The sequence below is a fragment of the Patagioenas fasciata genome, chromosome 3, assembly GCF_037038585.1.
Source record: "Patagioenas fasciata isolate bPatFas1 chromosome 3, bPatFas1.hap1, whole genome shotgun sequence".
Classification (NCBI taxonomy): domain Eukaryota; kingdom Metazoa; phylum Chordata; class Aves; order Columbiformes; family Columbidae; genus Patagioenas; species Patagioenas fasciata.
Window position 1 is genome coordinate 115,894,715 of NC_092522.1, and position 72,089 is coordinate 115,966,803.

A 72,089-nucleotide genomic window follows, 5' to 3' on the forward strand; every position below is an offset into this window, starting at 1 on the left:
ATAATCTTAATAAACAACAACTGATATTGCTGGGGAAGGAAATTAAGTAACTGTAACAACAATTTAAAGAACAGCAACTTAGCATAGGTTAAAAGTGGATTAAAAGGAGCAGGTCCTACCCACTGCCCAATTTTAAGGACTTGTGGTGGTGCATGCTGTTGAGACTTATTGATTTGAATGTCAAATTCTGGGAAAAAAAAATGCTTGTCAAGTTGACTGAAGGTAATATTTCACACCTCTGGAATTAAAGATATGTCCACCTCCAAGCCCTGCATCTATGAGTTATCTTTTGGTTCACTGTAAAAGTGTTGCATCCTCCTTAACTGACAGGACCAGAGGCAGTGGGCACAACTGCAACACAGGTGGTTCCCTCTGAACATCGGGAAACACTTTTTTATTGTGGAGTGACTGAGCACTAGCATAGGTTGCCCAGGCAGTTTCTGGAGTCACCCTCCTTGGAGATATTCAAAAACCATGTGGACATGGTGCTGGGTAACTGGTTCTTGGTGGTCTTGCTTGGGCAGGGATGTTGGACAAAACAACCTCTAGAGGCCCTTTCCAACCTCAAACATTCTGTGATTCTGATTCTGTGAAAGAGCTGACAGGGGAATGGTCTGGCAGTCACTGTGCCTTTTGGCAGCCAGATCAGTCACTTAAACAGAGGGCAGAATATGAAGAAGTCCTCCACGGCTTTCTACCAGACCCTTCTGGGGTAGTGTCTGAAGGGGCATGAAAAGGGCATAAGTAACTTTGAATACAAGGGATCAACACAATTATAGCCTCTGAAAAAGGTTCCCGAACTCTGATGTGAATGTTGTAGTTGGTGTACATACGGCAGTGCTACAGACACTCCTAGAAAGATGTGCATGTATGCATGAATGGTCTTTTTTGTGTGATTTTTTTTTCCCAGGGAACGCTATCCCACACAGGCTATTCTTCAAAACCTGGTATTAGAAGACAAAATTAATTGGGCATAGGCTGCTTATCTTGCTCAGAGTCACCTTGCTTTCCTACAGTGCCTCTTCAAGCTGGAGAAACACAGAACAGTAAATGTAATTTAAAAGGCATCCTCAACATTTCTGACATCCTTAGCATCATAGCACATGACATTCTTGTCCTCCAAAATATGCGGGGAAAGTGTGGTCATCTCACACAGTGCAAAAGGACAGCTGCTGGTTAATGGTTCTGCTAATCACAAGTGCATTCTAATAACAAACAAATTCTACTACTTCTTATTTTAAGCCAAGTTTATGTATTTATTTTAAGAACAAAGGCCCAATTGCATAAAGCATCAGTGTCACTCTAGCCAAAAAAATTGAAGACATCCCACTCCTCCCTTCCCCAAAGGAGAAAAGAAACCTTATTTGGTTGACTGCAAGAGCAACATTCTCAGATTAATCTCAAAAAGGCATCTAATGAGTAAGAGGAATGCATTACATCAAAACAAAAGATCACATTTATTGGGCTATCTTTTCACAAAAACAGTTTCTGCATGTGTTGAAGATAAACAACAGCAGCAAAGCAGAGAATCTATGGCCACAAAATGTTGTCTAGGGCAATTTTCCGTGACTTCTAATGTGAGTGGGAAATGTGAACTTCTTCCACTTATATTACATTAATTAGTTTTGGGAGCACAAGAAGCGATGAAGCCAGGTTTGATACATATTTGTTTTGCATGGTTGATCATGAGTTCCACTGGAAGCTTTTCCTGTGGCTGGGGCATTCATAACTAAGCTTTCCTTTGAGGAGTCTCTACCACTGAACAGGTGTGAACTCACAGCCTTTCACTCTTTGGGGCTGCCTACAGAACGTAGGTCTTACCATGCGATTGAGTAATTCAGGGTGGAAGGTGCCTCTGGAGATCTTCTGATCTAACGCCCTGCACAAAGTAGGATTAACATTGAAGTTATATTGAACTTTGAAGTCAGATGAAGTTGTTTAAGGCTGTGTCCATCTGACTCCTGAACATCTCCAAAGAAGGAGAATCCACAACACCTCTGGGATCTGTGCTGGTGTTTGATAACTCACAGGGTGACTTTTTTTTTTTTCCTTCATATGACTTCTATCTGTTGCATTTTGTCTTTTTGCATTGAGAAGAGTTTGACTCCATCTTCTCTATAGCCTTGCAACAGATTGTGGAAGACAGCAATAATGTTTCCCCTTAGCCTTTTCCTCTTAAGACTCAACTATCTATCTGTTGGTCTATCTATCTATCTATCTATCTATCTATCTGTATGTCTGTCTGTCTGTCTATCTATCTATCTATCTATCTATCTATCTATCTATCTATCTATCTAATCTGCCTGTTATTCACATGCTGTGTGCTCCAACATTGACTAGGCTGCTGGCCACTGCTGAACTCACTCTGGTACGTCCACGTCTTTCACCGGGAATCCCCAAACCAGACAACAGTAATCCAGATGTAGTCTCACAAATGCCAAAGAGAAGAGAAGGATCTCTTCCCTGACCTGCTAGCTACAACTCTCCAGTATGCAGTTGGCCTTCTTGGGCAAAAGACCATACTGCTGACTCCTGTTCAACTTCTTGTCCACATGGAGAATACAAATAGGTAGATATAACATGTAAATGTATCTATTATACATTGCATGTTACATATTATATCTATATATATCCTAAACTTTATCCTCCCCAATGGAAAAAAATGAGCTTAAAGTTCTGTTGCAACCTTATCCATAGCGGAACAAATTGGGCTATCTGCTAACTACATTATAGTAATCACTGTGGGAGTACTCGACTTCAGAAACAGAGACTGGCTGCACACCAGATACAGAACAGAAGTGGAGACAGGGTGAAGAGGCAGCTGAGCTTAGCATGAGACTTTCCAGTATGTGCTGACTTTTCGGTATCAATCTTTGCAGGCTATGCTTTTCTACTTTAAACACTTTTTTTGTTGTAATTATTTGCGCTTTTTTTTTAACGGAAAAAAAAATAATGTGATTTTATTAAATAAATCTTCTCCTCCCTGTAATATCGGCTAGTTTGCATGCCTTGCTAAACATTAAACCAGATGAAATGGGGCTTGGTTACATACGGTTAAGTGGCACGCCTTTTGTGAATGGTAAATGAGATAACTATTTGTTATTTTTAAACAAATGTTCACCCGTAAAAAGAAACATCTCTATTAGACAGAAAAGTGACTTCACAAAGGTGCATTATGTGGCAGCCAAAAATTGAAACGGGTGGCAGATTATTTCCAAAGTTAAAAGTTTATGGTGAAACCACGATATAAATTAACTGCTAGCAGCCGTTGAGTCCATTCCTCGGATCATTTATCTGTATGAGAGTGTTATATGTTTGATGCCTGGTATGTATGATGGTTTTGGGGTGGACTGGAGTGTTTCTGATTGATTTAGCACATGAAATCAACTCCAAGTTTCTAAAACAATAAACATGATGATGGGAGAGAGAAGTCAATACACGTATCCTGATATCTTGTTGCCATTACAGTGTGTCTATCTACTTCATTGTCTTCAGCACTATTAGAGCTATTAGATTATCTCCAGGTCATGAATTAGTTTTATTCTGACAACTCCACTGAAAAGCAGAGAAATATAATTCCCACTTTACTGCTGGGAAACTAATATATGAGAAAATTAGTTGATCGAATCATGCAGTGGATCCAAAGCTGGCCTAGGACCTGAACCCAAATCCAGAATATGAGCTATTAAAACTAGATCCTATCTCTGTAATGGATAAGATGTTGTCAGGGTAATCAGACATAGTGTATGGATTAAGAAGATTTGTAAAAAACAGAAAGTTGACAACATTCAGGGAAAACCTAAAGAGGCAAGACAGGAGTCCAGATCGCACACATACCTGACCACAAAGAAGTCATCAGGTCGTTAACCCACCAGTGAAAAAACAACACACTTTTTTTAAAACAAAAGTGTGTTTCTACAAGGACTGGAAATTTTCATTTCGAATCTTTTGGAAGAGGAACAGGACAATGCTGAATAAGATCAACTATATCACTTCACAAAATTGTACATTAAATTCACCAGCGCATTTTGGCTAAAAGAACAAAATTAAGTCAAACTGCCTCACTGCGACATTTGAAAAATATAACTTTCTGATTTTGTGTTTACACAAAAATTGAAGCTTTAGGTGACAGTCTTGGTGGAACACCATTGGTGGAGCTGCTGAATTAATGGGACCAGAGTGGGAAGAGTTATGTCATCAGTTAGCTGACAGACACGTTGGGAAGACTTGGCTGGCTTGATGTGCTGAAACGAAGTGGATGACCTAAGGATTAAAGATTAGCTTTAGGCTTTTAGCTTGACAGTAATGTACATTGTACATGTGCGTGTGTTTGCACGGATGTGTGCACATACAGACAGATGTGTCTGAGAGACGAGGTGGGGTTTGTAGTGCTGTAATGCATTTGATTTCATAGCTTTAGTGTATATGGGCTATGTGTGAGTAATGTGTGTTCCTTCAAATTTGGCTGGTTTTCTGCTCTGCAACTTTAAAATGAAATTATTTTGCATAACTTTCTGTATTGTTTGTAAGCTCTAAGCCAGTCATTACTCTAGAGAAAACCAAATGCTTTTTAAAGAAACCAATATAATAACAACGGAGAAAGAACATTATGACGAGACTAACAGCCTTGTAACAATGTGAAATGTCTGTCTGAAGTGTCACGCAACACAAAGGTAGTAGGTGTTTGTGAGACCTTTTTTTAAATCACTATCTCTTTAAGAATATTCAAAGGTAGTAATCCTGAAATAAGTTAAAATAACTTCAGACACTGATACCACCTCTCCACTTTTCTTCCTTTTTTGCAGCATAATGTGATGCAAACTCGATGGGATAGTGAAGTGTGAGAGAGTGAGCATGTACTTAATGGGGAAATCGGGTTTTTCTGGATAAATGCAGAAGCTTGATTGGATTGCCTGAGGATAGGGGTCTAATACCATCTTGTTACTGGCTTTGGATCTTAACAGCCTCTCAGGCTAGCCTCTGATTTACAAATTAAGAAGGCTTCAGAAGGAAAAGAAAAAGTGATATTTCAGAGTATACTGGTGGGTGCTATATGGGGTTGTTTAAGAGACTGGTGACAAAACTGTATATTAGCAGATGGAGTGATTTCTGGGGGTTCCAGAACAAAAAATGTCCATACAAAAAACCTGTCAATAGAGCTATAATTGCCAGTGCTTTCAGAGCAGCAGTAGAGTCGAGTACAAAGGCATCCATAAAACACTTTCTACAGAAAACAGTTCTGAATAAAAACACTACCAAGCTTTTTAGAAATAAAGCCCTGTAATCATAGAGCATACCAGAAAAGGTCCTACTGCAAAATAAAGAGCAAGTGTATGATCACTTTTTTCTTCTACTTGGCAACAATATTGGAATACATCTTAACTGTGGCAGAGGTAGTGCTAGTAGGGAAAAGTATGTTCTTGAGACTATTTGCTTTCCATCCTTAGCCAAAGCTGTACAGAAACCAGAGCAGAATGTTACCTCTGTAAGAATAACAAGATTGCCCAGAAACCTGAGAGTCCCCAGCTTCTTGAGGTATCACTTCCATAGAATTATTATATAAGTGGCGGGCAGCGCTGGAAGAGTTACACATCTGTTATTTTTCCCCATGCATCTCCTCAGCTAAGATAATGCTTACTCACCCTGGTGGCTTCCTCAAAGTATTGGACCATGCCATTTGTAGAGTAGATGTAGTGAGCATTTTCATTCTGTATGGTCTGGCTGCTGTCCGTTTGGTTCACTCCTTGCTTCAGTCTCAGGTCCCCCAGATATCCATACTGCATATGGCTTTTGGCTCCAATAAGAAACAACCAAAAGTTCCCTCTTTAGGAATACTGGACACTGAATAGAGGCTTGTTCCAAGTCCTGTTTCCTACAGGCTATATAACATTTGAGCTAGTTCCTATCACTTGTTCAGAGACCAGAACTTGCTCCTTGAGTCCCAAAGGCAGTATAGATTTATGCATAAATTCAAGATTGTTTCTAGCATGTCCTCTTGAAATAATTTATTAGGAAATCAAAATGAGGTTATTACTTGTCATGGGTCTCTGCTTACAGGAAACAGCTGGCAAAATCTTCACAACAGAAGCACGGTGTAAGCATCTCATGTGAGCTTTTTACTGCTGTAAGCTGTTAGTTGTACTGCTGCTCAGTGTGCTTGATCCTCTCACTCTGCCAATGCCCAGACTAATAGATGATCCTTCTTCAGACATTCTGGGAAGATCTAATGTTGCTGTTTATTCTCCTAACAGCTACCGAAACCACACTGTCTGACTATAAGTGGTAAGAACCATAGCATGGTTTTGTGATCAGTTCCTGTAAAGGTAAAGGCAAGGTCAAGCCTTGGCCCACCACCCCTGTAGAGACATTCTCATCAGTAAGAGAAACAGTGAGGTGTTGCTTCTTGTGCAAGAATAGGTGAAAGAAAAGGTTTCCAACACTACAGGTTGAAGCATTTTTGAAATGCTCTGGACTTACAAATTCTGATGGGCCTGGAACCCAGATATATTAAAGGGAAATTAAGGGAGATTTTTGCAGAAGATGGTCCGCATTGATACAAGCGAGCATCACAGACATCGATGGTCAAAGGAAATTATGTGTTATACCAAAGAATAATGTCAGATAGCTGGCAGGTAATATCTGGGAAATGTGCAGTTTCCTAGGGGTTTTGTGTGTTTTATGTACAGTTAAGGAAGAAGCTACATCCTGGAAAAAAAACCCAGCTGCAATAGAAACATGGTGGAAGAGCTGTTGCAGTATCTTACTGTCAATCTGAAGGCAGAAGTTCAAGAGTCCTAGTAAACTTGCCCTGACGCCTGTTTCACCTTAGTTCAGCCATGACTGGTTATCAGGTTGCTTGAACTGGAGATGAAAGACGGATGGATATGTTCTGTAATAACTTGTCTTGACCCCACTATTTCAATTTCCTGCTATTGAAATGTGTCTTCATCATACCTGTTCAGCAGCAGTCAAAACATCTAGAAGTCCTTTAACTGGACTGTTGAATGGTGGATATAAGAAATACACTAGTATGTGTGCTGTTTGGTGCTGCCAATACAATGGTAACCTAGTGACAGAGACTATTAAAATTGGTGTTTGCATGAGTTTGGTATGAGGGCCTGTGCCTCATAGTTCCAATCAGAATGGCAATGCATTTAGACACAGGGATACCATAAAATGTATGTCTTTGTATAATAACATATTAAAATGGTGATGAAGCCAATTGCACATAAGCCATTTACCAAACGTATTAAGTCAGGTAACCTAAAGCCATACTGGTTTAGTCACAGAGAATCAAGGAGTAACTCAGGTTGGAAGGGACCTTGGGAGCTTGTTAGAGTAACTTCTCACTCAAAGCAAGGACAACTTCAACTCAGACTGGGTTACTTGAGACTTTGACCAGTCAGGTCTTGCAAACCTCCAACATACGCTTTTGTTCTAGAAGGTCCCAATTTCTCTCAGTACCTTGGATGGATAATGAAATGAGGGAAAGGGTGATGAGAGGTATAAGGATATTTCCATGTTTAAGGCATGGAACCAGAACCCAGGATTCTTGGCCCTGGCAGACTTTCTCTGTGAAACTAGGTAAAATTGAGTAAAAATACTTAAAGAGGCTCTGGCCAGTGTTGTGCAGGCAACCTTCATTCTGGTCTGTCTTGAATTTGTTAGTGATTAATTTTCCTGTCTGCATGGTTTTTCAAAGATATTTTTGTGTAGATATTTATAGATAATAATATAGACTTTGTCCTACAGGATCCCAAAGTGCTTCTCAAGTTATATACATAACTGGCCAAAGCCTACTCTTGCTGAGGCCAATAGACATTTTGCCATCTATTTCATCTGGGCCAGGATTTGGCTGTGTAGAAATGGAATACAAGCAATTCTGTATGTCTGTATGGCCTTTAATAAATTCTGGTTTCTCACCTGAGCAATAAATCTGCCAGCAGAAGAGCAATATAAAATTTGGTGTCACTTACTAAACAAGTAAATGTTTCAATAAAACTTTGTAAGGTATCAGTAGGTCATAATGACAGTTGCTCTAAAAGTATCAGTCACATAATTTAGAACCAGAGGTGGATGATGCACGATATAGTGTGTGTGGGTGTGGATGTATGTGTAGAATCTGTGTATTCGCAGAAAATTATACATGTATTTTCAAATCACTCAATAAAAGATCAGCTCTAGTTAGTTGCATAATCTAAAATTCTGGAACATTTTTGCTGTCCTACGTCTGCAAAAGTTTTTCATTTAGGAACACACACGTTTCTTGTCAATGTTATTTCTACAATCACTTAGTTAGAGCAGGGCATATTGTTCTCTGAATTTCTTGTTAAAATGTTTCACTTAATTAAACTTTTACAACCAGTTCTGCTCTATGTCTGATACTTGCTGTAAATTATAAAGAAAAACCCCTCTGGCATTTATGAGAATTCAAATGATGAAGACTATAGAAAAAAAAAAAAAGAAAGAAACAGTGTCACTGAGCCCTAGATAGTTGCTGTTTCCCTGTTATCTTCCACACTATTCAATTTAATGAAATATAATATAGAATTCCTTATTATATAAACTAGACTGAAAAAGAGGCCAGAATAGAACTAATAATATTTCAAATTATTATATTGTAAACATTTAATAAGTCGAGTAAATTGCAGCATAATTTGAATAATTGTAGTTTTGTCTACATTTCTGTAACTTATTACGTGAAAAATAAGGCTAAAATATGCCAGAACCTGAAAGAAAAAAACAACCAACCAAACAAAAAACAACCACCCCAAATCAGGAAGCAAAGAACAGGAAAACCAATGGGAATTAAAGTTACACTTGGCTGTACATGCTTGTGTGAGACGTACCTGTGCACACATGCTATTAGACACTACTCCTTCCTTTGTCAAAACGTTGCCAGAGTTTCAAGAGGGTTCTTGAGATCGTCTCTCTGGTGTCAGGATTTAACAAGAGCAAAGTTCCAGCAAGATCTCATTTTTGAGAGCAATGTTCTGCTTCCAGGCCCTCCCAAAACCAACTGTGCGAGGACTGCAAGATGGCTGTCACATCGATTACAGGATTGAGAGCTTTAATCCAATTGGCGGCAATGCTGCTGTGGACTTGGAAATCTCCTCTAACCTCTAACCACAGATTAGTGAGCAAACTATTGTGTTTGCTCTTGGGAAGTTTCACTCATGCCAAACAGAGCCAGTATTTATGCTATTTGGCATCTTTTTTATTCAGTTAACCCATTCCTTATAAGTAAATCCTTTTTTAGAATTTCTAACCCTCCCAGGAACTATGGGTGATGGACAGAAATAAATAGAGGGGAAAACAAAAGAAAACAAAACTTTAAATCTCTTTTCTCCCATAACTTTTATAATTTCTTCTATTGTCCTTTGTTTCACAGGGCTATTTGTCATGATGAAGGGAAGCAAGAATCAGACAGTGTCTGGAAATCTGGTTGTGCTTAAACATTTGTGAAATTCAGGGAAATGAGTTGTGCAATCTGACATCAAATAAAGATCAGATGACCCATGGGCTTCAGTTTCCTTGTGAATGAAGGTGAAAGGGCTCTGTATCTGACATCTCTATTTACTGGGGTACTCAGTAGGACATGTAAACAGGGATTTTTATGCGTCTGGCTCCCCCGGGCAGGGTGACATGTGCAGATGAGTTCTATTCAGAATGTAAAATCCTTGTTTTACAGTTCGCAGAGGACTACTCCATCTCTTTATCTGACAATTGTTGCTGTATTTGTGATGGCTGAAATCTCTAAAGAGAAAATGGATTTACCTTACATTCTAAGAGCTGCCCACTCTGCTGACAGTTAGATAGGTGCGTGTATATTGATGTGCTTGTTGGATTCTTATTTTGAGGTTAATGTAATGTAACTCATTGGTGAAAAATCATTATTGGCAAACTTATTCAGGTAATAATATTATCTGGCAATAGAGATATCCAAGTCGTATAGCCCAACTTGCTCTGAGACCTTGCCAGATCAGTGTGGGCCAGCTGTGGAGATGGGAGTGTTGTTGCTGCAAAATTCAACACTGGCATTGGGGTCTCCCCTTTGTGTGGTGCTACTCTGTGATGTAAATATGTATCTGTAATATGTATTTGTAAACAGATGCTCCATTGCCTCATGTAGGCAATTAATCAGACCATGAGATGAAACCGGACTCTCTATTTTCCCATCAACGAACAAGCAACAAACATATTACAGAATGAACTGATTGTTTCAAAACAGACATCTATGCAAAATTTCTAGTGTTGTTTGTTAAAGAGTTTATTCTCGAAGAGGCAACATTATTTCAGCCCAAACATGCCTTTCTCGAGGACTATCTATATAGTATTCCAACAGCTGAAAATAAACCATAACAGGTCCATACATTTTCCACTCAAAAGTAGTCTTATTTTGTGAGTGACTTCTTCAACATTATTTAAATTCATCTTTAAACTGAGAATTCATTTAAAGAAGTCTAGGTTTCAGCATTATGGGACTGAGGGGAAAACTTCTTGAGTCCCATTATATCCAGTGATGCCAGTGAAACTTTGACAGTTAAGTAACTCACAGTAAGTAAAAGTTAGACAATTTCATGTGAAACCAGAAATATCATGGGGAAACAGGTAAGAAAACCCTGTATTTCTGAATCATAAATTAGCCAGTAGAAAGAAAACCCATCTAAAATTCTTGGCATAGTTTTCCGAAAACTGATATGTGCATAAATTTATTTTTCTTAACAGAACATTGGTATTATCATCTGCAGTTTTCTATATATGTTTATATTTCTATGTTCTTTTTCACTTTTTGATGTCATTTCCAGAATTCATTATTTTTTTTCTTCATTTTTTTTTACATGCTCTCTTCATCTTCTTTTTCTCCCAGTCTTTTCTGTTGAAGGCATTTCTATGTTGAAAAATAGATGTGTTTCCAAGTTGTTCTTCAGCTGGCTTGTGAATGTGACCTTTTTATGTTAAAACCTGTTTATTCTGTGTATTCAATAGCTTTTGTGACTGCTTACAATATGTATTGCACATTACTGGCTTGATCCAACATACAGTGAAATCATAGCAAAGACTTCCCATTGACCTTGACAATTGCTGGATTAAGCCCTATGGTCCAAGTAAAAGTAGCTGCAATGAATGACACAAAAATGTAGTAAAGAACTCATTTATTGGCTTATTAAGCTTATTAAAATAACCTAGTGTAGATTATTCAGTTTTCATTTACAAATTCAGATTCAAACAGTATCTACCTGAAGCTGATTGCTGATATTTTTAAATACATTGTGGTACAAACTTGTTACTTTTCCTCTTCTGCATGTCTATTCAGGTCTTCATGCGCTGCTGTATATTTTCCATAATCTGCTGAAGGCTCAGTTGCTCAATGGCAAGTTGTTCATCAATGAATCTTTGCATTTCTTCCCATTTCCTGGAGCCTTGCTCAATGCCTTGCTGAATCAGTGTGCGTGTAAGTTCCACTTTATTTCTGAGTGCCTCTCTGCTTTTTTGGGGCATTTGGTAAATGGACTGCCAGTCAAATGGCTTGGGCACATCTATTCTAAGCTCTCCTTGACGAATAGCTATATACGGCTTTATGCTCTCACCTGTTATTTGCTCTAACCAATGAAGAAGCTCTGAGATATATTGCAGGAATGCAGAGTAACTTTCTATAGTTAAATCAATTAACCTTTTGACCTCACTGATTAGCTTTTCTTGGGAATGACTAAGCTGCCCATAGATCTCCTGAAGTTTTTCTTTGAGTTGCTTGTTATGTTCATTGATTTTCCTTTTAGCAGCTGCAGACCAATATCGGATTTTTTCCTGAGTAGCAGCAGAGAGTTCCATGATCTTCTGTTTTCCTTTTCCTTCAATATCAGTTATAAGGTCATAATATTCCTGCCTGTAGTTTTTCACCAATTCTCTTACTTGGTCTGTCAGACGTGTAACCGAGTCTGCAAGATCTCCAACATACTTGTTGTGCCAATCCACTAGTGTATCTATTAGATTCTTCAGCCATCCTAGCACCTTATCTTCCACTTCATAGTATTTCGCTGACCATCCAAGTGCAAAATATTCCTCCCGCAATGCCTTTACGTAGAGGAGCAGCTGGCGCAGCTTTTCTGAAAGGTCCTGGAATGTCTTCTGGCTGAAATCTTTAAACTGAGAAATGTATTTTTTAATATCTTCTGCCAAGGATCTCAGTTTCTGTGCGTAGTCTGATGCCACTGCATCTTTGTATAGCTGTTGCATTTGGACTTTGATGTCTCCCAAATTTTTGGATTGCAAGCTTCTTACCATTTCTTCTACCTTCTGAAAAACTTGTTGCACTATTTGTTTCAGTTGCTTAAGCCTTCCTGCAAAATCAGCTTCCTGGAGGGTAGCAAATGTCTGCCTGACTTTTTCCTGCAAATGTTTCAGCATTTCTTTAATTCGATCAAGCACATTACGACCTCTTAGAATTGTTTCAGAAGCAGGAACTCTGACTTCCATCTCATTGATAGCTGCAATCAGGGCATCAAAGTACTCCTGGAGTTTTGAAAGGCATAAATCAGCATTTTTTGCTACCTTCTCTGTAGCCATAAGGTATATTTCTTCACCAGTGTATTTTTCAGACAGTCCAGGGACCTGGAATTTTGTGGTTTTCAGGAATTCAATGGCTGAGTCAATTAGGTGTTTTATTCTCTTATGGTACTCTTCTATTATGTCAATTGTAGCATCCAAAAGCTTTGCTTTTATGCTTTCATAGTCAAACTGTTCAGCTTGATCTGCTGCTTCTTGATACAGATGTTTAGCTTTGACCTTCATCTCCTGATATTTGTCAGAGGCCTCATTGGCAGCTGTGCGAAGCTGAGCATCTATTTGATCTATTTGTTTTACAGCAAATGTGTATGCTTTGTCAGCATTATTCTGCATTATATTCTTCATCTTTAAGGTGGCAGCACTAATTTCCAGTCCCATATGCTCCTTATGATACCGATTAACGTACCTGTAGACTGAATATGTAATTTTAGGTACTTTTTCTTTTAGACCCAGCAGCAAGTCTTTGGCAGCGTCCTGTTTCCAGCTGAACTTCATTTGAATCAGGTCAGGTTTCTCGAAGGATATCTCACTTTTTAATATGTCAATGTCCTTCTGAGGAGCAGACTGAAAATATAAAATAGTATAATAAAATGTTAGCTTGTATATAAAACAAATCTGATATTATTTATGAATGTATTTCAATAGTTTAATTTTGCTTCTTTAATTTTACCATATATTAGGACACACATACTACAATTTTTTGTATACTGCATGTTTGTTTTCATCTCGAAAGCTTATTTTAGGACAAATTATTTTCTATCAAGCTACTTTGTGCCTCTTTGAACAGCAGGCCTAGAACATAACTTAGTCTGGTCTTTTTTAAAATTTGACTGCGTATAAGATTTTCCCTTCCTTTGTATAAAACACCTATGATGTCCCATAAGGCATACAAAGTACTTGAGAAAATAAGCCTTCTAGTCATTCTTGAAATCATTTAAAGTGAATTCAATAAGCATTTTCTTAATATGAAAATATTAGAAAATTTCATTTTGTAATCATTTAAATCAATGAGACAATCTAAAGAGTTGCTCAGACTAATTAAAGATCCCTGCATAAGAATCTCTTTATAGAAACAGATTTTCCAGGGTTTGGTAGTAAATAGTGAATTAAGAGTTGCTTGTGATTCTTAAATTAGTATATCATCTTGCAAGGTAAGTTTTTAAGTTTGAAGTTATTGTACTATGCCAATAATAATGGCACTTTTTATTAGCAAATCTAATAAGGTTTTTACTTCACATAAAGTATTGTGGTAGACTAATGGATTAAAAAAATAAGACGCTCCATAGGTGGTCTGCTCTCTTCCAGTAGCCTGGTTCCTAGAATGGACACTTTTGTTGTAATTATAAGTAGCCTGATAGGTATACATTAAACTTGATGGGTGGCTTATCTAAAACTGGATTTGCGCTTTCATCACTTTCAGGGGGTGTATTTCCTCGATCATCGGAGAGGGCAAAATTGATTGTGTGGAGGAGCTGAACCAGCTTCTTCACACAGATGCTACTTTTAGTAATGGAAAGGCCAGTGCAGGAAACAAAACCTGTAATTACTGCTAATATACTTTTTGCTTGCACAAAGGATCTGTAATTTACGTCTTAAGATAAACATACACAAATTCTAAAAACTTTTCCTCTTAACGCACCCAACCTTTTTGCTTTTTATTTCCAATATCAAGCTTACCCGGGTTCGGTAGTAAACTTTTGCTGTGAAAACGTCAGTGTCCATCTCAACAAGGTAGCCCAAGGTCCCAGCAGAAGGTGAAGATACTGAGCCAGATAACCTCCTGTCAGTCCCTTGATAACGCACATGGACATCTGTAAATGTTGGGCTGATGATGTCTAGTGATGCAGTGTTGTCCACGAGTCTACAATAACAGTGAATAGGAAGCTATGAAGGAATGCACGAAGCACAAACTCAGTGCAGTATGTCTAAATGCAACACCACTTATGGTTTTATATATGTGCATATATGTAAAAAAAGCCTTTGTCATCAAAATAAAATGTAGGTTTTTACTATTCACATTTCTTAGAGTTAGCCTAACACATTCAAAACTTTACGCCACTCCGATTTTCCTGTTTAAGATAAAACTGTATTGAGCTCTGTTGAGAATTTTCATTAAATTAGGACAGCAAAGCAAAACCTGTAGTTATACCACTGTCAGCTTTCTACAGACTTCTACAAGCTGACTGCATTTTTTTCCACTGACACAAATACAGGCAGTAAGTTTTGCCTGCATTTGTACTTGTCTTCACAGACTTCTATCCCTTGGATACTTCAACAAAACACTTGCAGAATAAACCATGCACTTAGAAGGCCAACTCCATAATTCCTAGTACTGGTATTTGTGAATAAAAATTACTCTTCAAAGGGTTTCAGTGAAAAAAAAAAGAAAAAATACAACAAAAATCCAAACAGCTATGTCGATGGTCAGATCTAGAACTACTCTGATTATAAATTACTGCTTTTATATCTCAGCAGTTTTCTCAAATGAGACTGCTGAGAAAAGCTATTCTAGAAATACTGAGAGCAGCTATATCAAGAGGGAAACAGTCACAGCCAACAATGACAGGGTAGCTACACAGGTTCTTATTAATCACAGCAAAGCAATCTGGGGCATTAGAGATCAAAGCATCACTGGCAATGTTGTTTATTAAGAATCTTTACCTAATTCCCGAAAGAGTAAGATCTTCCTTGTAGTTTGCACTCATGTCACGATGTGAAAAGCTGCCAGTTGACTTCATAACAAACACGCCTTCTTCATATTTGTAGTTTGAAACAGCTGTGAAAAAGATTTCAAATCTATGTATTTCCAGGGCTTATCAGCAAACAATACAAAATAAATGTCCAATTTTATGTTAGATGGCCAATTGTGGGGTGTTTCAGTAGTATGTAAAATTATGCATCAAGAAACTGAATGCTCATAATGCCCCAAATAAAAAGATATGAAAATATTTCTTCAACTGGAATGTTTAAAATTCAGTTTTCCTCTATATTTAGAACAACATGGATATAATATTTTGCATTTATGCACATCATAAGTGGGGATTCTAACTTTCTGAGAGTTCAGAATTTTATTCGGATGTACATTTTTAGTATTATTATAAATTCTTAAACTCAATTCTATATGGGAGTCCAGAGTTTTCTGAGTTTAAATAATTTTTTGAAGTAAAATATGCTTAGTTCCTAAGGAAAAAGATAGGTATTTCTTTATCCGAACTGAATCAGATAAAAAGTCAGCCTGCCTTCTCTCCTTTACATGTATTATCATAAGTAGTGGAGGAATGTTTTGTTGTTCACCATTTAAAGTAAAAAGATGCCACAAAGAAAAGAGATCTTCTACATTTTTTCACACTGTGACATTAGTCATACATATGCCTGGTCAGTAGACTTCATGGTGACTGACAGAGACTCTGAGAATAATTTATGACAAAATGCTGCTGATGATAAAAGAAGCATAAACAAATGTCAATGCTAAATAGAGAGCAACACCTTCATATGCATAGTTCTGAAAGAAATAAATCTGAAGAAACCCAGTATATAGTATTGTGGCATATAAAATTTTAAGATCTTACCACTCAAGTCATATTCCAGGAACTGCAATGTTGAGCTGCAGGTAGAGTCAATGGACTGTTCAAAAGAGTCCTTTTTGTTTGTTAAGTCTGTCTTCCAGGTGACATTGTACAAAGGTGAAGCAACTTTGAAAGATCCACTCAAGGCACCAAATGATGGGATGTAAATTCCAGCAGGCAAGGACATTTTGAGAGGGGGGATCTCAATTTTCTGCTCAGGAATTGTAACCGTAGGCAGATCAAAATCTGCAATCTTATTGGCTACTTCATCCAGATCTACATGGAAACTGCCAAGAGAAATAGTCTTTGGAACAGTGAATTGAGACACAGTTATTTGGTATTCAGGTATTGTCACCTCAAAATATGGTATTTTATATTCTTCTAATGTAATATAATTGGCTCCTACATCCACTTTGGGGAATCTTAGCTTTGGCAGGGTGGGTAAATTGACATCAAATGGCATTGTGTTTAGTGTCTGTGGAATTTTTATGTTGCGCAAGTCAATGGTGTATGCTGGGACCTGGAGAGTGGTGAAAGGAACTCTGAACTCTGGAGTGCTGAGAACAGGACTTGGAGCCTTTAGATGTAACTCAGGAATACTGAGAGTGAAGCCATCGGTCAGTTTGTTCACAGGTATGGGGAAAAAGTAACCATCGTCACTCTTCGTGTACACGAGGGATGCTGAACCATTTAAGTACTGTTTTCTGTCAGCACTGGTCGTGACGTCCAGCTTCAAGATATCCCATAAGCTCTTCTCAGAAATGGGACACTTTATGCTTTTGAGGAAGTCCATGTATCCTTCCAAAGATCCAGAAATATCAAACTTTGCCTTTGATTTTTCATTTGATAACTGCATATCGTGACTGAGGGATAATGACTGAATTTGGCCTTCACCCTTCCAGCCAACTTTCTGGTTTGCAGCACTGATTTTCACTATGGCAAACTGATTAACTGAGGCTATGTCCAGGAAGGAATTTGGCTGAGTGGCTTGAATTCGAAGATCTGCTGATATAGCCCAAGGAGCCAGCTCGAAGGTTGCTTTGCATCTCTGAGCCCCTGTTGTTGTGAAAAGAGGTGTATATCGTGCATAATTGTTCCCATTGTGCTCCCAGACTGCATAAACACGACGGGTAGATGCTTCAACTGCAAGTATTTCTTTCATTTCACTGTTCCAGAGTCCATCCACTTTGGACTGGGCATCAAGCTTGAGAGATGACCGTGCTCCATTAGCATTCAGATAGGTGTGTGCCTCATGGTCTAGACTTCCAGAAAATGCATTACCAGTGAAAAATTCTCCATCAATATCTCCATTTGTAGAAGTTTCTACTGATGTGTAAGATGTAAGGCTGTCTAAAGCAAGTTTGTGAGCAATTCGTCCCTTAACGCTGGTGCTATATTTAGTAGTATTAAAATCATACGTTAATTTTAGCCCGGAGGAAAGAGTGGGTTTAGACTTCGTATTTCCAGAAAGTTCCTGGCTGAAATTCAATTTTAAAACTGGTGTGTTGATTTCTACATTTGTTGCCACTAAAGCTTCCAGGTTCTTCTTTGTGAGACTAAGAGTGCTGTCATGATTTCCTCCTAGAAATTTGCTATTATTCAGGGACAATGATGTGGCCAGCTTCAACCCCCTTTTTCTTGTCAAACTTGTTGAACCATCCAGCTTAAATTGCAGTACATCAATGACAGAAGAGGATGAGAGAGTGAGATGCCCAGTAATGTCTGACTGATTGAATAGCCCAGCATTTGCAGTCAAAGTGATTACACTGGATTTAAATGAGAAGTCATAAGTAATGTTTCCCATGGCAGGAATTAAGATGTGGTTTGACAGGCTGTTGATTCTGAATCTAGGAAGTTTTAGAGTGCGTAGATCCTGTGGAACATGAAGGACTGGAAGCTCCAGAGAAGGTAAGACTAGTGTGTAAGACGGCACTGAAAAGCCAATAAATGGGACTGTGAACCCTGTTGTGCTTATTTCTTTTGGGAGCATGTAACCAAAGGCTGGCAGCTCAGCAGTAAAAGGAGAAACCTCAATATTCACAATTGGAATGGTGTATCCTGGAATCTTGAAGGTCCGTGGTAGTTTGTTCAGTGATGTCTGTATTTTGTACTTGTCAAATTTTGTTTTGGCTTCATTATATGACTTTGTGAGAAAATCTAAAGCGGTGTTTCTTCCTCTCTCAAAATACTTGTTGAAGAAAACGATGTATTTATTAAGTACTTCATGCACTGTTGCTAAAGGAAGTGGGATTACATGCATGTCTTTGTTTTTGTCATACTGAGCATTCAAATTTAAATCAAAGGATTGTCTTGTTGTCTTCAATAAATCCTTCAGGCCTGCATGTTCCCATAATGAATAATCTTTCAGCTGAGGAGTTTTGATTCCAGTGTAAGGAATCTGAAGCTGAGGAATGGTTAGAGGAATACTTAGGAAGTCCAGGTTGGCATCTCCATTCATTTCGACATGAGCCTCAATTCTGTCATCATTGTTGCCAGCAGACACATTATGGGAATATCTGTACTGATTGAACCTGCCAGTAGTTTGCCAGCTGACCTGCTGAACAGAGGAACTCAGTGCAAAACCATAGTTATTCAGGAAGTCAATTTTGCCAGTCAATTTCATCGGCAAGCTGATTTTCACATTTCCATTATTGTTTGTTAATAGACGAATTTCAAAAGGCTGTGCCAAGAATGAAACCTCATTATTTACAGTTCCAGTAATCCGTCCATTGAGTCGAGCATTGTGAGAGCCTGTTAATTCTACTTTCATTCCTCCAAGCTGTCCTGCGCCTTTCACATTCAGAACACTACGTCCCACACGTGGTGACTCAATTTCAGACTGAAGCTGAAGTGTTGCATAATTTAGGAAACCACATTCATACCTCATAGCTTGGTTGACTTTCAGGTACTTATCATTTATTCTGTTGTCAGCAGAAAATGTCATAATGGCGCCCTCAACCCTGAAAGTGGTATGTGAATCATGAGTGCCTTCATCAGAGAAGCTAGGAGAAACACATTTCCAGTTTCCTTTACCAGTGGAGGTAAATGATATGTGCCCTGCTTCTATCTCTGTTGTCACATTGTTGACCAGATCAGCGTGGCTGGAGAAATCAGCTTGCGGAATATTCAGTCTGTGGGAATATGATGTTCCACTCTGCATCCAAATTTTTCTTTGCAGCTTGACCATTAAATTATTCTGTAGTGTTATTGAATTTTTCTTTGTATAAAAGTTTGCTCTAGTTTCAGCTTCACCTTCTACTGAAGTTCCTAAAAATATCACTTCACTGGTGTGATCAACTTTAAGGAACCTGTGGTTGACCTTCATGGAATTTTTAAGGTTCAGCTGCTTCATTTCAGGGGCCAAGAGACGTGAATCTGCAATAACACTGAAAACTAAGAAGTCTAATTTGGATGTTGTTTGAGCTGAAATGGAGGTCACAAATTCTGGACTGTTTGCAGATGTTGTAGTATTATGAACCCCAGCTTGTGTAGACAGTGTAAAGAATGGAGAGGTGACTCTGAAAGCACCAGACAATTTGCCAAATGTAGGGACAGTCACAGTATGTGGGATATGTGGGAGCTGGAACTCTGGTATCTTCAGGTCAGCAATCTGGAAGTCATTTAGACTGAGCTTTGGAACCAATAATTCTGGTATTTGAAACTGAGGCATTTGTATTTCTGGGAAAGAAATGTCAGAAAAGGGCATATCTCTTATCTTCATATCTTTAAAATACAAATCAATTGCTGGTAACTGAAATTCACCAGACATGAGTTTGTCTATTGTTCTCACAATCTGGAGTTTAATCTCATTCAAGTCAATTGTATAGGAAGGAACTTTAAAGGTATTTAGAACTGTAAATTCTGGGGTAGTAAATTTCATTGAGATTTTCATGTCCTTTAGTCTCTTAATGTTTATCTCATAGGAGGGAATATGCAGATCAGTCAGCGGAACAATGAAGTCTGGTGTTCGAAATGTTGCTTCCCGAAGACTTCGGAGACTAACTTCAAAGGCAGGTATAGTGACTATAACAGTTCTGATTTCAGGGACTGTAAATCCTGTTTCAACAAACTGGTTTAAATTTTCAGCCCAATTTTTTAGATCATACTTTTCAGCCAAAGCAATGATTTTCTTAAAAGCTATGTTCCACTGGTCAGAAATGTAAATGACAACAGAATTGTAGAATTGGCTTATCTTCTGAAGACACCACTGGAACTCCCAGGAAATATCCAATTCAGAAATCCTCTCTCGCAGGTCTTCCAGATGTTCATTTACCTTGGCCTTGAGATTAGCAAATGTTGTTGAGTTTATGAGCTCCTTGAACCAGTTAATTATTGCAGCAAGCTTGGTGTCCTTTAGTTGTTCCATGTATTTTGAAATCACAGCTCTGAAATCTCTCAAATACTGTTTCAGTGCTTCTGCTTTCTGTGGAAGTTCTAGATTTCTAAGTTCCTCATTTATTTTCTGGGTCACTTCTCGGATTTTTTTATTTGTGTCATCAACAAATTGGTTATAGTCAAAGGACTTGAGCTTCTTTATAACCATATCAAGGAACTTGTTTACTTCCTTTATCATAATTTCATAATCAAAGTTCTGCACTTTCTTGATAGCATCATCAATAAAAACAATAACTTTATCAAAGCAGGACTTCACATCAATATTTTTCAGGTAGACGATCAGTTTCTGGGCAGTTTCTTTTATTCTGTACTGGTTAAGCAGTTCTATAATTCTGTCCATTAAAAAAAAAATCTGCTTATCTATTTCATATTTTACAATCAATTTGTGTATATTACCTCGGAAAGCACTGATCTTCTCAGGCACTTCATACTCTTCCATCAAATTTAGAATAAAGTCTTTGATTTGTTCAAGAACTGTGTTAATTTTTTCAATTGGTAATGAAAGCTTCAATTTTTCTAAAACTTCTTTAGCATCAAACATTTTAATCTGCTGTTTCAGATTTTCTGCAATGTGTCTGACGTCAATATTCTGAATCTGAACCTTGAGTTGCTCTAGGTTTTCCTGTATCCTAGCTGTAATCTGGTACTTGTCATCTACATTTTTAATCCAAGCCAAAGTGCTGCTTCCAATTTTGCTAGGATAATATTGGCGAAAAAAAATTTGCAATTTTTGAATTGTGTCAAGTACAGTCATTCTTATTTTATATTTGTTATCTAGAGCTGTCACTTTTTCAACTATTTGGTCAAGAAGCTGTGCAAGAAGTGTTTTAAGGTCATATTGCTGATAATGATCTTTGATGTATTGCTCAATTTGCATCAGATAGACCTGCAGCTGAGACAGTATTTCTTGAAGATTGCCCATGGCTTTTTCCAGCATGATTTGGAGATCATCAGATGTTATTCTGTAGTCCTTTGTAAAAGCAACCAAATTATTTTTCATGCTGCTAACTCTGCCTTTCATGTCTAGTTTGTCCATATAATCATTAATGTGCTGTGGGAGTTTATCCAAAGTTGCCTTGTATTTTTTCATTTGTTGTTCTATGTTAATGTTTTTCAGGTAACTCTGTATAGCCTGCAGTGTGGATAGAATGGTGCCCCTGATTTGTTCAAAGTAAACTGGCAAATGTTCCAAGAATGGTAGGTAAATGACATGCATATCTTTATTTTTGTCGTATTTCACGAAGCCAGAGATGCTGAATTCTTGAGGCTCTGACACACTGCCCCTGAGGCCCAATGCATCAATTAAATTAACTTGTCCAGATGCAAATGGTAGAGTTACTGATGTATCCAATACAGAGAAATCTGCCAAAGCTTTTCCACTAAGTTCCACACCAGTCTTTTCTGCATCATTATAAGCACTGAGATCTTGAGAATATACATTATTGTTTAGCTGACTTTTCAATTTCCAAGCACTTGACTGCTCCGATGGAGTGAAAAGCATATGAACTTTGCTATCAAGCAGGGTAGTGTATTTTCCTCTGGATGTCAAACTATGGCTACTAGATCCTCTGTAATCATGGGAGAAAGTGAAAGCAAGAGGCTCTGCTTCAAACAGGAATTTGCTGTAGAGGTCTCCGGTGTGTTCACCCATAGCGATCAGCTTTCCATTACCGTTGGTATGTATGTCAGCAGTGATAGCAAAGGGGGCCATAGTGGAACGCAGAGTATTGCTGAAACGGAGAGATTTGGAATCACAGTTTGTGTTCATAGTAAGTGAGGAAGCAAGTCCTGCCACATTCAGACTGACTCTGTGGCTCACTGCTGCACCTTGAACATTTGCGACTGTATCTGTTTTAAAGTTTACAACCAGGTATTCAGATGTAATGGTGTAGCTATGCCTTATTTCGTCTGCTCCGTAGGCTGCTCTGATGTTGCCACCCAAGTTCAGCTTCAGAGGTTCGAGTTGAAGTTCTGCTTTGTTGGAAACTTCCGTTTTGGTGAATTTCATATTATTGCTCAGTTTAGCTGTAAGTGAGCTAGGCTGCAGTTGTAGGTCAAAAACGTGCTTGTGGAACTTGTCAAAGCTGAAGCTGTTGTCCAACTTTGAAGAAAATGTTAGGGATAAGCCAGGAATATTCAAGTCATTTGTGTACTCCAGCTTAATCTCTTTGAATGACCCTTGCAAATTATTGGAAAACTTGAGTCCTTCTCTATTAACTCTGAAGTTTAAAACATGTTTGTTGTCCATACCCAGAACTGTACTCTGATATTCACTTCCCAGTGTTATTTCTGCTAGGCTTACTCTTCCGCCTAGATTGAATTTGGCATTGTTTTTACCATAGCGCCCAGAAGAGGACAGTGACATGGAGCCTCCAGCAGTATCAAGTTTAGCATTCATTTCACTCTGCATTGTCAATGGACTAAACTGCACATTTGTGGTTGCGCTGCTGGCGAGACCATACTGATTCACATTGAGTGACGACTTATGTGCAGCTCGATTCCTTTGATCAGTCAGAGAGATATCAGTGTTGAAAACAAGGTCCTGGGAATTGAGAGAACCTGCAAACAAGGCATAACACTGGGTTTGCTTGTAAGTGGCTTGGTACTCAGATCGAAGTGCTGCCATCTTCTTTGACAAAATTAATTCAAGTTTATTGACACCTGCAATGTGTCGATACCTCCCATTTGTTTCAGATGTAATTTTCAGCTGGCTGTTCTCGTACTTCAGTGAAGCTGTGTTCTTTAATAGTCCACTTTGTACATCAGAAACTGAAGTAATGGAAAATAAGTCATCACTGTATCTGCCCGATATCTGATTGGTAGCCTGAAGGTAAGAAGAATCCAACTTCAGATTTGATTTTCCTTCTAAAATCCGTCTCTTTTCATTGTATGAGCTTGACAGAGTATAAATGCTTCTTGCAAAGACAGAAGCCGCTTCCAGCTGTCCTTCCATCTTGACAGTATTGATATTCACGTTGTTTGTCTTTTCAGAAACAATATCACCGGAAAGTGAAAGCTGAGGACCCAGAGTACTGGATGCCGTAAGTGATAACGTGTAGTTTGCAACTGAACTAGGTTCATTACTCTTTGTCCTGGCCAGCTTAAAAACTGATGTTAAGAGTCTGTGCTTCAGGTGATTTTCATATGCACAGGTGAATCCATTTCTACTATATGATGCTTCTCCAGAACCTGAAATAGGAAAAGGAGACAAAAGAAAATGGTGTAATTTATACCATTTTGCCTTAAGTCTGATGCCACTAAGCTTTGATGTTACTGCTTGAATTGTGATTACTGTTATTGTACCATTTTGCTTTAAAGGCCAAAGTGTTTCAGTAAATCTTGAATATTTCTATGAATATAGCTATTATTTTGATATTTAGGGCTAAAGTTTTGAACTATAACTAAATTAAATCTCTACAGTACTCTACTAAATATACTTATGTGAAATGACATGAAGTTATTTAATTATTTAAACTTAAATTGAGAAGGTGGACTCTCAAGAATAACCCGTATCTAACATTCCCCCTTTTTAATGTTTTCTTTATCATGCTTCATTTATGGTTGGGAGATTAGAAGGGACTGAGTTTAGTTTGTTCTTTTGCAATTTTAGAACTCAAACTGCAACTTGAGAGGAACTAACTTAAAAATACCAGTTTTAAGGCCTATCCAGTCTGACTTCAGAATAATTGCTGTGTAGTTATAGCAGTATATGGACATATATAAATGATTTATAAAGATTATATATATAAATATAGCCAGAAAGATTAATAAACTGTGGTCATAGCTACACATTCACCTGCACATTTGATTTTGAAAACACTTGATTTGTCAGATACACAGGTGTTTATAGAATCACGCCTTTAGTTTTGAAGGGCTTTTTATCCACTAGGGAAACTCTAAGAAAATGTGGGCTTTAAAAGACTTTATTGAATTACTCTGACTTTATCTTTACTGCCTGAATAAGCAGATTCACATACTACATTTAAAAACAAAGCAAAAATGATTTGAATGTATATAGCAATTTTTTAAAATAAACAACAGGAAAATCAATGTGTTGTACCTGACACATGGAAAATAATGTCATTAAAATAGTTTTGATGAAATTGCAGTATTAGCACACATTTTTACCTTTCACACTGTAGGAAAGTAGCTCAAAAACGGAGTCAGCATTCGTGGCATACGTAGTTCTTACACTGGGTGCTTTCTCTGTGGTGCTGTTAGCCAAGGTGTACGCTGCTGTCCAGTTGTAATAGTTGCTGTACACATTTGCAGAGAGCTCTAATGCACCAAATAAAGGCACACGAACAGGGTAGAATTCTGGAATAGTAAATGTTGGGATTCTGTATTCCTGAGATGGCACACTTATTCCCATTGATTCCATTTCCAGAGGAGGTGTTTTAACAGTCTGTGGCACCCTTATGTCACGGGATGATCTTCCACCAAATGGCAATGGGATATTAATTAGAAAATTGTTCTTATTTAAGCTGTATCTGATCCGGCCTTCACTAGAAAATAAAAGTGGTTCTATTAGAAACTGAAAATCCATGAAGCATATACAGAAATGTCCATTAATCCTACTATTCCCATGATACTGATCTAACTTACATGTTTATATCAATGTCCTGACTTTAGGTTTAGAAACAAATGTGATGATTAGCAGCATTTTTTAAGCACTCATCTATCAGAATTTACCGAAAGCACTTTTGAGATCAGTGAATGCTATCAATGTTTTTTTCCCCTTATTTCCTAATCGGGGAGACTCACAGGTCAAGTAGTCCAGAAGCTCATTCTTTCTGTAAGACCTTGTATTAGAATTCAAAGGTTCCTGATTCTTTGTTCAGAGCTTAACTAACTTTAGCTCACAGGTGGAGAGAGCCCTTCAAGGGCTAAATACACAACTGTTAGGAATTTTGCATTTGTTTTTCTACTGCTTTATGAACATTAATGAAAGGATGTATTGTTATGAAAATGATCCTCAAAATTAAGGAATTTGAATGAAAATAGCTGACGTACAGGAAAAAAATCCTCCAAAACCACTGCCACACTTGTGCAATGTGGCATGCTGAGTACCACAAAAAGGCAATTATATTCTTCCTTTAAAAAGTGATGTATTCTTATAGAAATGCATTAAAAGTCTTAGTAGCATTAGAAGTTGTAAGAACCTAAACTATAATTAATTTATCTTTCTGATTATAAGCATTTCCAAAGCTTCATCCAAATATTCAGCACTTATTTTATTCTTAATAAAAAGAAATTAAAATCTAACCATTTGATGAGGAGCTAGGACTGGAAAAAATGGATCATCAGCTGAAAAGCTTGTGGGGAAAAAGTGTAATTACAAAAAGGCAAAACAGGAGGAAACTCAGCCTTAATTTGTTCATGAACAATAAGCTGGCAAAGATGCTCTTCTTGTTTGCCTAACTGGTCTTTTATATTACAAAATCTTCTTTTTTTATTTTTAGATCTACATCTTAAAATGAAAATTAAGGAAACAATTTTGAAATTTTTTCCTTTACATCAAATGGTTAAAAAAGCAACATCACAGAGCAGTAAAAATTCCTATTATTATAATGTGCACTGCTGATAAGAATATAGGAAAAAAATGCATTTTTTCCTTGCTTATGCTTAGTTTAGTAACACAATGGAAGGAATAGAGATGTATGTAATTAGCATACAGTTTTGTATTACCACAGTGAAATATAGCACATGGAATAACAGCACTAAGGGACACAAAACACAAGACTGTTCTGCATCTGTTCCTGTAATCCAATCTTATGCTAGCTTCTGTTGTCCTTTACATTTATTTCAACCATCAATATTTCCCTGGCTCATGGGAAAACTATACAGACATGTTTCTATTTATCGCAGTGGGTGTATTCGGAAGATACTACCAAGCAATACTGTTCCTTGAATTCTTACACACAAGCAGAGTAGCAATGTGATATGAACACTAAATGGTAAGAACAATATGTGTTAGGAACCCTAATGAGAGCAAATCCTGGCAGGTGCATGAGCATTTTGAAGCCTAGATCCACTCTGGGGCTGACATACAGTCTGACTTCCAAGAAACAGAAGAAATATACTATTTATCTGCCTTCCAGTCTCTCCTTTTGTTTGTCAAAACCTACTTTCTAGAATTTTTTAACATACTGGATGATTTCTATAAAATGTGACAGAAGGGTAAAAGCCTCAAGGGTAATTGCCTTCATTCAAGTTCTGTGAAACTTTCTGTAAGTAGAGGACATGGGCTCAAACTAGTGCAAGCATTGAGTCCATATGTGTACAACTGTGGCACGTGTTGCCTCTGAGCAAGTGGAAGATGAAGTCTGACCCTGTGAAGAAGTCAGGGTGCTATTAATATATTTGTGGAGATCAACCAGTAAGTGTTGGGGAATGGGAAGAACTGTCCAATAGGACTGCACAGGAAAAAGTAGAAATGTATGTTAGGGTTATGGCCAAAGACAGAGGGTCTGTAGGGATGCAGGACACAAATTTATGGGAAGCCTGGCTTCATGATTTCTGTGGCTTAGAGTAAGAATCATGGAATGCTGTATTTTTGTTTGGTTTTCATTACTATATAACACAATACTTCAGGATGTATTCACATACTGCAGGTGTGAACGCTATAAACTCAAATCTGTATTAAAGACATGCATAATTTCCTCCACATACTTTAATCTCTCTGGTCATAATATTCTTTTTTATGATTCCAATTTTCTGCTAATGTTTACAGCAACTCCAGTTGTTTTATAAAACAAAGTACACTAAAATAACACAACAATATGAACAAATACCTATTTTCAGTTTCCTGTGTGACTATCCTCATTTCTCTCCTTACCTTTTCAGGAAAAGTTCTTCAGGAATGGTGATAACAGGCAGGCTAATTTTCTGAATGTTCAGTTCCTGAAGTCCACTTAGTTTGTCTTGCAGAATCTGGGCATAAGGAACATCTTTTGATGCCTTTTGCAGCCAGGTGTTGGTTGCCTGAAATGAGGAGACACGTTTTTCAAAGTAAACAACAAGTTTTAGCACTACCCAGTAAGTTATCCGAAAGCCATTGTAACTATCTATATACTGAGCCCAAGGCATCTGATAAAGTTGGAAATTTACATCCTGTTCAATATGATGAGTACTTTTATACATATTTCACATTTTGGCTTTCATGAGGGAGGCAAGAATTCACCAGGGCTATGGGGTCAAACTCTAATATCTACCGTAAGTTGAAACATACCACAATAAATTGTGACACAATATGTCGCAGTGTCATATCTGTATGGGCCACTTTCCGATCCAGCAGTTCATTGGCATGTTTCTCTAAAGTTTTTGGGTAGTCTGAAAAGTCAACTGGGAAGCCAGAAGACATTTTTTTCACAGCAGCACTGGCACCTGAATTCCACTCGAGCTCAACTTTCTCAGAATCTGAAAATAAAAAAATTAAAAGAAAATGGTAGGATTAGTAATATTCTTAGTCTATTTAAGGATGTACTGTAAACTAATGTAACAAGATGTTTAAATGCATAGGTTGTGCATGTAGATCATATTTTCTCCCTTACCATATCTGAAAATAACTCTTTCTGAAACTGAGTTTCCGTGAATTGTTGCAGCTGAGCTCATCTGAAGATATCCTTTGGTTGGTGAATAATGAACCAGTGCTTCAGTTTTAAGTTCGGTTTGCAGGCGAGGAATAGAAATGGTGCCTCCTAACATTGCCTCTTCCATTCCAGCGTATCTGTGAAAGCCAAAAGTAAATGTGTGGGGTTTTATTGTTTGTTTGCTTAGGTTTCTTAATAAAGAAAAAAATAATTAAAAAACCACATTTTTCTCTACTTTTCACTTGTGTTTCAGGAGCAATTTGAAGATTTAAATCTGTAGTAAAAGAATAGTAGGTGTTACAAAAATAGATTGAATCGAACTTGTAAACTCTCTTTCAATTCAATGAATGTTTTCAGCTTCTGCTAGTTAGTTTGGGAAATCTATGATAAATTATTATAATGCTGCTGTGCAGATACACACAATAATAATTCTGTATTAATTTCATAATATTGAAATGGGTGGAAATATGTACCTGTCTTGCTAAAGCTGTACCTGGACCAAATTCTGAATTTCTTACTCAAGCTGAATTGTCTACTAAGGGTACAGACTGTGGCCATGAATCACACAGAAACAAAACACTTGACAAAATATATTATGCCACTGGGCTTAATTTTCCTCTATTCACATTTATTTTATATCTCTGTAACTTTGTTGACTTGAGCAAACTTCTACTATTATGTTAGTGCAAATGAAAGGGAATTGAGGTCCCTGACATCTGTCCAAAGCTCCCACTGATATCAGAGGCAATTCTGCATGAACAGCAAAGACAAAGACTCCCCAGGGCACCATCAAGATCACAGAATTCCATGGAAGATTGAGGTTTATTAAAGAATGTGATCAGCTCATTTCACTATGGGCTTGTGAGGCAGACAATTTTAGAAACCCTGGCAGGCTGAACATTTTTGTTAGCTCCCCTGTAGATGTTCCCGGAAATATTCTCATCATGAAGCGTGGGAATTTTTACAGGAAGCTCTCAGTTATTTTTGATTTTGTTGCTTATTGAGTGCCATTAGACTTCTTCATGGGGAGATGGAATAACTTTTTTTTAGAGCCAAACACATCCAGTAAAAGATAATACCTCTCTGAACAAACCTTGCCTTGTTTATAGCCTTGGATTATCACACCTGCAATAACACTAGTACAATGTCATTCTTGTAGTCATACATGTGCAAACATGGGAGAACTAGCTCAAAGAAACTGTAATACAAATTTTATATATATATATGCACATAGTAGGAAAGATCAGTTGGTGTATTAGATGTATGTATTTGATGTATACATGATGGATTACAAATAAAATACTTTTTTAAAGAGAGTTTGAATGACAAGTGTATGTGTCTCTCTATATAAGTAATTTCTCAAAAATTGGATGAAATTTTCCAAAGTATTCTGCCTTCGGATATGCTATTCAAATGTAAAAGTCTAAGTGGTTTTCTATGTTACCTTATCTGGCCAGTAAGAGTAACTTCAGAAATCTTCTTGTTGTTAAAGTCCAAGACAATGGTATATGCTTTCTTCCCAGGAATGGATTCATCAGTAATTCTGAAGTTTGTGCCAAAGTCGACATCAACACGTGGAATCTGGACATCACTGGTCAAAATTTTTCTGTCTCTGTTGTACCTCAAGGTCAATGTGGCCTCATGCTGCTTTACACCTAGAAAATATAATGTACTTTGGTTATTTGCAACTATAGAATCTGTTTGGACATTTTTAAAAAGGAGAATAAAAAAAGGATCAACTGGTAATTATATCACCCTGAAGATCTAATATAACCTTCGATGATCCTGAATCAAAAACTGGGTCATCTTCTCCTCATCTTCTAAACACAACATGATGTTATCCACTAATCCTGTCACTAGTTTTGTTACGTAAGCTTGCCATCTCACAGGTTCTCCCTTTGATGCTTTTGCAGTTCTTCTCAGTTTGTGCACTTTACTTCCAGATTTGATCAGAAATTATATTTTTCTCTTGCTCGTATAGAAGCCACCAACTTCTCTTCCTTGCTTCCATTCACCAACATCACGCTTTTATTTAAATCAAGGGAAAGCATTTTGGGGATATGAAACCAGTCTCTGATCATGAAAGTCTTGCACTGTGATTACACACATGAAATGAAATGCCAGTTACAGTATTGGCCTGTTTTCGTCTGAAAATTGAATTCTATTCTATACTGTAAAGAATTCTATTATGATTTATTCATAGAAATCTTTTTTCCATCAAATGACACAGTTCAAAACTGAGCTAATCTATACTGCTTTTTTCAGACTCTTACCTTCTGCCTGTACAGCAAACTTCAAGGTGTCTATCAGGTCATTTCCTTCTCTCTGCAGGCCGTAGTTTGCACTTGCAGAGTATTCCTTCACTTCACCTGTGGACACTATTTCAACTTCATATCTAAAGAACGAGTAAACAAATGTATTTCAAATAACTATTTTGTCTATGACCACAAACAAAAGAAATCATACAGTTCTCAATAGCTCTCTTTCTGAGGTCCTCCTACTAGCTGGTTTTAAAGATTTTTAAAGGCAAGCTTTGTGGGAGAGGGTTCTGTAGATACCAAGTCCTAAGAGGGAAAGTTAGTTAACAGAAAAAAAAAACCAAAGCTGATATGACTTACCTCGATTCTCCAGTCAAGGGATAATATGGAGCTGCCTCCGTGGCACTGGCATTAGAATACAATAATTTGGTGCAGAAATTTAGACCAGGAATGAAAGGTTTGCAAGAAGTCCAGGTTTCTTGGTTCTCAGTCAGAGGTGGAATCTCTTCAGTTTTGGCTAGAGACACCAAATGTAGCGTATTGCTGAAATAAAAAAAAATGAGCCATTTATTACCAGGACATGTTGCAGACATTGTCCTATTAAGGTTATTTTCTGAATAAAAATCACTTGTTAAGGTAGGGGCTTAATGAAATAACATTAGGTGGTTAAATGATGGTGGTTTACTATTGTTAAGTACAGGGTGTTTCAAAAAGATGGACCCAATTGAGAGGCGTCTGGGACGAATTCAGCTATCATCTAGATGTTGTCCATACAGCAGGCAGAGAGAAAGTAGAGCATTTATAAGAAGGTTACTAAAGCTTGGTAACTCATTAAGCTGTTTCTAAATTTTTGTGTAATTATAACATGTTACCATAGTGAAATTGGGTCCACCTTTTTGAAACAGTCTGTATCATTACTGATAATTATAATTTACCCTCTCTAAAATTAGTGTTAAGTAGTTCATTTAAACTCAATCAAAAAATAGACGTTGTTGCTAAAATATTTTTTCCATGAAAGAAAACAAAATAATAGTAATGGTAAGAGTCTTGTTGAAAATTACAGAAATAAGCAATAAATTAAATAATCTATAAGCCATGGATTTCAGTCGCCACATATCTGGGCTATTTGCGTATCTAACAGAAGACATCACAGTTGGATTTTTCTGAACTGAAAATTTCGCCGTGCCTGCCCTAGCCTCTCAATTCCATCACAATAAAAACCAAGAAGAGAAGGAAAGAACATAGCCTTGATAGTTCTAAGTCAGTTCTCATCACCTGATACTGAGAAGCTTTGTTGGAGTCTTTGGGGCAGGAATGCTGAGTTTCAGCTGTCCAGCTTTCATACTAACATGTGCTTCAATTCCAGACTCATGGAATACATTAGAATTCATCTCCACACCACTTCTGGCAAATTCAGGCATGTTTATTCCCAGGTGTGTTACAAACTCAATTGCCACTGAAGGTTTAGCAACGAGTTCTGCTTGCATCTAGTTTATAAAAACAAAACAGTGTATTTATTTGCCCAATACATATCTTACAGGTTTTACGAAACAAATGTAATATTCTTGATAACCTATAGGTAAGTTTTAAACAATTGTTTTTGCTATTCAAAATATTTGATTCCCAAGTCACATAAGCAGAGGGACCACATAAGCGCTAACTATAATGTAACAGCAACAGTAAGATGATAACACCAAGGAACCATACCTACTTAATGTAAAAATACTCATGCTTCAGGAAGATTTTGTACATGGAGCTATTTGCATATATTTTTAAATCTGAAGACAAGAGCCAGTTTTCCATTGTAAAAGAAAAAAAAAAAAGGCAGTTTTCAAAAACAATGAGCAAACTATTCAGCAGAAAAATAAATGGATCCAAGATTTTAATGTTTCTGAACAGAAAACAGATTATTTCCAAGCTTTTGTTTTGGCCATTAAAGAAAGAAGGGACAGAATGCAAAATTCTCAAAAATATTCCAAAGGGAACTAAGAGGCAACCAGTACTAAATTAGAGGGCTTATTTTTTTTACTTTTACTTAAATCGTGTGTATGGTAGAAAATTAAAGCTTAGATGAACTGAAACTAGTGAGAAGTGACTAAATTAGAATAAAATAGTTATTAAAATGGTTAAAAAGAACACAAATATTTTATTTATTTTTTTATTGTCATCAGATAATTACTTTTGTGTCACATGCTCTTTAATTGTTATGATTTTAAAATGTTTCCTTTTAGATCAAAAAATGTTTCATTTAACTCAATTTTCAATATTTCTTTTAACCAAGAATTAAAATTCTCATTTTCAATTGGCCACGTCAATTTTTTTTAATGAACTGTTTGGTTTGAGCAGCAAATGCATATGCTGTAACTTTTGTATTATTCTCATTCGAGAGCAGGAAGAGAAAAATAAATAGAGATTAAAATGATTATTTTTGAAAGGGTGACTAAAATACTTCTACATCATAAATTTTATTATGTCTCATACATAATTCATTGTATGTATTACTGCTTTAACGTAAATGTTATCCACAAATTAACTGGAGACCTCTAATAAGTAAGTGTTTTTTCTCATTTCAAGAGTATTTTGTAGTCTTCGAAAGTCTTCTGGTGTTACAGTTTTATCCCTAAATGAGATTGTAGATTATAAGGAGGAGAGAAAATATAGATAGCTGTTGAGACTTACACTTTTTTGATGAAGTTTCACAGCTACTTTGGCCCCAGGCGTTGCTATTCCAGACAAAGCAAACTTCAGTTGCAAACCTGCTCCAGTTGGGAGCTCAAACTCATTGTCCATGAACATATAGTGGACAAATAAATCCCTGTCAACACCTTTTGAGATGGCTTGTGCAATCTGTGAATAAAACAAGGAAATGAACTCTGACGAATCTACTTTGGAATACGTACATTTAGTACTTTAAAAATTGATCGTGGAATGATTGTTACTGTATAATCAAAAAAATAATTTCATATAAAGTATAGAATCTAGTTTCTAAGGATTCCTTGCTTAAAAAAATTTATTAAAAACTGTTTATCAAAATCTCAGCTTTAAACAAATAGTAGATTTTATCACCTGCCTTGATACACAAAGATCACTTACCTTGACACACACATACAAAGGTGAATTGGTTTAGATGTAACACTCTGGTTTCGTCAAAGTCAATGGCAAAGCATTTTTTTTTTACTCCAATGAAAGAAGGGGTTTACCACATATTCCAAAACTCTACTACATCCTATTTTCTCTTAACATGACAAATTACTGCCTAATTTTAATATACATTTTCATAACTGGAAATTTAATAGTATAACATAATGGCCAACACTAAGATTTTAGGCATTGTTCCAGTGGATATCTCAGTCATACAATAAGATCTGAACCTTCCCTTTTTCCTTCCTCTCACCCATCTTCCAGGAGGACTCCACCTGGTTATTAAGGAGTATTCATGGGTTTCTCAGAGTACTTTAGACTAAACTTGGATATTTTGTTTTAAATAATTGTATTTTCATGCTGGTATCAAATATCCATTCTTTACATAATAGACGAACACAACCTAAATCTTAAAAAAAATGTTGTAGAAGAAACAAATAAACACAACAATTTCATAATACACATTGGTGCATCAGAAACATACCATTTCAGGAACAGTCTGAAGAGTTTTAACACTCTTTAAGATCATGCTTCCAAGAAATTTGAAATCATTGAGTTTCATGTACCCAAGTTCTTCTCCCAAGATTCTCAGATATGCTCTTCCTTCAGGAGCTTCTTTGCTGCCCAATTCTTTTACAAGTTTTTCAAGGTTAAGCATTATTCCTTTCATGAGATCCTGAAAATTCAGTCAGAAAGTAGTAAACCAGATTTATGAGAAATCTCTAAGGTCATATCTCTAGAACAGTTACCTAGTGAATGTCTGCTAATCTGCACATGCACTTCTTACAGTTTTATGTCCAAAGGCTCCTCCCAAATATGATTAAGAAAAAAAAAAACGTTAAATAGCATTAAGAATTTCTATTTTAGCTTACTAGAAAAGGAGAAGGATCATATACAGTAAAGAGGGAAGTGCTGTAACTATTGTATAAAGACAGGAATGCTGTGCTGTGCAGAGAATGTTTTGTAGCTATACCTGATCCTGTTTGCCATCTGGAGAGTAACCAAAATAGCCAAGAAGCGCCTTGGAAACCTGCTCCGGCACTCTGCCGTCAACCCAGTACATGGCCTTGCTTGCGGTGTCTGGGAAAAATCCCTTCTCTCCAAACAAAGCTTCCAGTGTTGGTTCAAACCCCTTTCCATCCAAGCCAAGCTGAAACAAACAGGACAATGCAAGAACTGAGACAATTTCTCCACTTCTTTGGAGCTTTACAACAAACAGACTTTTTGAGGAACAAGCAATGCATTCAAGTGCATCTTACAAGTCTCTGATTCTTATGGTAAGATAAGAAATACTAGGTCTTATGATTAATTTTATCTCAGTGGCGAGATCCACACAAAAAAACCTACCCACAGGCTGTATCTCACTTAAAACTTACTTCAGGGTGCCAGTAATGATTTATTAGCATGAAGTCAATTTGTTACAGATGGGTTCGTTTTACCCTAACTGAGGCCTTTAGTAACTCCAACAGGGTTGTCCATTGAGTCAGTGGCAAGGGACATCACATAACGGATGGCTTGCTCTAAAGTCCATTGAGATCAAATGAAAGTCCCCTTGTAAGCATAATGATCTTTAGATTTCTCCCAAAGCTTATAGAAACAATACATTGTTAGGAGAAAGTTCTCATAAGGAAATAGAAATGAGAACGAAAACAGCTGAATACCAGCAAAAGTTTTTTATAACTTTTTTACCTCAAAGATATCTCTTGGGTCAAGTCCGTAGGCATTCAGGGTGGTTTTTAGCATAGTCTCTTTAGGAACATAGCTGTTTGGATCAAATACCACATTTCCCTCTACTTTGGCAGAGACAGGATGAAGTCCAGGTAGAGAAACTCTTTTAGAAATCTGATAATTTCGTGAGAATTTTCTGAAGTCTTCAGCTGTTGGAATCTGGTTTCCTTTCAGAGCTTCTTCAACTCGGCTTTTTAGACTAGGAAAGAGGACAGCAATGCAAATATGATTAGTATAAATTCCAAAAACTCATTTAGTGTTAGTTGAGTGATTTCTTGTGTCACTTGCAGACATTCATACAACGACAGTGACTGTAAATGAGTAGGTCTCTGTACATCTTAACAGTAAAAATAATACTTAAGGGAAAGACTAAACTGGTACTGCTCTAACAAAGCCATAGATTTATTCAGGTGATGCATTTGTTAAAAAAAAAAAACAAAAAACAACCAACAAAACACAAGCAAACAAACAAACAACAACAACAAAAAAAGAAAAAAATGCACTGCTAAGTAACTACCACTGCAACTATGATCAGAACTTTGTTCTTCCTAGACCAGCATATAACTAAATTTTACTCACTCTTCAATGCCTACTTCTTCAGAGTCTAGGATGTTGGCAATGTGTGAGGCAACAAAGCTTTTCACTTGCTCATTCTTCTCCTTTGTGAGGACTCTCAAAATCTTTGCGAGATCACTTGCGGAAGGATCTTTCATCAGCATTAGATAGGCTGTTAGACGTTTATCTGTAGGTGAATCCCCTTCTTGGAATGCTTTCAGAAATGCTGAACGGTCCTATTTAAATAGAGAAAGGTTTGCTCTGATCAGCAGCCTAGTAGATGATACTGTTAAACTCTTTTGGGAATATACAGGGTGACACAATTTTAGGATGTATTCCTATACCTTATTTCTATAACTGACTTAAAATGTTTCATTAAAGCTAGTTCAATAAAGTTTATCTTGACAGAAAATGTCATAGAGATTATGGTTTTATTAAAACTGGTTTCCTTATCCTGTATCTGGCAGGTTACTTTTTAATTTAGAAGACTGAGTTTTGATTGGTGGGAATTAGAAGTGTTCTGGTCTGCAGACAAAAAGTCAAATTTTGGAAAAAAAATAATTTGATTTAGGAAAACTAGGTGATCGAAATATTCTGCTGCAGGAAAATTAAAAACATAGTTTGAAAATAAATAATCATTACAAAAAAATTAAATGCTTCAAATTAAACTGAATCTGAGGACGTGAGTTCCAGCTATTTCCAAGCTTCCAGATTCATTGAGACTTGTCTCGAAAAATAAAGCATGTCTCTTAGAGTAGAAATTCATTGATATTGAAACTATTTCATTATACTAAGCTGAAGTGCTCTGCATAATGACACCTATTCTGTAAGATGCGCTTTAATGTCATTGTAATGTAATCATGAATCTAGCCAGTACCATTAATAACAATGACAACAAAATGCCAACATGAAATAGGGAACTGATTTTTGTCTCAGTTAAATCCATTTAAATCTGGAGTAATTTGTTAGTTAAAATCACTCTGAAATAAGCAGAACTCCATTTAAGACACTCTAACAGGAACAGATCCAAACTTCCCATTTAAACTGGGACTTTCTGTACAAAGAAAATGCATCTCAAAGGAGCAACACCCACTAAGTCAGAAGTCTGCAGGACTTCTCAGATATGTGTATGGAAACTGAACTAACGAAAGGATTTCTAAAAATGCTGGAGAGAGCTAAAAGGGAGACAGGAAAACTATGAAATAATGGGAATATTTTCACATATTCAGGAACTTCTGTGAACAGTCAAGGTGAACGGAAGACAGTTTATGCTGGTTCTTGTGACCCAATTTACCTCTTCAGTAACAGTCATTTTCCTGAATGCCTGGATGGCTGCTTTCTGAACTGAAAGTGATGCAGCTTCATTTCTGATACAGGTCTTAAGAAAAGATTTCAGGCTGGGTTTAGCTTTCTCCATGACAGCACCCATGTTTCCAATAGCCTGTCAGTTATGAAAACACAGAAAGATGATACACATTTTTTTCTCCACCAAGAAAAGTAGAGTAGTATATGTGCCACAATTTAAAATAATAGCCTGCATAGGGAAAGAGGCAAATAAATATACCCGAAGTGTGAGGTATGTGAGTTCATCTTCCCCAGAACAATCAGTGCCGAGCAGTGATACCATGAAGTCTGCAACATCTGTTATTTCCTCTGTCACAATCATCTTCTCATTGTAGAACCTAAAGAAGTAAACACAATAGAAGCAAAAGGTGAAAATGGGAAATATCTATTTATTTTTTAATCCCAAAGAGCAAATTCATGAGAATAACAAAAAACCCTCAAAAAGCAACCACCCCTAGGGTTTACTCTAAGCATTATAATGTTTTCTTGAGGTTCTTTTGTACGATTATATGTTATCATTACTCACTTAGTAACAGAATGACTCAAGCCATAAAAAGAAGCTCTGCTTGGCTGATACTGGGCCATGTTAAGAATTTCCCGTATTGTTTCTGGAGTTGGAGAAGGCAATAGTGCCAGGGTATATGTGACCAGGTCTACCACAAGAGGATTCACATTTCCAGTCCTCAGTATTTGAAGGACTGCACCATAGCACTCCGGAGTCCCGCACTGAGTCAGTGCCTGAACTGTGATGGAACTGAAAGGAAAAGAGAAGACTTTGATCAATTAATTCCCCGTTTGCATTTATTACTGCATGTTACGTGTTTGAAATTAATATTTGCCAGGTTTATGAAGGTGTTTTAATAAGAATATATATACTTATGCATGCCTGGAAGCAAATCACACAATTATTTACAAAAAATAAGCCTCTAAGTTTTACAATTTATAGTAATAACTTGATTAGCTATGAACAACAAGAAAGTATTAATATATTATAATCACACAGACATATCTTTTTTCTCCACAACAGACTTTCCCACAACTTGGAAGTATTATAATGTATTTAAACAGAATGAGGCTATAGTCCCACTTCAGATTGAGGACATAAAGTATGTGTAAGTTGACTTAGCTCCAGCTGGGACAGAAGTGTAACGGTATGGAGTAGATGGCAGGGTCAGACAAAAGAATTGTGCCCTTCCATGTCTCCAGAAATCTCACTTTCAAAACTGTGTTCTTTGCTGTAAGTCAGACTTGGGAGTTTGGATTTACAGTCATTGTCCTTGAGCAAAACTGTGTGAAATATATTTGGCTATAATAACATATCCACAGGATTTTGTCTGGCAAACACACTTGGGCTGGCGGTGGGGAGAAAAACTCTTTACTGGGCTGGGTTATACTCTAATTCATAGTTCAGCTCAGCTTCTCCAATAAGTTTGGAAGACTTGCTGGGAGAATGATCAAAACAATATTAGTTCTTCACAAAGGCTAGAACTTTCAGATCTATTTGAATGCTTATGTTGTTTTCATATATTTAATGTTCAAGTTCCAGTTAACAACTGAGTAGTTCTGATGCAAAAATGTGAAATCCACAGGTTTTACTCTCCCTTCTTTATTTCTTTCTCTCAAATAATTCTGACGATACTTATCTTTCTGAAAGACAGTCTTTACATCTACTTAACCTCAAATTTAAAACCACTTGCAGCAAATCATTGACTTTAGAACTGGCTGTGGCACTGACATGTGGTGTATTTGCATAATGATCTGTTGTAACATACCTTGAAGTTTCCATCATCTTTGGTACAAGAGAGCCAAGAGTGCTGTTATGTAAACTTCTAAGTCCGGAAACAAATTTGTAAAAGAGTCTTGCTCTCTGCTGGTTCTGCTGGGAGGCTGCAAGTTTCTGCAGTTCCTGAAGGATTTTCAGAACAGCATCCCCCTGCCTCGGAAATTTGGCATCTGTACTTTCCAGTGCAAGTCCTTTCTCTTCCAGTTCATCTAGTAATCAAAGAAAATGCATTTTTATGTCATTATCAAGGAGTTATGTTAATTTTTACCTTCTTTCCTACATTCAACATAAACTCTGTAGATTGTTTTATGTGAAAATTGTTGTAGTTTAACAGCTGAACAGTTTTTAGAAAGAAAACAATGGAAATTAAATGTCATTCTCCAATAAAATTAATAACAATACCTGTTAGCATAAACTATTTTAAATTTCTGTGAAAAGGCTTCCATACCATCTTTTATATGAGCCCAGTTTGCTCCTTCAACTTTTAATGAATATATCTTAGGAGAAATATGGTACGACTAGGAACAACAACTGCATCTCAAAGAAGTGTGTTTCAGAACCAAACATATAGTAATCATGGACTGTTTAAGTTTGGCAGATAAAGTTAGAAGTTGTATAAGAAATCCTGGCTAGCTAAAAAGGGATCATTAAACTCCTTTGCAATAAGATTAAATCTATATTCCAAGTAAATTATCACTGTTTAATTCTAAAGAATAATTTCAAAATTAAAACACAAAGATTATTTAAAATTACAGAGTGTTTTTAAAATTTTAATTTCTTCCCATTTTATACCCTAACATTTTCCTGACTGAAGTGATCAAATTTCATTTGAAAATTATGAATTGTTTTCATTCTCTCAACTGCATCGTTAATGAATATACATTTTCAAAAATCAATATTGTCCCTGTATTTGACCTGTATTTACACATTGTCTCTGTATTTGTATTATTGAGAAATGCAGCTATACCTCCATCAAAATTTCTGTTATTGATCTTCGGAGTATCTTCAAGCTTCAGCGTCTGGTTGACCTCTGTCATCACACCATAGCGATTTCTGGCAAACAAAGAAAAATTTAGTGCTTTAGTTGAGTTTAAGTACCTTTGAGGCATCTGGACATGCCTTCTGCCTCCTTGAGAAAAAAAAAAAAACAAAACATATTTGGGGATGAAGTCATGACAGTATGTGACACATCACCATTCAAAATCAGTATCTATAAAAAAAAGGCTATTGACAAATAATTCCCAACCTACTTGTACGAGGCAGGCAGAAACAGGTGTTTTTCACTGCAGACAGCATCTCTTATATGCCTTTTCTTTGCATCAATATTGTAATGACAGAATTGAGTGCTTCTTAGAAGGGTAGATAATGGGATGTTCTGTAAAATAAATGGTTTCGCAGTCACTTTACTGAATAGTATAAGAGAAAAACATAGTTTTAAGGGCTGCCACAGTTTTCCCATAATATTAAGAGTTAACAGCATATTGGAAACAAAGGTGCATAACTGGAATCATTCTCACACAAAGACAAAATCGTGCCAGCATCAATCTTTAGTCTTAAGTCTCTTCACAGGCAAAAATCCCACTGAAATTTTCCCTCAGGCCTTACTGAGGAGTTTGGCTTAGTAGTTACTTCATGACTGATCCCCTGCTGCCTACAACAAAGGACTCCTTCATAGAAACCAGTTTGTAATTTTTGGAGTAGTTCAGGCCCCTTATAACAGTCAGTGCTCTTTATGGTTTCAGTCTTGTTATACACATTTTAAAGATTTCTACAATAAGCTGTAAAAGTGGCGGAAATTATGTGGGGTTTTTAGTATGATATGAAGTCTTGACTTTCCCCCCTCCACACTAAGGAAAACACTTAGAATTACAGATGCCATGATACTAGGAAAAATCTACCAATATTCATGCAAGCAACTGCACTTGATCATTGTGGATTCACAGGTAGCCTGAAATGCACATCAAACCATTTACTTTAGAGCATTTAGAATTCACTCCTCCTGCACATCACGTACACATCAGGGTTTTGGTGGCGTTTCACATTAAAGGGGAATGCTGAAAATTTTGACCCACGAAATTAAAAATTAGGATATGATCTGATAGGTTATTGTGCCAATACCAACTCCATCTGTGAAAAACTTTGCTTTAAAAATTGAGAAGAACATGAAAGAAGGTAATTAAACTCTTTCCCTGCCTGTTTTTCTCAATTGACTGTCTACAAAGCCACAATCTGATCTAACACAAGGGTGTAGAAAAGCTTCTTAAGCTTTTAGAATATAAATACAAAATTTACTTATTCCAGTAGTTGTTTATCATTTTAAGTGATGTAGTGAAGAATGTACCATAGAATTTGTAATGGTATACTTACTAGTCCCTTTACAATGGCAATAGGGCTGACATAATCTCTGGTGGGACTGAAGTTGTCACAGGCTTTCAGGTCCCTGTTAATTGAAATATCTTCTGCAACATTTCCTTTTCTAGATTTGAATTCGACTTCACTGTCACACTTTCCATATACAGTATCCTGGAAAGAAGAAATAAGTCAGTGTCTTTATTCATGCTGCCAGATGTTTTCTGATCTAGCTGAAAGGTAACTTTTCTCATCTGAATTCCCAGATCTTTTGAAAACTATATTCAGGAGTAACTCCACTAGGTGAGATTTCTTCCATTTGTTAAGGAAATAAGGTGAATGTTTTTCAAAATACCTACCATGGAAATTGTTTTTACATTTTCTACTGTTTCTGTTGGCACAAGTAGAGCTGAAATGATTCCCCTCTTGAGATTCAGTACATTCAGAGGTTCATCCTTCTCTGGATACAGCTTGACTTTCGTCTCATCCTGAATGCTGAATTTTAGCTCATGTCTGTCCGAAAAAAACCCAAACATCAGTATAAAATCATGTTAAAGCCACCCAGTGAAGAATATGTTACCAATAAACTGCTGGGCTACAGTTAAAGCATAATGTTTATTTTGGTCTATCATTATTTACTAGTTTCTTTTGTTACTATTACAAAGTATTACTATTAAAGCAGCAAAATTCTAATCAAGGGCATTCTGATATCACCAGACTACGCCACCTAAGGACAAGTAAATATCAAGGGAAATGGCTGAAAGCTGGAATTGCACAAATTCAGAGAGGAGATAAGTAAATTTTTAGAATGGGGTAATTATTAACTACTGCAATAAGCTACAAAATGATGGGAAGTATTCTCTACTAGTTGCAGTCTTCAAATAAAACCTTGATTGTTTTCGGAAAAACATATTTCAACACTGTCTCAAGCTGTTTTGAGATCTACGGCTTGTGAAACAAGGTAGAATGGATACTGAGGCATTGAAACAAACATGAAGGTGCATGACTAAAACATGCACTGACAAGCATTGGAGACTAGCTGGGTGGAGGGAGCAGTATCAATAAGTTACGAAAGAAGATAAGTAAGGAGAAGATAAGTTGCATAGGTCATTAAAGATCATGATAGGAAACCTGGACTTCAGTCTCAAATGCCCTTCTATTGCACAGTCTTCATACCATGTCAGCAAAGGAAAATTATCTTAAATTTGCTGCAGACAGTCATTCGAGAATTTGCTTACAAGAAGGAACATAACACTTGCAATAATCTTTTGGGGACTACCCAACAGGTTCCTGATGTAGATGATAGAAATGACAAAGACATTCCAGGTCAAAATTCTGGATGGAAAAAGCCCTCCCCTACTAGAAACTGAGAAATGTGCCAAGTTAGCTCTAAATTATATCAGGGAGAGTTTGGTTGTGGAACCATCTTATAAATCTGCCATGTCATCATGAAATGCATTCTATGCTTGAAAAAAACTTTGTGAAGATGGGCTGTAACATTACAGCCTTTTCAGTCTTAAGGCTACAAGTATTGATTAATTGGTTATTGATAATTGATATTGCTTACTTGGACATGGCATTTGCAAAGTCCTCTGAGTTCTTTGATTTTTTCAGCATGGCCCTTCCCTCAGTGTCAACACCAAATGTCTCCCTCAGGGAGCAATGCATTGTCCTCAGGATGAAGTGGCACAGCTGTGGTACCTCCAGTTCAACCTGAAAACACAAATACGATATATTTACCCTTTTTTTCATGATCATGTTTCCAGAATCATCCAGTTACAGTTTTGAAAACGTGGTGTTCCTTGGGTTTTGTAAAGTGTCAGAATTTCTCTGCTAGCAGTTGTTGGGAAGGATCCCAAAGCACTCTAAATACATTAAGGTAACTTGAGGGAGAAGATATGAAAGCAGTTATTTGCTTGGCTCATGGCATGGAGTTTAGTACATGTTCTGCATGGTCAACAAGCAATATAGGTTCTGAAAATTTATAGTACTAGAACAGTACGAAAACTTGATTCATTATACTAATCAATTTCTATACTTGGTCATAAAAGTGTGTGCTAGTTAAAAAAAAAATCCGCAGTTACTGCATTTCAGAAAAAAAGAGTCGTGATGGGAAAATTTTGTGCAAGATGGAGGGATATTGGATAGTTTAATGGCCTATGGGACCTTTTTCTCCTACAGCCCTGATCATGGCTTGACTGTCACCATCAACAGGCTATGAAGTGGTCTTTATGGCATCAATGTGCTGGTTTAGTTCAACTCTAGAATTGTTTGATGGGCATTTGTAGACTCAGCTTGGAGCCAAGGAAAAACAAACTACCAGGCCTTTCCCCTCTCTCATGTGAGATCAGGATCAAAATGCACTGGCACAGTGGTATGAAGGATTTTTGACATCCTCAGTGCCCAGGACCACGTCTAGGACAGGGAGGGCTTAGTCTTCAGGACACTCAACATCTGCCTTTCAAAATAATGATCTTATTTGGAAAACCACTGAAAGATTCTTCCCAGTTGCCAGCTCCCATCTTATTCAGTATACAGTCCCAATGGGTTGTGTTTACTCATTTTTCCCTACCTTGCAAGTGATCTTTGAACCAGTTCGAGAATCTGCTGTTCCCGTGATCCCATTTGATGTTTCTGCTTCATATGAGTACACATATTTTCTGAGGTGTTTGAATCTGGTTGCATCTTCTGCAATTAGGAAAACAACAGTACTTTTATAATTTAGTTAGGATGTGCATATGTAGATCCTTACAGTATACACTTAGTGTTCTGTAATTAAAATGAATGCTACATATAACGGAAGCATGAGGACCCTCCCAATATTTCCTTTTATATTTGTTATGGAAGGGTTTTCAGACAACGAAGTAATGCCTTCATATCAGCTGGATACTTTCTAAAGTGTAAGTTATAGCTCAGAGAAACCTTGTGGGGAGAAGCATAAGTTTTTGTGTTCACTGCTCTGTTTGATGAGATCTGACAATATGATTGTGTCTGGCTTTCAAATCATGCCCCTTTAAAGTTAATGATAAAAAGAGGACAAAATTTAAGATGTGAAACTGTTTAAAAAATTACCCTATTGCTTTTAAATTAAACCTATCAAATGTTAGTTTTCAAATTGGTAATGAAAGCATTCATTTCAATTTTTCCATCATAATTCAAATCCAAGGAACTTCTTTATCTAAGTCACATGACTGAGACTGAAAGAAAATCAACATAGAAAGAAACAAAATACAAAAACTAGCATTCCTCAATACAATTTCACCTGAATCTACAGATTATCTTCCTCTTGAAACATGATCTGCTCTAATTCACTTATTAAATCAGCAAATTTTACTACAGTAGACTCTTTTTAAGGGAGATAAACTTTTGTTATATGAAGAGCATTGAGAACTGAGCAAAACCACTAAGTTATGAGTGAGAACAAGGCAGGAGGGAGTATTCACAGAGGTGTTTCTCTTTTAATCAAAGGAAGACCCGAAACCTAATGGACTTTCTCACCTGTGTTTAATCTGTCCCTGTTGCTTCAAGTGGCAATTAATCTGTAATTTTAAATCCCACAAGTAGGGATAAACATGATAACCCAGACATAAAGAAGAAAATATTTTGGCCTGGTGTCAAATACAGGGATATAAGATCTTCTTTTGGTGTCTGGAATGTATAATACACACCAAACAATGGCCGCAATTACAATTTGCTCCCATTATAACCGCAGGCATCATTTTGAGCTAAATATATGAATGGGAATTTTAAGTGACTGTGTTAGAGCAGTTTAGGTCTGTCTGAACCAGAAGTACCGTTCCCTCTGTTTAGACTGAGCATGTCACTGGGATTGTGGCATTGTTGTGATGCTGAATGAAAAGCAATTTCCTAAATTCCTCCTCTGTGGTTATTTGTGACTGAATATATTAGAACCCTGATCTACTTTTATAGAAAGAAAAGTGTTAAAGTCATCTCAGTGTAAACTCAGATCTACCATCAAATCTATATGATTTTGCTTGCCTATATCTGCCATGAATGTGCCTTAGTCTTCCTCTTCTATAAAATATTTGTCATGTCAGAGGCCAATGGCAATGTTACCTTGCCATTTATGTCACAGAATTGCATACTTAGGGAGCAGGATAGAATATTACTATAAATCTCATATTTCCTCATTTGACTAACACTTTTATAAGCTTTACATAGTTTAATGTTGTTTTAAGTCTGATTACTTTAATGTAATCACTAAGCAGAATTATTTTAATTAATACAATTTATCATACGGTAATCAGCATCTTACAGACATTTGAAAATTGAATTAAGTTATATAATTAGCCTTAAAATTAAGTGCTACAAAAAATTTCAACACCATCCCTGTCACTCTTGGTTGTCCTAGACTATAACAGTGACTAAATGTACATTCTCAGAAATTTTTGCAACACAAGCATATACTATGCCAAAGTCAAAATACTAAATATTGCTTCATTTCCTGCTTTTAAACAGAAATAAATGGAAAAGAAATAGGGAAATTATAAGATTAGAAAGGCAAATACTACCCCAAAATTTATTATATCAAAAATACACAAGAAATTGGCAGTGAAGCCCAGGAGTCTTTGAGTTGATTCAGGCAGCTGAAATTAACCCAGTTGCCTGGAGATGGTGCTAAAGCATCCAAGAAGAGAAAAAAACCCTGAATTTCCAAAGGGACAAAGAACAAAACAACCTCTTTGGTACTTTGACCCTATGGTGGAACATTATGCATCTAACCAAGCAGTCAGGGACAGTCAGAGTTCATTGTAAAGGTAGGGCAGAAAGTCATCATTTCCCAAGTCTTGACTTGTTTAAAGAAATTGCTGTCCTTCCTGACAAAGTTGATGATTTATTCTACTGGCATTTAGTTAAATATCCAACTGCAGTTCTGTGGGTTTATCAGCCACTGTGAAGGGTAAATAAGTGAGATTCAGCCCATAGTAAAATGTAATGTAAATAACCTCACTTCTAAAGCTTCACATTTGATAAACAGGAATTTCTAGATTACGTAATTTGCACCTGACAAATAAGAGATCAACAAACAAAAGTATTTCCTTAATGGGAGCTTTTTAGAAGTTCAGAAATGTAATCTCAGTTCCTTCAATCTTAGAAAACTTTCAAAATTCTTTGAGCCAAGCTTTATGGATAATTAAATACCTAAACCAAATGGCAATAAAGACTTCAGAATATTGCCATCACATTTGTTTCAGTTATTTCAGAGTAACAGAATTATGGAATAGGAAAAGTTGAGCTTTGAAAGATGTATTCAGTTAATATAGCAGCATAAGATAACAAAAGTAGATGCAAGAAATTAGTTACTTGAACATCCTGAATTTCCACTTTCAGGTGTTTCTTCTTCTGTAAAGAATAAAAATAAGAATTAAAATCTGGAAAATATTTTATAGCTATAAAACAAGGGCTATTGCAATATAAATAGAAATACTGCATTTTCATTGTAAGAACTTTCAAATTCATACCAACTCTCGATGTATTTTGGGACACTGATGTAAATAGCAAAGCTACTACTAACATTGACAATATAGAGTCAAATCTAAAAAGAGTTACAGTATTTACCTTGATATTGTGAATGAAGACCTCAGATTAAGATCTTTTAGTCACAGAATTAAATTATTTTGATTTAAACTGGGAAGGAACAGCTTCTAGGTCAACAACTATTTTTAAAAGCCCTATGTTATGTGAAATAGAAAGTTTATAAATGATAGGCACAAAATGTAGAGGTAGACAGATGAAATGTAATATACAATATGGTTTACTTAAATTTTTAGTCTATTTGAGCATACTGCATAGTGAATGAATGGCTGTATTATGGTTTTTGTACATTTTAAAAAGGAAAGCTTAGATGATAAATACTACAATCTCTGTTGTTAAATATTTTCTGAATATTGAGAGTTCATTCTTTGGAGGAAAAGAAAACTGACTGGAAGTCTGTTTAAGTTAAGAAGAACCATTTGTTCCAATCTGTCTTAGGTATGTCCCATACAACTCTATTTAAAATAAAATATAATTAATAGAATCTAGTAAATTTGCTGCATTCATCTGATACTATGTAATTCTTTGGGATATCACACATGAATGCCAGCACTTTTCATAGTATTCTCTGCACAGTTTCCAAGTTTTCATTCCAAGAATTCTAAGTTTGACCACCCTATAGATTTAGAGTGTAATAGCAGTAGCAACACTAATACTACCATTACTATTACAATACTAACTGTACTAACTTTATTAACACCCACGAAAAACAAGTGCATCTTTTAAAATTGTATAACATCAGTCAACAAGAGGATGTTAGCTCAACCATGGGGTATTTATGATGAATTTGATTGGCATGTAAAACCAGACCTGTATAATTGGCCCCAGACTCTCTTTCCTCCTTAAGGTTCCTGAAGTCTTAAGTAACACTACAGTATCATATTCAAAAAAGCTACTTCTTTTGAGGCAAGGAGAGCTCACTATCCACAGCACCATATTGATCTAGGCTGTCTTTTCTGATCTTAGAAAAAAAACCCTACTGGCCTACTTCTTTTACTACTACTACTGATGACCATGTCCCTTTAACACGAAACTGTATTTCAAATATCAGTATTGCATGCCAAATACATTCTGTTTTATTGTCCTCTGTCTTCACATTTGCTGCAAAATAGGTCAGCAACAGCTGGGATAAGTCTGCATAATATGTATAAGTTGCATTAAATCTGATTAAAAGATACTAGGTGATGTTTGTGACATTTTCTATGTTGGGATTCTATGACTGCACACTCTTACAAAGGGAAGAGATTACATCTTTGCCACACTTACCCTCTCTAATTCTATAAATAATTGTCCTGTTGATTTTTGCATTTTTTTTAATGGGTTCATAAATCAGCAAAAACTGCTAACACAAAAGGCAGTACTTACGTGTGAGAACACCACTGCTGAGCAGCAGCAAGAGCAGCAAGAGCTGCACAGGGCCCATGGTGAGCCCCAAACCCTCTTGCTGCTCTTTCTTCTCCTGTTTTTCCGTCCCTCCCCTCTTCACCTCTTCCTTACCGCCTCAGAGGGAGAATGAGCCTTCTGACTTGGACCTCCATTTATATAGTCTTTAGCAAGCAGCTGAGGCACACGGTTTAGAAAGCTCAGAGCAAATTGCCAAAGGTCCAAAGGTGAGAGTCCCAGGTCCTCACTGCGCTCCAGACAATGCTCTGCTCTGGTTGTTCTGGGTCCCTGAAGGCAGAAGACTGAGTATATATTGGAGATAAGTCTCTTCCAGTTCTTTTTTTTTTTTTTTTTTTAAATCAGAGCTTTAAAAGCAAAATTCCTCAGCTGTGGACTCTAACAATATATTCAAATAAATTTCCCACATCTACATAGGAACGATCACAATGTATATATTATAGCTGGAAGAAATGATCACTGCAGCATGCTTTCAGTATACATGTTGAAAGACTTAAGGGTATGAGTACTTGAGAAAATCAGAGTACCATGCAGTTTAGACATCTTCCATTAACAGGCAAGAGAAATAAAGTGTAAGTTTTTTTCCTTTGTGGTACCCAAATTTTTCACATACCTTCATAAAAATGATTTGACTTTTACTTGCAATACTCTGCTTGATCATGTCATGTTCATGTTGAAGGTAAGCTCTTCATAATGATTTTGTTTCCTTATTTTCAGATTCAATTTCTTTTTTGCTAATAATAGCGAAAAAAAAAAAAGAAAATAAGATGATCAAACTTATCTGAAGAAGATAAACCTTATTAAAATAGAAACAAAAAAACTTTTCACGAATATGTATATCGTTAAAAAAAGCATTTTATATCATAAGAAATTCTAGTAGTTTGAGTTCTCTACTCATATTTATCAAAGCTAATTGCAGTAAAAAATTGACTATGGAAATAGTTAAGAATATATTGTTCAGTAAATTCAATTTTCACATATCTGATCAAATTGAAATGTTTTGACATTCCCAAAACAAAATATTTCCTCTTAGCTTATTGAATCAAAAAATCAAATTTTGGCTAGCTAAGTGGTAATTCTGTTTCCCTTGAAATGTTACCATGTTACCATACATCATGCCAGTTATCTTTAAAGTCTCTTATTTCTTCATACCCTTTCTCTCTTGGACTTCATAGTTAGGTTATATTTCCCAGAATGCACTACGATCGTGTAACTCTTAACATCAGTTCAAGCAAATGCTAAGCACTGATGTACAATGGGAAGTACTTTCCAACAAGGGACACATCCTTGTAATTAGAATTTCATCTAATGACATTAACAAGATGCCATTTCATGGAACTTTCAGAAATTTCTTTCCTGGATTCATCAGTATTGGAGGCATCACAAAGACATTATTTCTTATGTTTTTCCATTTCAGTTTCTGTCCTTGGCTTATACCAATCAATAAATCAATAAAACAACCAATAGGCAATTATCATTTTTTATTTCCAAAAAGCAACACAGGTTTTTGTTTACTTTTGTGTCTACAGCTGCCTCAGTATGTGTTGTGATACATAACAATGATTTTACTTTGTAGTATGGTTCTGCCAAAGAGACTATACAAAAATGTAATATTTTTGCCTAAAGCATTTGATCCCTTTCTGAATTCAAGCATCAAGAGATTTTGACTATTACTTAAAATCTATTTATTTATTCACTTTAGCACTGCAGATAAATAGAGCTCTGAAGTGCCCAGCATTAAGAGTTATTTCCCTATGCCTTCACGTGGTTATTTGGGGTCAAGCTGAGGCTAATTGCTTGTATTAATATGATGCTGCATGGACACAAAGAGATTCCAGAAGTTATGACTCAGTCTATTAGCGTGCAGGTAACATTCATGTGCCACTCTATCGTGACAAGTTTATATTGCTGCATTACCTAGTCAAGGGACAGTATTTTTTTCAGAATAGGTGCCACAAAATGCCACATGCTGCTTTCAGCTACTCAGTCATCAAGGAATCCCCATGTTTCCAGCTCATTGGAAGACAGCAATGTTCATATAGACAACATAAAGTTCTTATTTCAGCTGTTTCTGTGAAATTGTGGGCTTTAGCTTCAGAATACAATTTATCTTCCAGACCAATCTGTTTTAAATGCTTCTGATATACTGAATTAATTTTGTACAGAGACATAATTTGTGCATGGGTATTATGGATATGGAAAACCCCTCATGACGTGCAAGCCTTAGCAATCGTAGAATCTGAGAATAATCTTGGTTTGGGAGGAACCTCTAAAAGTCATCTAGACCCACCACACACTCAAAGCAGATCTCTAGATCAGAATGCTCTGGGCCTCATACAGCAAAGCCAAATAAAATGATCATTTGACATCCTGTCCTTTATGGACTACAATCTATCTGGAGGCTACTGTCTGCTCACATGTACATGAAGAAATATGTATTTGGGTGCATTACCGTACTCTAAATGGTTGGAACAGCTGCATTTCCATTGGAACTACAGTACTTGCTTGAGAAGTAGATGACCGAGTTTCCTGCTTTGCCATCAAAAGAGAGCATTTGATCCCACATATAAGTGTCCTGTGTATAAGGCTACATGTAATTTTGGTTGGGAGCAACTTTACTGATGAACCTGGAAAACTCTGTAGACACGGTTTGAAGTTTGTAGAGCCAGAAAATTGAACAAGTAAATAATGAAACAACTCCTGTGCATGTTGGGACATGTATCTGGGAGTACAAAGCCCTAGCTTCAGTTGTGTATGTATCACACATCTGGATTAAATGCAAATATAACACATGTGGCAGGGACTGGGTCTCAGGACTGAGTAAATGTATTGCTTGCTTTCAAACTGCTTAAACTCTCACTTGTAAGCCATGGCACATCATACACAAGAGCATAATACTTAGAATAAAAATGGATTTGGTGGTCACAGCCACCTGTAGAATCTAGAAAACCTAAGGAAACCGAGCACAGTAAACTATTGCCAGCAAATAGCTGGGAATCAGCAGGGAGAAGCATTTTTAATAGCTCGTATTCCATAACGTGTGCTATGGTGTCCTGTATTTATGGTACATATGGCACATTCTCATGGCCTCCAGAATACTGTGGAGGTACATCCACTGATCCCTTTCTTTTCAGTACAAATGTGTGCATCTAACATTCCTTCTGTTGTATTTAGGGATTGTCATATGGATACCATTAAACAGAAAACCCACTTAACACTAAAACTTTGACTGAGCCTCTTAAACTGATAGGATTTGGGCTTTGAATTTGTTTCTTAGCCATACTGTGCATTAAGCCTTTCTTTTTGTACAGTCTTGGTTGCAGGAATTCACCTGGCAGAGTCTAAGTTTGATTCTAGAAAGAACAATTTGTTTTATCAAATTTTGTCTTGAGACTTCAGTCCATGTTTTTCCACAGTTGTATAGAGGAAGCTGCATCAAATCACCCATCTGAAACTGAACTCCCTCCTCTCATCACTGGCCATATCCATCAGAAATTTTATCTCGTGTTTGTCATTTCATTGTCTCAGGATAAGGCCCTCTTCAATTAACTCATTTAGGTTCTTTGTCAAGTTTTGCATCTTTTTCGCTCAGTGGTTTCTGCAAGACAACCATACAGGCAGTCTGTGGAAGCAACTATACTTGCCACTATGTTGCTTATATACCACAGAATCCTTGTGTACCTTCCTTCCTTCCTTCCTTCCTTCCTTCCTTCCTTCCTTCCTTCCTTCCTTCCTTCCTTCCTTCCTTCCTTCCTTCCTCCCTCCCTCCCTCCCTCCCTCCCTCCCTCCGTTCCCTTCCTCTCCTTTTTCTTCCTTCTTTCTTCATTTCTAAGAAATACACCCCTTACAACATGTTCACTTTTTTTTTTCTCATTACTTGTTTAAGTCAAGGCCCAACACTTCTGGTTCTTTGGAAGCTCCTTGGAAACACTGATTTTAGTCTTCTATTGTTTCCCAGGTCACAGTGTCATCTGTTTAGGTCTTAGTATGTCCCTCATCAGAGAAAAATGGTTGTATTTTCTGGCGAAACACCTATAGTGCTAACTGTAACCCAATGGCAATTGGAGGAAACCATGTCTCCCAAAGGAGGTGTTGGAGGTGCATAAACATACACTCTGTTTGTCTAAGAACCACTGCCAGAAGCCTGCTGAGGCATCAAGAGTAGAAAAATATTTGGCATAAGCCATCTCCTCCAGAATTTCTCTCCTTGTAGGTAGTGGAAAATGTTTCCTTTTTACATATTTATTTAGTTCTTTTGAGAATCCTGGGCAAAGAGTCTGTCTTCTTCTTGTATTAACAAGAAAAAGTACTGCTTCTGTCAAAACTTTTATTCACACTCTCCCTTCAAAGTATTAGAACTCCTCAGTTCCTTCATTTCGTTTTGTCCCTAGGCAAAGAAACGCACTTTTGAACTGTGGTAAATTTGGATCTCTAAAATAAGCTTGGAATTCTACTGAGATACTCCTACAAAGGTTTTGCAAAGCTCTACTTTCTTCTCTCTCACCAACAAGGTGACACGGTGAAGTGTTCAATATATTTATACAGCAGCATTTTTTCCATTTTTAAAAATTTTCTTCCCATTTATTACTTATTCACAACTTCCATTCAAATGCTCCCTTCTAAGCTCACCTCTGGAAAATTGATCTTCTACCGTCTCTTTTAGTACTAAAAACATTGTTTCTGGTACAGATGTCCAGTGCATCTGCAAAAAAGGTAAGACTAAGAAACAACCCATTTACTTTCACAATGACAATTCAGGGATTTCCTGTACAAAAAATTACACAGTGCTGTTCTAGTAACTTCCACTGAAACAGTGGCATTTTCTTCATCTTTTTTGCCCGGGTTGTAATGTTACAGTATTGCCAGCCTTGCCAAAATATCGTATTCCAGTGGAGTGTGATGACGTAAGTGGATCATGGCTTTTGAGAACTCCCAACTTTAAAATCTGTACACCTTTTCGCTTCATCTCTCCCATGGTTTCAACTCTTCATCATCTTTATACTGCCAGAGCTCATGCTGTCTCCACAGGCTTTCATGTACACAGGATGCCATCTCTGCCTGCAAAGTTCCAACTGCTTTCCCAAAATTAATTCACACCACCACTGTGCTTTCTATGATGCTTTTCCTCATCTCCACATCTGGACACTTCTCAGGGACTCAATTTGTTTTCCAGACTATGTTTTCCAGACTATGTTGAGTTCATCAACATAGAAAAAGTTTATTTCCTTTTTTTATTCTTTTTTTTCCAAATATTTATCTGTTACATGTTTATTTTTCTACAGAATACCATGTTCCCTAGTCTTCTCCATTTCAATTAAATGGAAGATTTGAATGTAAGAATTATCATTTATAGAACTATTTCTTTGCTATTTTTCTTTTTGCTGGCTTCTGCTGCTCACAAATACACAGAGGAGCAATGTTTAAATCTTTTCCAGTTGTTTAGGGAGTTCATTTTTCCACCACTATAAACAGTTCATTTTTCTTTCTGCTTTTGAGAGCTGTTCAATAATCACTCAAAGTCAAAGAGTCTGACAGGTCACCTTCATTGAGTGTCTGAGTTGATCCACCAATTTGATAATTTTAACTTATTGGTATTGTGCAACGCAAACTTCTACACAATGTTACATGGAATTTTACTAGATCATTCCTGAGCCTTTTCAAGGCATTGTTCTCCTTAGATAGGGAAAAATACTCTGTCTTCACATTAGCCATCGGGAACAGAACCACAGACAACTAACTTGCCCTACAGAGCATAGCTTTCTCCTAATGTTAGATAATTAATACTGCAGAAGATGTCCCCTGTGACATATTGGCTGCTTAAAGGCCACAAGGAAGGTGCTGTGAACTAATCTTACACATAATAGTTAAGGCAATAGTTAGGTTTACCCAATATCTCATCTGAGGAGGATATAAAGTTTTGTGTGTGTTTTGTGTTTGTTTGGGTTTTCCTTTTTTTGTGTGTGTGATTGCTTGGTGTTTTGTTTTGGTTTTTTTTGTTTGTTTGTTTGTTTGTTTGTTTAGTTGGTTGGTTGGTTGGTTGGTTGGTTGGTTGGTTGGTTGGGTTTTTTTTTTTAATATTAAGGCTCTGATGCTATACAAGGAAGAAAAAGAAAAAAGGGGAAAAAAAAGAGTTAGCACTTCTTGCATGACGTTACCACAAATGATAACAAAACTTATGAAGCCGCAAGAGTGACAGCAGATATGGTTGTCAGGTGGGGACCTAATTTTAATCTGTACATTGACCAGGTTATAAATTTCATTACTGGATGATGAACTGCACCTGTTAGGCTTGAGGCTCTGAAAAGTTAGAAAGGAAGGGGACATGTCATTCAGCATATTGGTACCGACATCAAAGGCTTTTCACTTTCTGGTCACCTTCGTAAATATAGCATTAATGAACAGTGGGTTCAGTTTGCTTACCAGGGTAAAAATATTTTCAAAATTAGAAACATTATTGTAGTGGTTGTGATTTTAAATTCTAGGGCAGACCAAGAATAGAAAAGATTTGGGGAAAAAAACCCTGTCTTTTATCCTTAACAGGGCTTTGCATTGTGCCATTGAAATATCTTCAGCTTGTCCATACACCTGGGTATTTTGTTAATTAAACAACATAATTTTATAGATGATAATCAAAATTCTTGATTTTTAGAAAAGTCCTCTAAGAAAAAAGGTCATTTCATCCTCTGACTAGATTCCTTTCTAAACTCAGTATAGCAGCCTAGCTTAACATACAATTGTCAGGAATCAAATTCATATTTTAAAGACAGTTATTTGGGATATTTTTAATTATTACATTAAATATTTATATCCTTACTTATCTGGGGCAATGTTCTGGTGCAGGAAAATACTACATACCACTTCTTTGCAGGTACAGTTAATCTAAAATGTGCATTTTTCATGTACATTTTAAGTAAAGCATTTGTCCATGCTTCATGAATTTTTCATTTTACTGGTAAGTTTACTCTTTCCTGTTCTTTGTTAATTTCTTAATACTCCTTTTCTGTCGATCAAAATCAGAGTGGCAAATATTATCCTCTTTACATATTTCTTTTATTCCAGAAACCCCTGTCTGAAGTCACCTTATTCTCAGTTCTACTGTATTATCTTTTCTAAGGACTTTATATCCCTATAGCATAGTTCAAGCTTATATATGAGCTCTTATTTCTTTCTGAGTGCTCTTTCACTCCTTTCATTCAGTTAAGAATGACTCTGTACTTTATAAGCATGGTGTGGATTTTGGGGTTGTCATCTGCAGGGACAGGAGTTGGACTTGATGTTCCTTGTGGATCCCTTCCAACTCAGGATATTCTATGATTAATGCAAATTTCTGATAAAATCAAGGGGTTTCCTAATCTAAAGTTTTGTTTAAAACTAATTTCCAATATTTGCACATTTTTATTAGTAAAATCATGTTATTTTTGTTAAGTCCGCCACACAGTTAGAAAGAATGGTGTTGGAAATAAGTATGGCACCCTTATTGGCATTGCTTAAGCATTCAGTAATGTCACTGGGGCTACAGTGACATGGTATCATGATTCCAGTTTTAAGTATCAACTTACGTGGTCACATTCTCACATTGGTCATTGAATTTCTTCTGTATACAGCTTTTGTTTTGGGGTGTGAAGGTTTGAAAATCAGTCGATGACATCTTTGAAAAATGTGTCTGTCTCTGGATAATAATGGGTTACAAACAGTTGGCGCTTAAGCAAAAACTCCTGGACATAAAGGCTTCAGTGAAGACTGAAAATTTTGTTTTATATTTGTGTATGACTTTCCAATTGTCTCTGCTGTCAACAATGTAGTGATTCATTATGCTGATCACTCAAATTAAACCAAACCTCATTTAACATTAAGATAAGGTATAAACTGCAAAAACAGGTTAAAGTTCATCTTACAATAGCAGTGGAGGCCCAGAAAAGAAAAGGGAACATCCTGTTGTTCAGATGTTCTTTAGTTCAGATGTTATTTAGTAACAGAAGGAAAACTTCCAGACTTTTTTTTTTTTTTTTCCAGGTTATTTGAAAACATTCTTAATTGAGTTAAATAAAACATCTGAATATTTATTTAGTTAGCAAAAATGAAGATTTCTGAATTATACTTTTTGGCATAAAACCCCAACATATCAACATAGTTTAATGAAAAAGGACAGGTTTCTTTGAGAAATGTAACACTAAGAGTTCATGTATCTGCAGAAATGAATTGGTTAACAATGATGGAATTATATTAATCTATCTGATCTGAGGATTTGGCTCAATTCTGAAGTGGTCTCTTTGTTCATATTTGATGCTCTCAACAGCTATTTCTCTGCTGACTGCCCCACCATTTGCTTTCTATTCCTTGACCTTTTGCCATCTTTCCCCTTGTATCTGGTATTTCTGATTTTTCATTGCCACAATTGCACTTAGAGAGTTTAATTTTCTAGTGTTATTCTTCCCTTTCTTCTTCATATTTTCTTTGTCCCAGCACATCACCTATATACCTCACACTATCCCAATGTTACCTTTACTTCTTCCTCATAGTTAGCATTTTGCTAAGTCTTGCTTTGACTTGAGACTGCTGAAATCTCCTCTTTATCTTCCTGTTCACTAAGCCCTTGTATCCACTGTCCTATTCAGAATTCCTCTGTGAGAACAGCCTACCAGGTTCTCATGACACCCCACTTCAGCTTGTTAAAATGATCACTTCTGTTGCATTAAGCCACACATAACCTAGAGTACTTTACTGTGTGGCTTCCTGAAACAATGCTTTGTCCATTTCCTGATCTCATGATGCAAAGCTAGAGCACTGTTTCCTTGTTTGGTGTAGACTTCATTATACAATGTTCAGATGACCAGCTTAGAGAAGATGTATTCCACTGTGATGGTAAGGATTTGGTGGGCAGAGAATGTGCACACAGTTGTGAGCAATTCTGAACTGTGGTCAATGTGCAGATGTGGGGAAAAAAGCAAAACAGGAACAGAGTGAGGGAAGAGAATGGAGAACAGTGTCAAAACATTAAAATGGTATTACAGTAATGCAAACAATGGTATGTTCTCAACAGTAATGGTAATAATAGAAGCAAACAGAGCTATTATTCCCTTCCTGTCATTCCAGTTCAAATAATATATAGTGGAAACTGAGAAGGATCAGAGATAGGCAGATCAGAGCCGTGGAAAATATTCCAACCGAAGAGAGACTGAAGAGACTGTGATTATTTGCTTTGAAGAGGAGATAAGAAGAGATAAGATAAAGGCACACAAACCAATTACAAATATAGAGCAAGATGAAAACCACTAAGAGTCTTCTTTTCCTGCAGTACTTGAAGAGAGTTTGGGGGTGCTTGTGTGTGGACTCAGTTCATGAAACATGGCCATTCAATTTTATTTTCAACTCTTTGAGTATCAAGGACATCTGTATGGTGGCCGGAGATAAGACATGGATCATGGATGAGATTCGCACTGTTCTCAGCAACTGAAGGTCAGAGGAGATAATGCACTGAGTAAAAAGTGATACTATATGCTCAAGTCTATTTAATCTTGCTTTCATTGCATTTGAAAGTTGGCAATAAATCTGAATGTAAAACCTATACTAACTGAATAAAAACAAGTATTAAATATGTATCACAGGTAGCTTTGGAGACCTCTGAAGTCTATTCATTTATGTGCCTCTTGGTTTAACTTACCTCCTGGACATTCTATTCTAGCTGGACTGGGACCTTATCACAGTAGTGTTCTACAAAGACAAAAAAGAATACTTCTTTCCTTGACTCTGCTGGTGATCTAAATACAACCAAAAGAGACTGAAACAGACAGATACAATAACACAATGATACAGAAAGTATGTAATTTATCTATTTGCCAAAACTTGGACATCTTAAGTCATCTCACATACTCACATATTTTGCCTGGTTTTCAGCTGCCACTTCCAAAAAGTAAGACAGCTTAGTTTTGAAATGATCCAAATTTTCATGCTTAAGCATGTAAGCTATGAATTTTCCTTCAGACCAAGGTAATTCTATAACTCCTTCTGATAGCTTCTAGTATTTCTCTGTAAATCACCTGACATTCCTGGGGAAAGAGTGTAGTTGTTCCTTTATGTCTACATTATATTCTATAAAAATCCATCTTTTAGTCTGGATACTAATTCATGATGCATGATTCTAGTGGGGCTAGAAAATTAATTTCAAAGATTCAATTATGTTCTCGCATAAAATTCACTCTTAACAGGCTTACTTTGATAGATGTTTGTTTTCCTGCATATTATGTGAAATAATTCCTCATGCACCCAAGTAAGAATGTAGAATGTAGATTAAGGAAGAATGTAGAGTGTAGAATCAGATTCTTCAGTCGTAGATGGTAGAGTTTGAAACAGGTAAAGCTGCGAATGTGAAACTTCTCCAGTTCTTTGAAATGGCAGTTGTGCTTAGAAATTCAGATGTTAGCATTTTTATTATTCAGTTTCATGGGATTAATATCAAGACTAATGCTGAATTTAAGTTGAGACTTATGTTGGGAAAGTGTTCTCATTGGGAAATCTTCCCATGACTTTACACTTTGGTAAAAAACTATTCTGAAATAAAATTGCACATGGGCTTAACATTTCCATGTTAGCTTTTGGCAGAGTCTGTGCCGGAAGCTTTCTGCCTTAATCACTGCTGATGGACATCTAACTCAGCCACAGTGTAGAAGTAGGATTAGATTGAAACACCAAACAGTCAGCAATCACATAGACCATAAAAAGGCTACTTTGGATAGGAATTTTTCCCTATTTCTTTAAAGCTAGGGTAATGAGAGAGAAGATGATGATGGTTAGGAGAGAGGAGATCCAGAAAGATAGAATGTATATTATCTTTGGATGGGGACCTGAATGAAGCTATGTATTCTAAAAAATAGAATACAAGGGGAAAAATGTTTGAGAAGTGGAAAAGTGGTGTTCAAGTAAGGACGTAACAGAGAAGTTAGAAGAGTGAATGGGCCACTCAAATTCACCTAAAGATGCCCAAAACTTCATATAGTAACTTTCCTGAAGAGAAATTAAGACACCCCTTACTATATAGAGATTGATTTGACAAACAGATTTGCTTTAGTGGAGAATAAGAGAGAGAGACAAACAGAAAGTATCTAGCAAAGAAAAACTAGTTCCAGGGCAAAAAGGTGATGAGGACAATAGAGTTTATTTGTACTAAAAAATTAAATGGGCCAAGGACCACTTTCTGGCTCTGAGGCCAAGGGTTGTACTATAGTCCATGTCCATCAGGTTAAATTCTCTCATGTCACCCAACAAGGTGCTCACGTGCAATTGTGTATTGGGAATGGTTCCTCACTTAAGTCTGAAGCAGTGCCTGGGTGTTATTCGGGAAAGTGCTTGTTGAGCTGGCCTAAAAACATACTGTTGAATGTGCTATTGAGCTGTGAGAAAAATTAAGGTACAATTGCCATAGTTCTGTTTAGTAGGTGTAGCCTGGGAGAGTAGAGTCCAAGGAGACATGAAGATAATATGCAAAGAACTGCAAGATTAAATGGAGTGCAATGACCTGAGGAATGAAGAAAAGCAGGGAGGAAAAATGCTGGGATTCCTCTTAACTCCAGGAGAGGTCAGGTCTAAAAACTCGGGAAGCATCTTACCAAGAAATGTTTAATAAGCCATCAAAGCCATTATATTTTGTCATCAAGGTGTATCAGGTGAACAAATGTATGCAATGTTTGCCAAAAGTACAGACAATGAGATACGAATCTGAGGAAGCCTGAAAAACTCTCTATTCATTTTTAGGTAGGTTGGAAAGCAGTGATTCTGCTGATTTCATACTGGAACAGGTCTAGATTGTGTCAGTTTAGTGAAAACATTCAAGAAAGTGGTATTATTTCCAGTGATCCTTCTAGTGAAATTTCAGATATTTTTTCTTCCAAAGGAGGAGCATAAAGATTTTACAAGGGAAGGAAAATAGGTAGATTATTAATTAGTATTCCTAGGAAACAGAAATATTGAGTCACTGACAAGCATTTATGAAAAGAGAACTGTTCTCAGGGAAAAAAATCAAATGAAGAGAATGATCTGTATATTTGTGGAAGAAGAATATAACTTCTTTACGGCAATACAATTTCGGAATTTCCATGTTAAACAAGAGGAAAAACCTTGAAAGGAAGAACTCCAAGCCTTACTGAATAAATAACTATGTCAGAAAATACTCTTAAAATAAGCAGAACTTTAACAATGAATAAGGAAAAGGAGCAGATCAGCAAAAAAAGTTAGATCTTGGAAGGGTAATGGAGAACTGCCAAAAGTCCAGATGAAAAGTATGAGTGCTGTAAAAAAAAAAAAAAAAAAGATATGAAGAAAGGAGTTGATAGAAAGACACTTTTAAGTTTGGTCTGAAAATTAAATTGACATCGACCTCCGTTCTTACTATCAAAGTTTGAGGCACATACAGGAACAGAATTACTATGGTATTTTCTAGTGATACAGAGAGGGACATGACAATGACAGTGCCATCAGAGGTAGTCAGATACTCAGCAAAACCAGCAGAACTAAAAATTTGACTGAATCCTACTATAACTTTCTCTGGATCTAGCCTATAGTCGACATATAAGGGATCAGAAGGTCACCCAGGAAGGAACTAAATGGTCTTAAGAACTAGAACATTAGGAATAGTATGAATTTCAGTAGTACAAAGAGAAAGGTTTTTAGTTTAAAAGCAGATAGGAGGAAATTCTGCTATAAGCTAGAAACTTGTATGTTGGAAAAAAAATAAAGAGGCAAAGGGAAAGATTTGTACATATATATCATTTACAGGCAGAATAACAGTGAACAGTGAGCTGTGACGTAAGTGGAGAGCAGCTGCCGTCTTAGGATATATCGGTGAAAGTATTTGTACCAGTGATAGGGATGTATTACCTATTACTCATTACAATATAACAGCAACTACTGATTATTTTCCCTGGTACTGCTGGGAGTACATGTTGAACATTTTAAGTCCTTCTTGTTACTCATATTCAGCAAATGTGAATTCAAATTAGATGGGAATGGAAGGACTACTCGAACCCATATGGAAACAAAAAGTGCTTTTTCAAGGAGGGACAAAGTAGCCTGACACTTCTATCCTAGAAAAGTCTGAGAGGACTATGACTGATCCCTGTAAATCCACAGGAAGACAGAACAGCCATACAAGCTTAAGGATGAGGTTGTTACGGGCTGAAAATAAAGCAGTCAAAAGTACATAAAGGCTGAAGACTGGAAATTATGCATCAGTCTGCAAGCCTTTGCAGAGGAATAGTGGGGCCAAAACTAAACATTTTTAGAGCCTAATTTAATACATTTATGACTATCAGAAGAAAACACAGTTGCTTGTGATGGTAGGCAGGACTCTGGTCCTCAGGATTTCAGTAGTCCTTTCCAGTTTTATGCTTCCATAATGCTGTAGAACTTTGCTAAGCAGCAATTAATTAACAGAATGACAAAAATACACAGTGGTTACTTCTTGACAAGCTCAGCATACTAAATCTCCAGAGTTCTTATAGAAAAAATTCTGTTTGCCTGTATTTACACCTAAGTTTAAATATTACCCTGAAAGGTAGAGCCCCTCATTGCAACATCAGATAGTATTTTCCCTGAAACACTCATGATTTTTAAAAAAATAGAGAGAGAAAAAATCCCACTGAAAACCTATACCAAATATTTCAGGAATGTTGTTTCTAAAATAAGAACTGTGTCTAAAGTCAATGGGTGACAACTATGCAAAAAACCACTGATTATTAAATTGCTATAACATTGAAATACTCAGGCCCAATATTATATTTTTTATGTTTTCTTATTAAACCCATGATTATATCAGGGAATGCATGAACAGAGAGAAAGACAACAAGTAAGAAAGATTTTCAAAGGCACCAGGAATAGTTTATCAATGGAAACTTGGTGGCTAAAGAGTATTTCCTTTTTGCATATACATTCCATAATCTCTGCAATTAATAATGTGCATAGGGCTACCAGTATATGCAAAAATGTATGCAGTCATAGTAATAAATCTGGGAGTTCTCCCATAGCAACTGCTCCACGATTGGATACATTCTTTCTGTGGGAGGTTCTTTGCCTTAAAATCTTTAGACAAATTTTGTCTTGACCAAAGAAACTGGCCTCACAACACTTCAAACAAAAATTCATGCTTTTATAATGCAAAAGATATTTAAACAGACCAATTTTTCCACAACGACTGGAACTGGTAGAAAACATCAGTTTTCAATGAGGTATCTAGCTTAGCATGATGAAGTTATTCAATCTAAACTATCTGATCCCAAGAACTCTGCGTACATAAAACACTGTTTTTATTAAACACTCCATACTATTAATTAAGGAATGTAGAGGAACGATGTTTAAACTAATTTCCTCTAAACTATGCAATAAGACCTGGAGAAAGTAGTGGACAGGATTTAAGGAAAGTCATTCCCACAGGTGTAGATTTCAACACCATAAGAAGCCACCCATGGATCACCTCAACTTTCCTTAGCAGGGGGATTAGCCACCTCTATTGACATTTGCATCTTGCCAGGTCCCATTTTGCCCTTTGCTGGCTTTTCTCCCAGAATGCCTGTAAAATATTTTTCCTACAGTGGGGCTTTATATGAAGAAAACCAACCTTTTAGATCGCTGTTTATTAGAACATGCTTGATAATTTGTACCATTCTGCAGCAAGAAAAGAATTATGAGGAATAGAAGGCATTTCAATAAACTGCTGAATGACAGCAGAACTCATCAAAGTCTCTTTGAACTTCAGTTTATGTTTCTGTTATAATTTGGGCAATGTGATGGCCATGCAAAGACCTTCATAAAGCACTTAATGTTGTAAATGAATGTTGACACTTCATTGGTAGTAAGCAGTGACTATTCTCACATTTGCAGAGAGAGTCTATTAATCTATTATGCTGTCATTAACCACAATAATTCTTATGAATATTTTAAAGATTTCTTTCCATTGGCTTACAGTTAGCTACTTGTGTCAGCCAAGGAATGATTTCCAAGTGATGTGGGGGGACAACACGTACATTGTGTTTCACTAGCACAGGCATAAATTCAACAGTGAAAAAATCATGATGTCATGAACATATTTAAAAGAGAGACGTTGTTAAGTTACATATTTATTGGTGTTTGATATAGATATAGTCATAAAAGTTAATGATGGAAAAGATCTGAGCCAAGATTTTGAAAAATGGCAATAATTAAAATGAGGTTGCTAACCGCGCTAAATATGAGTGCATATTTAACCAATTAAAATAAACACCACAGAGATTTTTTTCACAATCTAGTAGCTTCCATTAAATTTTAAAAAGTCAATTAAAAGGTTAGTGGCAATGAAAATAAGGCTACTAGTTTCCAATACTAAATAAAGACTTGGGAGCCTAACTTTTTAAAAACATTTGGCCTTGTTAGACTGATGGCTTATTGACACTAAGTGGTACCTTTCATTCTTTTTTTGAGGTGGATTTTTAAAGGCATTAGTGAGATGCTTTGTGTTCACTAATGTATTTGGAAAACTGTGGCATAAATTAGTTTACAGAGTTCTTGCCCACAAAGATGAGATTTCCTCAAGTATCTGAAATTGCTTAAAGGTAATAATTCTTGACATACATTTTCACTGCATGTAAAATGTGTGCTCTGTCTTGACTGCGAAATCATATAGAACTCTGGAGAGAGGCACAGGGTCAGAACAATTGCTTCTTGCACAGAGCGGTAGCTGCTGCTAGGAACTATCTCCAGGAAAGTAAGAAATGCCACAAAAATTGCCATGTTTTTGAATTTGCATTCATTTTAGTGCAAGGTCTTTCTGCAAATATAGACATTAAAAAATACACAGCGTCAATTATTCCTGCATCAGTAAAGCTGCTAAGATAACAATTTTGTAGTGTCTTTCTACAATCCAAATATCAATTTTGGTTTTGAACAGTAGAATAGAGGGAAGGGCAATTTTAGATTGTTAGTCATGACAACAAAGCTGAGAGACAGCAGGAAAACCCACCTTAGAATGACTGGGCAATGAAGTTGCACTGAGCTCTGCCCTGTTCTGGCTCTACTTGAGAGTAGAACCCCTGTTACCAAGTTCAATATCATCTCCATGCACTGCAGTCCTTACTACACAGATCTATGCCAAGCCAAGCTCAGTCTGGCTGAGGAAGGGGTCAAGGAGCAAAGTGCATGGCATAAAAAGATCAAAGAAAGAAACTCAGAATAAACTTGTTAATCAAACAGATAACGAAGGCGTTAAAAAAGAAGAAACAAAATATCTAACATTTTTATATGAGGGAGCTTGCCATGATATGGTTGACAGAATCTATTTTATTGCAAGATAAAAAAGAGAGCCAGACCTGATGGAACGAACTACAAGGGATACCAGGGCAGGCTCCATTACAGCTGACATCGTCTCATTTGCCTTATATGACACCACCAGCATGTTCTACAGAAGAAAACAAGGATATTTTGTGTCATAAAAAACCTGTAAAATAAAATGCCTTATTATGTCTCTTCCTACACATTTTTTTTTTCCAAATATGCTAGAAGCATTACTGAAGTCTCTGGACATTGTTGGCTTTCTGAACTACAGGGTTGTATTATCTGGGGACATAGACAAATCAAAGCCAACAAATGTGATCACTGACTCCATGGCGAAACTCTGCTGAAGACAGCAGATGATGCTTCCAGAGCTCAGGAGTAACCAAATAGTCATTTGAGGAAATTATGTTTAACATCTTGAAAAATTAGGACAAGAACACAAAAATTACAGCCTGTTTTTTAGAAGTATGTGTGAGTAGGGGGGGCTGCTATTCTTCATTGTTCAGTTCAGGCAAACCGATACGATATTTCAATACCACACCTCTTGTGTTAGGATAAGGTTTGCAAGCTGTGTTATATAAAAATTTCCATTCTTTTTGCTTTCTTTTTTATCCTTTTCTCATTTTAAAGTACATATTTCCTCAGTTTCCTCAGTTCCATAATTCCTTGTGGTCTTCTAATTAGGGTAAAAATAAATCTCCCCCAGGGTTCCAAATACAGCCAGAGTTCAGCCAGAGATAACCAGTTACTGGTAGACCAGTCCCATTATGCACCTTATGGCCAGAGAAAATGCCGAGTTACTAGAACTTCATACAGAAGGAACAAAATAAAAATTCCCATTTTTAAATTACACTTCCTCATGATGAGCAATCAAAATGGAACATGTACAAAAGAAAGGATTAAAATAGATGTGCTGTATAAACCTATTGGTTCCTCTGACAAGTACTAGTGTATTTTTTTATCCTTTTATATACAGATAAGGGACCAGAACATTTGTTTCCAACAACAAAGCGAGTAGATGCTCTAATCACAGTGTTAAAAGTAGAAAAAGGAGTAAAGCAAAGCATAGAAAAAATTCTGTGGGAATTTACTAATTTACTCACTTCATTTCAAAAAACATTTAGGTGTAAACTAGCTACTAAATTTTGTCCTTGTCTGTGAAGTGTACTCCTGTTTAACCTGGGAGGGTATTTTTCTACTGAAGCATCAAAATTTTACTTTCAACTACTTGAAACTTCCTAGGCTTATAGAGGGACACCATACACCAGAAGATTCCACATTCTAGCAAGATGCTTCATGTTATAACATCCCTAGTTTTCTGTTGGTATTGTTTCCTCTTGATTTACATCCTTAGGGTCACATTTTAATGACATTTAGTTACCTGCAGGTATGAAATTAAAGTGGAATTATTTTCACCTAATTTGGGGTATCTATAATATTTAAATTTGCCATTTAGGTTAATCTAAACAAACATTTATAACACAAATACATGTAGAACACAAATACATCTAGAACCTACGCTTCTCCCATATCTAACGGGAGGAAAACAGATCTCTAGGCAGAGCTCACCTCTTTCTAAAGTTAAATCTAAAATAGAGCAGGTGACTTGTGCTAAACATGCCTAATCTCAAAGTATAAAGAGATCTTATAAAATCTCTGAAAGTACTTATTTTCTCATTTTGGTGTCTAAGAATTTTTATAATACATCCCCCAGGAGTCTTAAGTCTAGCTGAAATTAAATGAGATTACAAATACCTTAATTACCTAGGAATTATTTCATCTAACTTTGTGCATCTAATCTAGCCTAATTTTGTTGAGTCACTTAAAATAGACACCTACTGACTCGGTGTTTACAGTTAAGGTAAGGTGAGCTGAATTTCACCCTCTGAGTGTTCTTAAATGGTCTAAACTTTTGTTACTCCTTCTCCTTATTAGAAAAGCTATGGAACATGAGATTAAGTTACTGCTCCGTAGAAATCTAGGTTGTTTATATATATGCTTTCTATGTTTATGTCACCATTCCAAGTTCTTTCTAAATCAATAATAAAACTTTTACTACTTGAGAGACTGAATGAAATATAAATTGTCATTTGTAATCTGAAATAGGATCCTTTACCCATTTCTTCAGAGAAGCAGGGTAAGTGAAATTGCACTGCTTGTATCAAGGATAATGAATTTACTGTAAACAATTAATCAGTTCACATTTGAAGTTCCTGGCTCATAACATAGATTATAATAAGAGGATGTCAGCATTTGCTCATGTTTGATACCTGCAGTATAGAAAAGAGCACTGCTCCAAGCTCAGTGTCACAAGCAGACGTGCAAATTTCAAGTGGCGGTCTTATAACCATGCATGATATGTCTTCTTACAATTGTAAGAACTGAGAAGAATAGTTTTCTTAAACTATAAATCATGCAGAAATGAGTGGTTTATTTATTTATTTATTTATTTATTTATTTTTTTACTGAACACTTCCCTCTTTGACTTGCAAATACTTTCAGTATAAGACACGGCAGTGGAAATGATTAGACAAGAAGTGATTACTTCACAGGCTTATCAGACCTCTGTTAAAAGGTTGTTGCTGCAACCCCTGGTTAGGGTCACCAGTCATCCAAAGACAGGATTAAAAACCCCAGAAAAAACAACTTACGTAAAAGACTTCTCTCTCTCCTCTCCCTCCTCTCCCTCCCCTCCCTCCCTCTCTTTGAAGGCTTGGAGCATCTTTTCTGTGGCACTTACAGACAGGAAGAATGATGTCAAGACTCCTGCTTGATAAGAAAAGCTGAAAACTAACATGCAAATTCACTTATGATATCAGACAATTTTCTAATTTGCATCAAGTTGCTTAGTAGAGGTGTTCTTTCGCAGCACAGGGAAAATGAATGGACCACCGCACTCAGCCACAGTTCCACTGCATACAGGAAAGATGTCCCCATACGAAATCAAATCGACAAAACACATGCTAATTGCTTTTTTGTAGAATGCAGTCAATAGCGGGATACTAATCTCTAACTGAAACATATACAGAAACGCTAACTAATTTGTAGAGAAAGCTATAAAATGGAAAGAAAATTAATTAAAATTTTAATCTTCTTTCATGCTTTTAAATTGTAGTTTCAAAATTTCCTGACATTTTCATATGCACTCTGTTAACTCCAGTTGTTATTTTTCACTTTCTCTTGGACAAAGGTAGAATAAGGGCTGTAGAAAAAGAAACCAGCTCTCACTTACTTCAACATTAAAAAATAGCTCATAATCACTATAAAGTCCTGTGCCATTAGATATATAGCACCACTCTGCCACTTTTTCTTTATTAATTATTTCCTTTCGCATAGCAATCAGTGAATCCAGATGTCTGCACGTGAGAGATCTTAGCTGTGGCATCTGGATCCTTCACAGATTCCAAAAGTAAGTCTGCTATTGGCATTTAAACTGAATCACACTCCGTCGAAGTATTTATACTGCGTTTGGCTTGCTGTGTTATTGTGCATTTATTAATAAGCTGGTGTGCTTACATTTTCACTTGGGAATACTTTGTGCACTTTGGAAGAAATCCTATCCCCATTGAAGTCAATGGGAGTTTTGCCATCAATTACAAGAGAGCCAGGATTTCATCCTTCAAGTTTTTGTTCACAGAGAGGAACAGAGCTCGCCTTAGGCAGGCTCTTCAAAAATATTTCAGTCCTGTAAGCCTTCATTACTTATCTATTTTAAAAAATCTGCTAAGGGGAGAGGTTAAGCTAAAAAAGCCCAGTTGCTCTGTCTTTCTATTATCAGTACACTCATAGATCTCCAATTTGGACATGGGTTGGCACAGAACATGCTCAGACTAGGACTCTCAAATTGCTCACAGAATGGGTGACAGCAGGTAAAGGCTACTGAAATATCAAGTTTTTGGCCCAAAGTTACAGTCAGGGTCTATTGGGTTCACAATTCTACTAGATCCCTCTTGCTGTAAGTGGTCATATGCCATGCTGTCATGGACCCTCCCAGTGCTGGGTTTGCACTTCTGCTCCCTTCCAACACTGTGTGGAAGCCACAGACATTTATAGTTAAATATGCATCATGAAAAAAATGAAGGAAACCCACTGAAGTCAGGTCTTCTAAACTGAGATTCGTCATGTATTTTGTGAGCTGTTAGAAGACTTTTAAGGACAAGAATCTTTCCCTAGAAAACCCTCCACAGATTTAAGAAAGATTTCTCATGAACAAATTCTAACAGAGCAGAAAGTATTTTCAGAATTGAACTCTTTAATTTGAAATCGTTGTCCATAAAAAGGGAATGAAAAGTGCTGGGAAAACTTCTGTGTACTTTTCAGTGCCCTGGTTATTTTGTCAAAGAAATCTAGGGCAAATTTATTTTAGTTAAACATTTATTTGGTGGCCACTGTTTCTATGCTATCCTCACCGTTAACCATTTGTTTCTCTGAATCCCAGTGAGCACCACACTGTTCATCTACAAAGAAGTGTAAGGAAGTATTGCTTGTTAATGATAAATTGAAGAACTAGTTTTTATGGTTCAAAATCTTGGGTTTGGCAGCTCAGTATAATTTAGGTCATGAATCATTCCTACTGCTCTATAGTGAATTATGAAATATCGATCCCTATTGCCCCAAAGAAAAGAGATAACATGCAAGGTACACGGCTGGTTTTTTTTTTTTTTTGTTTGTTTGTTTGTTTTTTTAATGTGGTCGAATGCTTATCCACTAGGAATAGAACAGAGATTTAGTTGAACAGCCAAGTTCAGCCAAGTTACCAGAGCAATTCTCCATGTGCTCACTCCTAGCTTACAGCAAATGAAACTCATGTAGTTAAGTTCACATCTCCTTAGAGTTAAGCATGTCGATCCCTTAGAGTTAAGTATGTCGACAGTTAGATCAGCTTAGCTGACATGGAAGAATTTCTGAAGCTAGAATAAATCACAGAATCATAGAATGTCCTGAGTTGGAAGGGACTCACAAGGATCATCAGGTCCAACTCCTGTCCCTGCACATGACAATCCCACAGTTCACACTGTGTGTCTGAGGACATTGTCCAGTCTCTTCTTGAACACTGTCAGGCTTGGGGCCGTGACACCTCCCTGGGGAGCCTGTTCCAGTGTTCAGCACCCTCTGGGTGAAGAACCTTTTCCTCATGTCCAACCTAAACCTCCCCTGGCACTTCTTCCTGACATTCCCTCGGGTTCTGTTGTTGGTTGCTGGAGAGAAGACATCAGCACTTTATCTGAATGGAATCCAGTTTGTGCACTCCAAGACAATTCTGTAACGTGAATCAAAGCACAGCAAATGGGAGGTTTGCTTTAGGAGCACATGCTGGATCCAGATAAAGAAGTGAATGTAGTTGAATCATCATATCATCTGAAGTAATACACTCTTTTTTTGAGTACCTACCTGAATCACAAACTACTTCTCATTCCTCTGTTTCTTCCTTGCAGCAGCAATAGCTGGAATAATAACCTAAAGGAGTGCCTTGTATCTCCTCTTATCTCTGTCAGTTGTCACTGGGAAAGTTTAGCTGTTTCTCTACTTCCTCAACTGTACAATGATCTGGTTGCTTCTTTTTTCATTTATTTTTGTTGCTTCTATTTCATTTCTTTGCTTTTATTTTGTGTACTTTGGAAAGCAGAAGTTTACAGTCTTTCTTCCACTAAAGAACATGTAAGATTAAGCATCACTTCTCAGAAAGTGGTATATTAAACTGAGGTTAACTCAAGGAATCAGTATGTTATCACTATTATCGTAATCTCCTTAGAAATTAAAAAGATGGTGTTAGCCTTTCTATGTTACCTTTGTATGAGAGGCTAGGCTTGTATTCTTTGCTTGCTCAGGACTTCTTATCTAGGTAGGAATTTCGATTGAGCATGAAACGCTGGGCTGTGCTCCACAGATAAAATATCTGAGTAAAAGTCAAAATAAAATGTCCTTTAAATTTACTTACTAAATTATCTAGTAAGAGGAATGGTGATCGGTTCACATTGCATTTTTGTCTATCAGCAAAGGGACAGAGAAGTCACCTGAAAGCCGAGCAAAGTCAGATAGAACATAAACAGACTGAGGAGAGTCTGGAAACCCTGAGTTCCATTTCCTGAATGACTGGTTTAACTCTCTGGACTGTTACACACAAGTCTGATGCTTCCTCCAGCTGCAGTTTTGGATGAAACTGTCTGTGACTGCTGTGCGTTGTGTTGAAATAAATGCTGTCCGTGTGTGTTAGAGGTGCAGAGAGATGACGGATTGAACCGACCTCCCAAAGGAGCTGAGGCTGAAATGCCTTGTTTGTAGATCATAAACAGCTTCAAGGGAGAGAGCAGCACTGAGAAGCCAAGACAGTGATGCTACAGGGAACATAAAACATTTTGGCACCAAATTATGTTTTCACTAAAATAATAAGCACCTACAAAACCTTAGGTGCCCAAATAAGATTGATATAAATAACTCCAGTGAACTCAGTTCCTTAAAATCCTCACTACATTGAATTCCATGTGCTCAAATGTATTTTTTGAAAGCAAATGGATGAAATTCATGCTTTGAGCTAGTCCAGTGTACATCCATGCATTTTCAGCTAACTCCCTGTAAAACATGTATGTTAAAGATAACCAAATTAGTCTGCACATTGGGAATTATCAAAATATGAATATTACAGAGATTTACACCTGAATTGCTTTTTTAAACAAAAAAGCATAGTCATTTGCAAATAGCTTGCATTTCTTTTTCTAATCTAAACCAATGAAAAACAATTAAAATAGAATAATGGCTAGAGTCAGCTTTCTAAAAGCATCTAAGAATCTTGCAATACATGAAGGCACTTAATGGGAATAACAGTTTATGCTTTCCAGTTATGCCACTACTTCTTGCAATCCCATATATGTTGCTCGTACTTTGCTGCCTGGATATTTTAAGAAATTCTCTTCCAGGCCCAGGTCCCTTAAAAATTCCAGCTTTTCATACTATAACTATAGGTCTGTTTACTTGACCGAAAAACGCAAAGAGGAAATCTATGAAAATATCACATGTATTTTCTCTGCTTTTACCAGAGAGGAAAAAAAAAAAAAAAAGAAAAAGTTAAAGTAAAAGTAAAAGCAAATGCAATACAATTCGAATTATTTATCTGGTTTTAGTTTTCAAAAAAAATTTTTGGAGTACACCTGGCATTACTGTTGGCACATATTAAATAGTTTTTCTAGCCAAAAGGTTTTTTTGTTTGTTTGTTCATATCTGACTTCCCTGTCTGAGTAATATTCAAATATTGCTATAAAACTATGATTAATTAATAGTACTGAAATAGGCTTTTTTCCTCTATTAAAGTAATTGCTTTATTCAACTAAATTAGAGCATGTATTTGCTATAAAGCAGTGGTTCCTTCTGCATTTAAGAATATTTTTACAAGACTAACTTCACACCATTTCTTTGTTTTTCTGTTAATAACTCAACGAGCTCAGTGACACGCAGCAGACATATTTATTGTGCTGTGCAAAGGTTGCAGCCAACAGAGATTTGTTATGTGCAAAGTCCAGGTATCTGGGATCTTAGTAATTAAAGCATGGTATTTCTTGCTGCTTCT

General features: G+C 36.6%; 1 protein-coding gene across 2 annotated transcripts; it reads right to left on the reverse strand.

Moving 5' to 3' along the window:
- Nucleotides 1–10,245: 10,245 nt before the first annotated feature.
- On the reverse strand, nucleotides 10,246–48,356 carry APOB (apolipoprotein B). 2 transcript variants are annotated; one of them, XM_065833844.2, is made up of 29 exons: nucleotides 48,200–48,356; nucleotides 46,604–46,642; nucleotides 43,851–43,966; nucleotides 42,846–42,991; nucleotides 41,638–41,791; nucleotides 41,297–41,452; nucleotides 40,180–40,304; nucleotides 39,897–39,982; nucleotides 38,919–39,138; nucleotides 37,673–37,900; nucleotides 37,367–37,484; nucleotides 37,097–37,243; nucleotides 35,827–36,038; nucleotides 35,209–35,446; nucleotides 34,493–34,669; nucleotides 34,004–34,195; nucleotides 33,058–33,225; nucleotides 31,654–31,865; nucleotides 30,739–30,921; nucleotides 30,394–30,515; nucleotides 29,565–29,775; nucleotides 28,082–28,257; nucleotides 27,760–27,947; nucleotides 27,367–27,512; nucleotides 24,657–25,033; nucleotides 16,137–23,717; nucleotides 15,229–15,343; nucleotides 14,245–14,428; nucleotides 10,246–13,131 (listed from the first exon to the last, which is right to left on the reverse strand). In XM_065833844.2, exons 1-29 carry the CDS (start codon nucleotides 48,255–48,257, stop codon nucleotides 11,314–11,316), a joined length of 13,893 nt encoding a protein of 4,630 aa, XP_065689916.2. In that variant the 5' UTR covers nucleotides 48,258–48,356; the 3' UTR covers nucleotides 10,246–11,313. The 2 variants fall into 2 exon arrangements, with proteins under 2 accessions (XP_065689916.2, XP_071663201.1); XM_071807100.1 differs by lacking the exon at nucleotides 46,604–46,642.
- Between the last annotated feature and the right edge of the window lie 23,733 nt (nucleotides 48,357–72,089).

Excerpts from the sequence above, each read along its gene's own strand:
- APOB (XM_065833844.2), bottom strand. The coding sequence starts at position 48,257 with ATGGGCCCTGTGCAGCTCTTGCTGCTCTTGCTGCTGCTCAGCAGTGGT. Across the intron at positions 25,034-27,366 it reads GAAGAACTTTTCCTGAAAAG|TGAAGGCCGGATCAGATACA; the intron begins GTAAGGAGAGAA and ends TTTATTTTCTAG. Across the intron at positions 13,132-14,244 it reads AAGTTTACTACCGAACCCGG|TCTGCTCCTCAGAAGGACAT; the intron begins GTAAGCTTGATA and ends TTATATTTTCAG.